Genomic DNA, 52,885 nt, shown 5'->3' with positions numbered 1-52,885 from the left:
TGGAATAACCCTGCTGCTAGTTAGATACGGTCATAAGCAGTATCAGTAATAAACATTCTTTGGAATGACGTAAGTACATCTACCCCAATAGATAACATGTCTGCCCCATGCGAGGCGTCATCAGAGAAACGCCGCTCAAAAAATTCCAATCTAAAAAAACAATAAAACAATTTATTTAGATAAAAATCACTTACGAATCAAAATAAAAATGGGGTCGCATCAAAAAATGTTTAGTTAGACAAAGTGCGCTTTTCCGAATGGACTATTAGTTTATTTTTATAGTCGGTTTCCGATTCAAAATAAACTTTTCATAATGTTTAATGTTAAAGCACTAGTGTTAATTTTATCTGCATTTATAGGTAAGAATGGATATTGACCAATGGATTTAATAAGAAGTGAAAAGTCTTTTAGATTCATTGATAATAATTTACTGTCTATTTTGCTACTGAAACTTACAGCATATTTATTTTGTATTATTTACAGGTCTAACGCAACAGTCCGATTGGTCATACTCAGGTAAGCTGCTTTTTCTTTACATAATAGTATTTTTCGGTAAACGTCTGAAAACTTATACTCAATTACAACGATCCACGATCCACGACCCTCACAACACTACCTCAACCTTCATCATCCAACCACCTCTTCACCCTCTCTACCATCCCCCAGACGAGGCCAGTTGGGGCGGCTCCTGCCACGGCAGCGGCCAGCAGTCCCCCATCAACCTCGTGAGCCAGGCTGCCGTGACGGACTACAGCGGCGCCGTCATCCGCGGCCCGCTGGAGTTCAGCGGGTATGATGCTGTGGATGTGGGCGCTCTGAATAACGGGCATACGCGTGAGTTTTTTAGGCTTTATGGAATGCTTTCTGGCATGATGTTCAAATGTTTGTTCAGATATAAAAAATTATCAAGATTTTTCTATATGGAATAGGTACTTACATACATACATACACGCTCACGCCTGTCTCCCAGAGGGGTAGGCAGAGATTACAGATTTCCACTGGGCACTATTCTGACACACCTCTTTCGCTTCTTCCACATTCATACATCTGCGCATACATGCTCGTCGGTTACGGGTACTCTTAAATTGGCCCTTTTTCAGTATATCGCCAATCTGGTCGACATACGTCCTTCTAGGGCGACCCCTCCCGACTCTGCCACTCACTTTTGCCCTATAAGTATATTTCCTTTGTCACTCTTTCATCATTCATTCTTTCCACATGTCCAAACCACCGAAGCATTCCTTTCTCAACTCTTGTCACTACATCTTCTCTCAGACCACACTTTTCTCTTATAAAACTATTTGAATAGGTACTTCAGAGTACTTCTCCTCATCATAAGATTTATCTGCTGATGAATGGGATGCATGCACGAAAGGAGTGCCTACCTCCAACTCACCCTGGTTATTTAAGACCCTGACATCAGTACGACTGGCTAATCCTTATAACACGGTAATAATCCTCAGACTGCCTCTAATTACTTATGGTGTTTATTCACCGACATACAGAAGAATATCTGAATAACTAAATACTTTTAAAATCACCTATTATTCTATGACTTATTGCTAGAAAACTCAAAATACAGTCAGCAGTTATATCAACTCACCATCATCTATCCTATAACGTCTAAAGTCCGTCGTGCTGCAGGGAGTTCCACGCTGCATTTGACTGTTCGTGATCTTCACTAGAGAAGTCGTCTATTTCCATGCCAATCTAATTGCAACCCCATATCTCCACAGTGAAATGGAAGACGCTCTCCGGCAGACAGGCGCCCACCGTCTCCGGGGGCCCCCTCGAGGGCAACTACACGTTCCAGGAGTTCCACCTGCACTGGCTGTCCGAGCACGCCATCGACGGAGTCAAGTGAGTGGGACTTTTGTGATTGTTAAGCGCCTGCCAAGCAAAGAGATTATGGAAATAATACTTGTCTTGGTGGATATGTCCTGCAGTCGACTATATTCTATTCTCTGTGGGGGTGTGAGTACCTGCACTCGGCTCTCTGGAATGGGACCTTTGTACATAAACCCTAGGTCTAAACTGCCTTCCTAAGCTCGGGCCATTTCCCACCACGCTGGTCCACTGCGAGTTTGTGGATTCACATGTCTGGATGTGCTAAATCTAGATATGGCGCCTTCCACACGATGCTTTCTTACGCCTAGCGAGGTGATTTGGAAATAATGCAAGTTCAAGTCTTGGAGGAAGCTCATGTCCTGCAGTGGACTATATTATACGGGCTGTTTGTGTATGCAATGTAGGAACATGATGAATATCAGATCTCTGACAAACTTAGTATCTACTCGTGTCTATTCTTCCATTGGAGTCACATAGTAGTATCTTATTATTACCTAAGAGTTGCTATAATACTATATCTTTTCAATAATTAATACTTTTTTCCAGGCACCCCCTCGAGATCCACCTGCTGCACGCCAAGTCCGGCTACAGCGTGAGCGAAGCGTCTAAAATCGAAAACGGTCTAGCCGTAATCGCCATCCTTTTCAAGGTAACACTCATTAGCAACCTACTAAAAAAAAGTATTTAATCTTGATAAATAAGTAAGTAGATTTAATGACGATCGCCGATTATCTGAAGACACTTGAAATATGTAGTATAAATAGATTATGTATCCGGTTGTGTTTTTATAGCAATGTATCACAAAATAGATTCTGCCGCACACGGGCAATCGGTAGTGGTTGTATGAGTGCGGCTGAAGACAGGGGGCCTACCGCGGAGTCGAAACGAAATGACATATTTACGAAGTTATGAATCTGAAAATGGTTTTCAAAACAAGTTCGCACACAGTGTTTTGGCGCTCTTTGGAAGACGCCCACGTCCAGCAGGGGACGATTACCGGCTGATGATTATGATCTATCTATCACCATCCACTAATGGCAGCTATACTTATTATTGTAAGTATTCTATTCTCCCTCGCAGGTTGAGAGCAGCGACTCCTGTAACGAGGCTCTCCGCGAGGTGATCCCGATGGTGCCCGGCATCACGGAGCCGACGGGCGATGTGGACGTCACCAACGTGGTTGACTTGAAGTAAGTTTTACTCCGAAATTATGCTATTCAAAGTGACTAAAGTATTCGGTCTGAGAAGCACACATATCTCAAATATTACGCCTTGTGATTTTGATAAATCACATTTTAACTGTCCATGCCATGTCCACCTTTCACGTGCTTTGAACGCAACGGACCGTATGCTCAACTGGCAAAATATCAAAATTCATAGCAGTTCTCGGGAAATTTATCGTAGTGAGGTAAAGTTAACCGTCCACCTTTCGGCATCGGATATCAGGCATTCAGTATACTTTATTTAAAAATTCGACACAAGTGACACCATGGGCGTACCCAGGTAGGGGCAGGGGGGCAGCTGCCCCCCCCTAGCCCTTTCGGACTCGAGTTTTTTTTTCCGTCATATGTTGAAAAAAAAAGCATAATATCGCTTTATATGCCTGAAAAAGCAAGGGAAAAATATTTAAAAAACAGTCATTTTCCGTTTTCCCCAAAAGTCATTTTTTTTTTTTAACTATTATTTTATTTTATAGTTTTTAGTTTATTTGCAATAATTTTCTATCAAAAGTAAGGTGCAAATGATACCAAAAAGTCCTACTAATCAATACGAATCATTCAAGCCTAAACACGAAGTAGTTGCTATATACCGTTGAGGAGTTCCCCTGACTGCCTTCCGTTTCCATCATCAGATCAGCTCTAGGTCACCTACATATTTTTTTGCTATAAGAACTATATTTACGTTCTTAATTTGATTAGAATCAGTTAATATGTGCCCAAAATGGAAATTCATACCCTGTTTTTACCCCTTGGGGGGTGAGATAAAATTCTGAAAAAAAATGGGACCACCTGGGAGCTCCACCCAATACAACAAAAAAGAATTTTCAAAATCGGTTAAAAACAAAAATATAATTCAGAAAACTTAGCTTTTTGACTTATTTTTTTATTCTAATGATATAGTTTTCATCACAAAAATGACAACTTTACGGGGTGAAATATAAAAATAAAACATTATTAGTTCAAATCTTCAGTTTCAGTCTCTATTATTAGGTATTCTATTCTATTCGCTGTGAGGGTGTAAGTACCTGCACCTGGTCCCTCGAGCGGAACCTTTGTGCATATCCCCAAGGTCTAAACTGCTGCTAAACTGCCTTCCCAAGCATGGACCATTTCCCACCACACTGGTCCACTGTGGGTTGGTGGGTTCACCCCCTTTACAACTTTTCTCCATATCTTAGAATAGTCCTGCACTAACTGTTTTTTTTTGGGTTTACTTGTATAGTCTAAGCAGGGAATATGGTTGGTTGGTGTCACATTTAATATAGAATTATTTTGTCAAACGGGCCTCCACATAATAATTCGACCCCTAATATTTCGAACACCTTCCACGTGTCTGGGACCATACTACTGCAATTTTGTGCATTTGTAGGTACATTTTGAAACTGAAATGCACACAGGCGCGGATCCACCCATATGGGCAAGGTGGGCATGCCCATCACCTAAATGACTTGCCATATTAAACTATGTAAATTTAATATTTATAATTTAGTTATTTTATCACCTTAGACGTTTTGCTGTTTTTTATATGTTGGTGGTGATGATTACGGGTTAAGCTAAATAATTTTTTTCACCCCGAAAGTCCTCCATCTGATTTTTCAGTCATGCCAAGATTATGTGTTACGGTGACGGCTTACAGCCAAAGCTACTACTATTTACGTAGGTATATACAGGGTGTCCCAAAAGTCAACGATATGCCTTGGAAGGCTGATAGACCAGCTCATGAGTAGTCAGAATATTATAACATGACCTCAGTAAAAAATCGATAGTTTTCGAGAAATTAACACTTTTATAAATTTGCTGAAAATCGACACCTTGGATCAGTTTTTTGGGTGCTGCTGGTACAAAAATCCATATTGTTACTATTTTTGGTGTTGCATCGCTCTGTATAGCCCTGCTATTGGTCACAGTCAAAAAAATTACAAGTAATGCTGTATGTTTAAAAGAAAACACGGTTTTCCAAGTCATACAAGGTAGTCATATTTTTTTATAAGCAACTTTGACTCTACATATACTGTAAAAAAAAATATACCACGCAATCCTGGCACCTTATTTAAAAAAATAGCTCATTTAATGCAGTTTTCAAAATGTATAAACCGTTGCTATTGTTTCATTAAGAAAAAGGTTATTGCCATTTTAGTGCAAAACAACCTCGATACAAAATTGTTTGAAGGAAATTTATCTGACTGAATTTATTAAGGGTAGGTCATGTTGGAATGAGTTAAAGAAAAATAGGTTGTGGGGCCGGGCGTGGCAAACAGAAAACGTGGTCACAGTTAGGTAATAAAAAACGCATTTTGAGTATCTTTTTCGAAAAAAGTGGACTGTACCAACTCCACATTCCACATAAATGTAGTGCATGGTAACGTACATTCCCGAGTAGTACAAATGTGTGATATTGTACAAGTAAAACGCTTACACATACTTAACCCACAGTATCCAAAAAAGGGTCAGATCAGTTTGTCATTAACATTACCTCTTATTACTTTTTATAGAAACAAAACTCTCAAAAATATGATTATGAATATGCTGATTATGTACTTAATATAATAATGGGCTGTTATAATTTTGAAAAATAAAAAAAAGTCAATAATTTTTTTTTTAAATAAGGTGTAAAAAACGCAAAAATATGATTTTTAAGAGTTTGGTAAGTTTTTCTTAGCTGTTTTAGCGTCATATATTTTGCCACGGCTGACCTCACCACCTATTTTACTTTAACTCATTCCAACATGACCTACCCTTAATAAATTCAGTCAGATAAATTTCCTTCAAACAATTTTGCATCGAAGTTGTTTTGCACTAAAATGGCAATAACTTTTTTCTTAGTGAAACAATAGCAACGGTTTATACCATTTTGAAAACTGCATTAAATGAGCTATTTTTTTAAATAAGGTGCCAGGATTGCGTGGTATATTTTTTTTACAGTATGTAGAGTCAAAGTTGCTTATAACAAAATATGACTACCTTGTATGACTTGGAGAACTGTGTTTTCTTTTAAACATACAGCATTATCTGGTATTTTTTTGACTGTGACCAATAGCAGGGCTATACAGGGTGATGCAACATCAAAAAGTAGTAACAATATGGATTTTTGTACCGGCAGCACGCAAAAAACTGATCCAAGGTGTCGATTTTCAGCAAATTTATAAAAGTGTCAATTTCTCGAAAACTATAGATTTTTTACTGAGGTCATATTATGATATTCTGGCTACTCATGAGCTCGTCTATCAGCCCTCCAAGGCATATCGTTGACTTTTGGGACACCCTGTATAACGTTTGTTAGTTTGATCTCGATAAGAAAAATAAGTGGTTTTTGTAAGAATGTTATTTTAAAGAAAGCCTTTTTTTGGCATAACGGCCAGAAAATCTGTTATTAGGGTTCCGTTCCTCAAAAGGAACCCTTATAGGATAACTTAGTTCTCCGTCCGTCGGTCTGTCTGTCTATCACCACCCTTTTCTCTCTATTTCGCAAACATATAAAAAAATGGGTAATAAAATAAAATACTAATATAGAAAAATAATAATTTTTTGGTTACCTCTGTAACGAGAGGATTAATATTTTTTTCCTCTTGTTTTGATAGTGCGGGATATCGTTGAATAGGTCTTTTAAAAATATTATAGGTAGGGTCACGTAACGTAACGTTTTAGATTTTGGAGGTTGTATCAGGAAGACCTACAAAACTGAATTTGTGTTCAGAATGTGGTAAGTTTTTGTGCATATTGACTTATATTTAAATAAAATATTTTCCATTTTAGTTGGTAATATTCCGATGCGCTTGTCAAATTTGTTCAATATTGCAGACGCCGCGTCATTAAGCTACTCTTTTCCGTTTGTATTTGGGTTAAAATTTATGAAATCTGAAACACTATTTTGTCTCTCGTTCTTTTAAATAGCTGTAGGTTTCATAAAAAAAATTGTGATGCAAAAATTCATTGAGCATAACCATAATAATCATCACTACCATACTTACCTTACCATACTTACCATAACCATAATAATCTTCACTACCATACGCATACAAAAAAAGCTATCAGTACCTCAAGGCGAGGCAAAAGATTTTTTTTAGACTTGCCCATCACCTATTTTGAGGTCTGGATCCGCGCCTGAATGCACATTTGTGCGTAGCTATTTTGTCGACCAAATATTATCATAGAATCATTGTGTATTGAACATTACTATGCATACAACAAATATAAGAATGTAATTATAACAATGTAGCATAAAATATGTAAAGAAAATTAGCTAAAACTGCAAAATATCATTATTTCTTAACTCGAGCTGTGTCATTTTCGTCGCCTGTCACAGGCAAACTGACTTCAAATATCTACCACAATTTTTTTAGGCCAATGCCTATGCACAAACGTTGCGTTTCGGTTCGAAGCGGCAAAATACAGTCCAACTATAAAGTTTTGAAAACGGAAGTGGATTCTAACTAATTGTTTAAGATCGTATTTAATCGATCTGTTATATTTATTAAAGGTTTAAATCCGTTAAAAACCTATAATCAATTGGTATTTTATTTTTAAAATGTTTGTAAAACTAAGTAAATAACTGATGATCATAAAAAGTCTTAGCAAAATCGCACTCTTTGATGTCAGGACTTTATAGTTTGACTGTAAGTTTAACGCTGAAAAAAATGTACAAAATCGAGCGCACATCGTATCACTCAGGTTCGAAAGGGCTAGATGATAAAATAAACGTAAATTTTCCTGCCAAGTGGGAATTAAAAACGTGTTACCTACTTGCGCAAAATGAAACAGGTATGAGCTGCCCCTCCCTAGCTGAAATCCTGGGTACGCCCTTGAGTGACACGACGCCGTTTCGATACGTACGATATCGATAGGTTCACGCTTACCTTTAGGAGCCTATATCAAAAGCCTGCTGCTGACAAGCAACCCTTTTTCTAAACTACGTGATATAATTTTATTATAGTAACCTGTAGCTCTCGACAACTCGGTCATAAACTGCAGGCACCTTCAGTCAGATAACAGTCTCTATGCTCCATGGATCCCTGATGCCTGCTGACAATGATGCTACCCCACAGCCGCATCCTGGGTTCGGACCGCTCATCCTACTTCACGTACGAGGGCTCGCTGACCACGCCGGCCTGCACGGAGGGCGTCACCTGGATCATCCTCGACCGACCGCTCGCCGTCTCTGATGAACAGGTAACTGCTGTGTAATACCCATACTATAGGACCTATAGTATGGGTCGTATAGTATATCGCTAATTTGGTTAAACCTATATTACGTCTCTGTCCGTATACTGTAAAAGCAAGGCAGCAATTTTTCTTTCTGCAACTCAGCGATAGTCGGTGTCTGCGGATTTAGTTATAGCAATGTTTCAGAACGAACACAGATACACACATTACTAACTTCCACAAATGAAAGGTTCACATGCCTATTCACGTGAAACAAAACCTTCAGTATTAGAAGGTCTACCAGGGAAATTAATAAATATTCCATAAATCCAGTAAAATTTCAATCCAAAGGAACTGCATTTCGAAAATACAGTGTCCTGCACAGAATCCTGTCCCCACTTAAAGTGACTTGCTACAGACAGACCAGGTTTCTTTTTAGCCCACTACCTACCTACCTACAACGACACACACAGTTTCACAAGCACATAAAATGACAACCCATATCCTACATCTTACAATCCAACCCCCTTTTCAGTTCAAGCTGATCAGCAAAGCCGACCTCGGCGGGCAGGCCAACTACCGCAGCCTGCAGCCCCAGCGCCTGCCGGTCTACCGCAGTGTCTCTCCAGCATCAGTACTCTCCGACCCTCCCACCCTGAGCACTCTGTTCAAAGCGCTGTATGCGGGCGCGCCGGTCGTGGTGGACTCGGCTAAGAAGGAGGTGTGTCGACTGGTCAATATCAAGGCTAAACTGCTGGGCTTGGGGACTGTGGATTGCGATGGGATGGAGTTTTAAGCGGTGTTGGATTGTGATTAACGGCTGATTTGTAATAAATAAAATTGAATATTTTGATTGGTTTTCTTGTTTCAGTAATTATTAAGGAAAGTTGTTAGGTAGGTAGTGGCTATAATTAAACACAGACGTCGTGAAATCCTTTTCGATAACTATTATTGGCTAATGTGCCTTACACACATTATTATAAGATACCCACCTTAAATTTAAAAGAGCACTATTCTCAGTCTTCATCCCAAAAAAGGAAATGGATAGGTAATCTAATCTGGTACTTACCTACTTATAATTTAGAAAGTTACTACGTCAGAGCTGTAATCTATTTATTGATGATCGAGACTTAACTAAATAAGTCCTTATAATGATAATCATAATAAAAATTTATTTAATAAGTCATAAGTACTATTATTTTGATAACCATAATCTTCTCTCCTTTGATGTTCATTCAATGATGATACTGCAAGAAGAGCAAAGTACACTCAACGAGATAATTAAGGCTCCACTCGGATGTACCTCTATGAAAAGAGCGTCTATCTATAGTAAATTTTAAAAAAACGATATTGACGTTCGGCGCACCGTCCACGCCGCCAATCCCTATTGTAGACCTCCTAAGAAGAAGAAGAAGGTTGTCCTACATCGTACCGTATGTCATGTACCATATACCTACATCGGTAGGTATTACACTTAACCTAACCTGCTGGTCATGGGCCTCGCCCAAAGGAGCGCCACAACATACACATCCGTAGTGGGTACCTATATGGCACAGACATAATATATGACTAGATGCCGTGGTATATGGCATATTTACAGCTGTCGAGGCACAAAGAAGTCGACTGACGCCACTTCTAAAACGAGATCCACGTAGACCTAGGTAGTTAATAGTAATATTTACGAGTCTAGGTAATTGTCTCAGGAGATCGTTAACACCAGCTGAGTCCAGTTGTTGCTAATTAAATCCATACCATGACTGTCGCATATGTTAGCTCATCCGTACAATGAAGTAGGTAGGTAGACTCGTAGCCAAATATAACTCTTACGAACATCGAATTATGATTGATGATAAAACACGGAAAGAATTAGATGCATTCGTTTGGCACAAACCGCATCTAACGAACTGAAAAATTCAGGTAGTGTTAAAACGTAACTAAACTCAGACATAATTTTCCTGTATGTACCTAGATTCTGTAAAATCCGACGCGTTATAAAAATACTTTAAGTAATTCGAGCTGATTGTATAGTATTAGGTACTTTTGTAAATTCTGCAATTTAAGTAACTAGATTTCATCTACCTTTAGCATTAAGAGTTTACCTATTGTTAAAATACTACCTATAGTTATCTGAATAAATATTGTTCATACTATTATACGTATAGTTATAAAAAGTATGAAAAAATATTTGATTCCTTCACCCTGTTACCTAAACTGAAATTACGTATTTATTAATGGCATCCCAAAGCTACAAAAGACCTGAAATTCCAACAAAATACGCAACAACAGAGGTAGGTGTCTGAAGCAAACAGTTGAGGTATTCAAAATAGCTTCAGCAAACACTTTTTAGTGGAGCCTGAAACTGCTGAAAACTAGGTCAGCTGCCTCGCAGTGAAAAGGTACATTTGCTGACTCATTTTGCTACAAGCGGTTCCTGTTATTCAGGCGCTAAAAACTATTATAAAACGTTACAGCTTTCAGAAAGTGCTTTAGTAGACTACGAACCTAAAATTACCTGCGACCCTAAAAAACTGCTACAGCAGACACACATATACACGGGCACGTTAAACTTATAACACCCCTCTTTTTCCGTCAGAATACTCTTTAACAAATCTTTGAAAATGCTAAATGTATTTGAATAGCCCACCTGGATGCTGAAACGGTGACGTCATTCACTCTCCACTGAAAAAGGTCTGAAAAGGGTAGGTGAGCTATTTGCATTTACATTTTTAGGTTTCCCTTTTTCAACCGTGGACGGTTTTAAATGAGTTGAGCGGAAACACTTAAAACATAATCTCCCATCTTAAACCCGTTGCAGAGTTAGCTTTGTCAGACAGTAAGTAAGTACATTTATATGTGTATATTTACTTATACTGAAAACTGTGGTGGATGTAATTTATTTACCTCAAGTTGAAAAGTTTTGTCGTCCAAATTTAATATAATTATGTATGTACCTACATTTACGTGCCTCTGGCATTAACACTGAAAATAGTTCACTATTCACTCTTTATAGCGGGGGTGCAATGGAGGGGTAAAGTTGGGATTGCAATATTATAGGTAGCTAGAGGTACGTACAATCGTACATATGTAAAGAATATAATAAATTGAGTTCAGTGTGAATTTTATTAGAAAATTACTTGACCCGTGCCGCTACAGTGATCTGTGGGGACACACGGGACTGCGTTATGATAAAACATTTAACAGATCGTTTTGTCTGATCAAAACTACGTAAAAAAAGTTTGAGATGGAAGTGCTTTCATTTTATACAGTATCTTAATTTAAATTATGGTAAATCTGTGCCCCACTGCTGGGCCAAGGGAGGCTTGCATGCTTATTCCATACATCTCGAAGTACTTACATATTATCAAATTAATTTAACGAAATATAATGACGAGTTACTTATAATACTTTTAGTTGCATATACTGGTATACATTATAAAATGTAGGTAATACCTGTAAGCATAAGATTGACCTAAATATTAAAATTCTTAGAACAAAAGTTGTTTAGAATGACGAGTATCTCCTCATTTACCTCCTAATATGACAAGTACTTTTTATATTTTATCAAATCTAAAATTGCCCAATCTTTATTTGTAATAGTCATCTTACTTAAGTACTTAATATTTCTTTAATTTATCGACTGATAAAATGAAATGCTTTAATCGTTTATTGCTATTCTCATTACGAATTAATTGATTGTAGTAAATCAGATAATATGAAATTTCATCTCAAATATAGTTTAGGCATGGTATAGATATTTAAGTTTATTTACAATGGTTTGACCTACGTATTCACTAAGAAAATACCGGTTAGCAAGATGCTTTGAAAGCGAAAACGTAATACTTACACTAAGTACTTAATCTAAATGGTTTTTATTAAATCAAAGCTTTACCTTTTTAAACGTTGTCACGAGACAAAAAGATGCTTTTAAAAATATTTGTCTAATCATCACCTACCCGTAAATGGTTTACAGTTTTCTGCGGTAATAAGTGCTCAAAGAGTCGTATAATGATGGAGAATTTGGGACAATGGGTTTTGATACTGGTACGACTCGTAACTATTTCTAAATGTTTTCCTGTAAGCCCTTACACTTTCCTCTTTTTTCAAAAGTTAAGTTTCACAGTCAATCTAAAGGTCCTTACAGATTTTTTCCTTACGTTTGTCCACGACTCGTAACTCTCTCTAACTGTTTTCCGCTAAGCCTTTACATTTTCATCTTTTTTCAAAGTGTCTCCGTCAATCTAAAGGTCCTTGCGGATTAAATTGGCCTCACGTGTGTCCTAGAGGCCGCAGCCCCCGGAGCCCCGAAGCGCCCGCCCGGCCGAGTGCCCGGGCCGGCAATGTGTCCGAGAGCGCCGCGCGGCCGCCCGCCGCTGACGCTGACACCGCGACAACAATAAAAAAAGAAAAAAACAACACCCCGATAACAAAACTTATGAATCAAAATAAAAATAGTGCCGCTACTAAATTTTCTTTAGTCATAAAACGCGCGGTTCACGAACCGGAGTTAGTTTTAGGTTTTTTTGTGTAATTGTTTTCTAGTCGGACTCCGATTTAAATAAATAAGTTCAAAATGTTTGCATTTATAGTGTTACCTGTGATTTTATCTTCATTTATAGGTAAGTGTATGGTTTTCAAAATTCTGAATAAATTCAAGGTACTCGATTTTCTCTATTTACTGTATTTACTTAGATATTGCTAGAAACATAAGTTTATTTTTGAAAAATCTGAAATCGGTTTTAGAATGATCTACTTAATTAACTGCACCAAAATACTCTTATTTATTATTATAAATAATCATAATTCATTTACAAAAGATCTTATTTTTCTAAATTGTTTAGTAAAATAAACTTATAAAATATTTGTTTAAAAAAACTAGATCAGAATTTTATAAAAACTGGTGAATTCACGCAGCACGCACCTGGCTGCGTCATCTCGTGTAATTTATGCAAAGTTCACGCATATCTAGTTCCTTTGTATTAAATTATTTTAATTACCTCTTCACTAACCTTTTAAACATTATGACTATCCTATAAATAAGTATAAAACACGGAAGATATTATAGTTTGAAAAAAACCGTGGTAGTTACGTCTATACAATATAAAAGAAATTAAACATGGAGATTTCTCTTAAGATCTATTCGTTATCCCGGTTTATATGTGGAGCTATTTAATAATTGTATAAGTAAAGTTAAATCACTCTAATTTAGAGAAGACATACCCTTGCCCTGATGCATATAAGTTTTTAATGTTATAATTATTTTGCTAAGCTAATTAGTACCTACGTATATGTTTTATTCCAGATCTGACTCACCAAGCACGCACATCGGCATGGTCGTACGCAGGTTAGTAAAAAAAGATTAAAATACTCGTATAAAGAGCTTCAGCTTCACTAGCCAAATTTATCCTTATTTACATAAGTAAGTAAGTCTAAGTATTACTTATATGTCTAAATCCAAAACTTAAATTTAAACTAAATTCCCTGCCAACAAAATTGATTTCACCACCCTCTGAAAATTATATATATATATTTTTTTAGCATACTTATATCATGAAATATTCAGGAGGTAGGTTTTAAATTGTAGCTTGTTGCATACAAAAACCGAGGTATACAGTTTCGAAGTCACAGACAAAGATACATGACACCTATATTTTTTGTAGCAAGAGCTATAATATCTTTCTATCTCTGTGTAATACTGCGGCAAAACCTTTTCAATGCAGGCTGATGAAATTACCAAGCAGATATGAAAATGAATATAATTTGATCATCAAGATACCAAGTGAGTATGTACGATACTTTGATTATACACAATATAATCAAAGGTACGATAGTATTACAAACTTCTGTTCTTTCTTTCTAGTACCTTCTTGACGTATGCTTCATTAGCCTCAAATCAAAGGGAAATTATCTTTGAAATCAATGTAACGAAACCTTATCAAAAATCTAAATTAATATAAAATGCATTATCGATTTATCAACCATCTTTTTGCCACTAGTTCATGAAATACTTACCTACATAATTATCTGTAGGTAATCTGAATCAGAAAAACTTTTCAAATTGTGTTCTATGTAGGTACTTACCTATAAATTCGCTAAGAAGCTTACTGTCGTGTGATATTTGTTTGATAGTCGTAGTCGTTACTGATTCTCGTAACTGATTTATAAGGTTTATTGGGTCATTTTTCGGTTTGCAACACCATATCTTAAATTAAATAATTACATACGTAACTACAGTATTGATAACAATCAAATTAGCTACATCACAATGACGTCCGTCTATCTGTCTGTAAGAATCGATAAGAATCGGCGATTCAAATACCATATAAAAAATATATTCTTAAAGATGGTTCAATGTTTTCTGCACCCAAAACTTTCTCACCTTTTAGGCAATATCAATAAATTCAGGAACTAAGTAGTTATTGTGAGAATTAATTTAATTACAATGTGGTAGCACTCAAATGTCTCACCCACGTGTAAATAACGAATTTACATAAGTAAATAATTAAATAACAAATTGCATGTGAAATGTAGAGAAAAAATTGTAACTGTTTTAATAGTAGGTTATAATGATTGATAGAAATAAATAAGTGATAATTATGTTCCTAGGTAAGATGTAATACCTGCGTGAAGTTAGCAGCCTAAAGTTAGCAGCCTATGAATATGCGACCAAATTAAGATGGTCACTTCACTCATCCTGTTCTTATTCAATTAAAACGTATGCAAAGGCTTACGTTGTGTATAGTAGTAGTACTATATGCTAATAAAAATTTAATACAAACCAATATTGACAAAATTACCATAATTCTAACTTATTTAAATTAAAGTCAGCAGCCTAAATGGTCCATTTGTATGGAGACACCTGGAAGTTGTCCAGATGCCAGCATCTCACCTAGTTTATTTTGTGTGTTGTTTTATAAGAAAAGGCTGACAGAAGTTTCATCAACATTGAAAGAGGATAGCAGGGGTAGCCGGGCCACTTTATAACAGATTTTGGTGGAAAATCGTCATTTGTATGGAGACACCTGGAAGTTGTCCAGATGCCAGCATCTCACCTAGTTTATTTTGTGTGTGGTTTCATAAGAAAAGGCTGACAGAAGTTTCATCAACATTGAAAGAGGATAACAGGGGTAACGGGACGAAAGAATGAAAAAAAAAGTTAGCAGCCTAAATGGTGAATTTGTATGGGGGCACCTGGAAGTCGTCCAGATGCCAGCATCTCACCTAGTTTATTTTGTGTATATTCCCATAAACAAAGGCTGACAGAAGTTTCATCAACATTGAAAGAGGATAGCAGGGGTAGCCGGGCCATTTTATAACTGATTTTGGTGGAAAATCGTCATTTTGTATGGAGACACCTGGAAGTTGTCCAGATGCCAGCATCTAACCTAGTTTATTTTGTGTGTGGTTTTATAAGAAAAGGCTGACAGAAGTTTCATCAACATTGAAAGAGGATAACAGGAGTAACGGGACGAAAGAATGAAATAAAAAGTTAGCAGCCTAAATGGTGACTTTGTATGGGGGCACCTGGAAGTCGTCCAGATGCCAGCATCTCACCTAGTTTATTTTGTGTATATTCCCATAAACAAAGGCTGACAGAAGTTTCATCAACATTGAAAGAGGATAGCAGGGGTAGCCGGGCCATTTTATAACTGATTTTGGTGGAAAATCGTCATTTTGTATGGAGACACCTGGAAGTTGTCCAGATGCCAGCATCTCACCTAGTTTATTTTGTGTATATTCCCATAAACAAAGGCTGACAGAAGTTTCATCAACATTGAAAAAGGATAGCAGGGGTAGCCGGGCCACTTTATAACTGATTTTGGTGGAAAAACGACATTTTATATAGAGACACCTGGAAGTTGTCCTGATGCCAGCATCTCACCTAGTTTATTTTGTGTGTTGTTTCATAAGAAAAGACTGACAGAAGTTTCATCAACATTGAAAGAGGATAACAGGGGTAACGGGACGAAAGAATGAAATATAAAGTTAGCAGCCTAAATGGTGACTTTGTATGGGGGCATCTAAAAGTCGTCCAGATGCCAGCATCTCACCTAATTTATTTTGTGTGTTGTTTCATAAAAAAAGGCTGACAGAAGTTTCATCAACATTGAAAGAGGATAACAGGGGTAACGGGACGAAAGAATGAAATATAAAGTTAGCAGCCTAAATGGTGACTTTGTATGGGGGCACCTGGAAGTCGTCCAGATGCCAGCATCTCACCTAGTTTATTTTGTGTGTTGTTTCATAAAAAAAGGCTGACAGAAGTTTCATCAACATTGAAAGAGGATAGCAGGGGTAGCCGGGCCATTTTATAACTGATTTTGGTGGAAAATCGTCATTTTGTATGGAGACACCTGGAAGTTGTCCAGATGCCAGCATCTCACCTAGTTTATTTTGTGTGTGGTTTCATAAGAAAAGGCTGACAGAAGTTTCATCAACATTGAAAGAGGATAACAGGAGTAACGGGACGAAAGAATGAAATAAAAAGTTGGCAGCCTAAATGGTGACTTTGTATGGGGGCTCCTGGAAGTCGTCCAGATGCCAGCATCTCACCTAGTTTATTTTGTGTATATTCCCATAAACAAAGGCTGACAGAAGTTTCATCAACATTGAAAGAGGATAGCAGGGGTAGCCGGGCCATTTTATAACTGATTTTGGTGGAAATCGTCATTTTGTATGGAGACACCTGGAAGTTGTCCAGATGCCAGCATCTCACCTAGTTTATTTTGTGTGTTGTTTCATAAAAAAGGCTGACAGAAGTTTCATCAACATTGAAAGAGGATAGCAGGGGTAGCCGGGCCACTTTATAACTGATTTTGGTGAAAAATCGTCATTTTGTATGGAGACACCTGGAAGTTGTCCAGATGCCATCATCTCACCTAGTATGCCCCCATACAAAGTCACCATTTAGGCTGCTAACTTTATATTTCATTCTTTCGTCCCGTTACCCCTGTTATCCTCTTTCAATGTTGATGAAACTTCTGTCAGCCTTTTCTTATGAAACAACACACAAAATAAATTAGGTGAGATGCTGGCATCTGGACAACTTACAGGTGTCTCCATACAAAATGACGTATTTCCACCAAAATCTGTTATAAAGTGGCCCGGCTACCCCTGCTATCCTCTTTCAATGTTGATGAAACTTCTGTCAGCCTTTGTTTATGGGAATATACACAAAATAAACTAGGTGAGATGCTGGCATCTGGACGACTTCCAGGTGCCCCCATACAAATTCACCATTTAGGCTGCTAACTTTTTATTTCATTCTTTCGTCCCGTTACCCCTGTTATCCTCTTTCAATGTTGATGAAACTTCTGTCAGCCTTTTCTTATGAAACAACACACAAAATAAACTAGGTGAGATGCTGGCATCTGGACAACTTCCAGGTGTCTCCATACAAATGGACCATTTAGGCTGCTGACTTTAATTTAAATAAGTTAGAATTATGGTAATTTTGTCAATATTGGTTTGTATTAAATTTTTATTAGCATATAGTACTACTACTATACACAACGTAAGCCTTTGCATACGTTTTAATTGAATAAGAACAGGATGAGTGAAGTGACCATCTTAATTTGGTCGCATATTCATAGGCTGCTAACTTTAGGCTGCTAACTTCACGCAGGTAGATGTAATTTCTGTCATTGTTACGAGGGCACATGTTTTGTTGCACTGCACAGGTTTCCTCGTACTACTGCAGTAGTTACACGGTTGCAACTTGCTACCCTGATTCTGGAAAAAACTATCGTAGGCTTATCGCGGAAAGTATCATCATCAGTATGCCCTTGGGTACTTCTGCTGAAAATTTCCAAAAAGGCTATTCTATTCTATCCTATTCTCTGTGGGGGTGCAAGTACCTGCACCTTTGTGCATATCCCCAAGGTATAAACTGCCTTGGACCATTTCCCACCACGCTGGTCCACTGCGGGTTGGTCGATTCACATATCTAGATGTGCTAAGTCTAGATGTGCAGGTTTCCTCACGATGTTTTCCGTCTCCGTAAGAGCGATGATAAACATTGTACAACTCATTGGTATATGCCAGCGCTGGGATTCGAACCCGCATCTCTGGCGTGAGAAGCGGGCGCTTAACCGAGTGAGCTACCACCGCTCCCGACGTTTACCTTAAGTATACCTACTTAAGTCTCCATTTCTTCCAGACGAGCCCTCCTGGCCGGGCGCGTGCACCAGCGGTGCGCAGCAGTCGCCCATCAACATCGTCACCGCGGCGGCGGTGGCGGACCACGGGAGCGCCGTCATCCGCTCCCCGCTGCAGTTCAGGGGGTACGGGGCTGTCGACGTCAGCGCCGTCAATAATGGACATACGCGTGAGTGATGCACTGTGTGTCTAGTATAGATCTACTGTAGAGCAACGTGGACCTGAGTGTACCACCGATCTACCGATGACTGGCAGTATGACAGGTGATATCATCATTGGTGGGCAGCAGTTGCCCATCAACATCGTCACCGCGGCGGCCGTGGCGGACCACGGGGGCGCCGTCATCCGCGCCCCGCTGCAGTTCAGGGGGTATGGAACCGTGGACGTCAGCGCTGTCAATAATGGACATACTCGTGAGTGATGCACTTCCTTATGTAGATCTACTATAGGACAAGGCAGGAGCCGTCATCCGCTCCCCGCTGCAGTTCAGGGGGTACGGAGCTGTCGACGTCAGCGCTGTCAATAATGGGCATACGCGTGAGTGATGCACTGGCTGTCTAGCGAACGTAGGATAATATGGACCCTGTACCTTCAGCTTCATTACCTAAGTAGCTCTACAATTCTGTACCTAGTCAAACTCACAAATTGTGAGCATGAGTATGGAACATTGACGGTTTGTGAGTTTGACAAAAGTGAAGAGCTACTTAAGTAGGTACTAATTGAGCGAATGGAGCAGACAGTATTGCTTATCTGCTGATCACTGGTAGTAGCTTTCATACTGTAATAACAAAGTAGACTGTCAAAATCATACAAAAATACCATTACCAGTCATAGGTAGATAGAGTTATTGAAAATGAAACTGGCCCATACAGTAAGTCAGTGGCAGTGCGTGCGCGATAATTTCATGAACTGAGAGAAGAATTAGAGCACCTCAGATCACAGCAAAAGTAAATGGGACGGACGTTTGCAACATCCCAGGTTAGATACATAGATCGACCATCAATGAATCGTCAGCAGAAATTTCTGGATCATAGATTGTCCCCTCAATATAATAGACATCAAACAGTCATTGCCCGATCTCAGTCATGGTCACAGGTAGGGTATAAAGCACATGATATCACCTATCAGAGCACTGTAATGGAGACCTTACGTCCTTTACAATAAGGAGGATACGATTACTAACCACCAACAAAAGTACAAAGGTGTGGCCCATTTTATTAAGGTCAGAAAAATTACATCCAATAAAAGGATGATCTGACACTGGATTTGTTGCTCAACTAGTCGGTTTACCAAGTAATTATTCATTTTTCGAGTGAGTTACGGGCATATCTGAAGATCATGGTCGATCGATGATATTTTGAGACTTGATTGTCCACTTCTTGACTGTCTCATCCCATTATCAGAGAAATCCTTTGTGTTGACTTGAGCACTTGCAGAAGAGCGTTGTAAGGGGTTTACGAGGAAGATAATAATTTGGTACTTAAATTGGGGTTGCTACGTTGCTAGGATTTAGGGAATACATAAAAATATCTAAGTTAACCTAATGCTAATGCAATGTAACTTAACAGTGCTCTAAATAAAAACAATTAAGTAGGGTTTAGGGAATAGAATAGAATCTATAAGACCTACAAACGGTAAAAAAAGTCACGTAGACGTTACGCATTTTTATGGATACTGAACAAGTGCTTTTCATCAACCCTCACTGAATTTTTGAAGTAGGTACTTAATTACAAGTAGGTAAGTACTTAACTATATCTTGATATTGTATTCTTCATCTGAGCAATAACCCCTCATTATGCGTACGCACGCTATTAAACTCCTCCCTTTAGGAACAAAAATTACAGTTTTTAAACAAAAACAAAAAAACTGATAAAATCTTGACTAAAAGTTGGTGGTTTTTGCTTTTATGTTTTTTATAGTACTTAAGTATAAAATTAGTACATCCTTACTTACACAAGGTGTTTCGGTTGTAGAGGTTAGTCTTGGGTGATATTATATTTTATGTACTTACTTAGGTACTTACAACTACATACCTAGGTATCAAATACAGCTACCTGTATGCCATGCCTACCTAGCACCTACCCATTGTGTTAATGTTTTTTTACGCAGGTAAGTTAAGGTTCAAAATTAACTTCGACCTATTTAACTATGATCACGACTCGGTAGGTATACCTAATGTTAAATTCAAGATAGCTCTACTATTATAGTAACTACTTACCTATTTACGTAACTCATATACCTAATAACAATAGCTTGATATTACTCGAAATGAGTGAACTAACAATGAAATTTAATAATGACTAGTAATTTCTTTGTGTTTTATGTCCATTTTTATTTTTAATATTTTTTTGGTAATGCTCGAACATAGTGAATGATATAAAAAATAGCTTCAATTTGCATTTAGTACGTTTTCTATCTGTGTAAGTACCTACATGATAGTATGTAATTGTGGTAATACCTTTTGCTACTTAAGTATATATTTCTTGTTTCATTATAGTCATATCATAAAATCATAACCTATATGTCTAACTACCTATACTTACCTGTGTAAGTAAAATAAAAGTACTTCCATCTTTCATACATTCAGATCCGGACATCAAATCCAATTTATTTATGACTGTATTGACACGTCCAATCGCTGCATGCTGCTTGTGTGCATGATGTTATCCTGTCCAGCTTCAAACACTTTTTACTCTAGATGGAAGTGTACACATACTGTATTGTAAAGTCAGTAGGTACTTACTTACGTCAAGTAAATAACGTTCATAAAAAAATGTTTACATTTTGTAGACTAGCAAAGTAGCCATACTTACATAAATGAGCACCGACCAAGGTGTATAAGTTATAGCCTCCTGACACCTGGCGTGCTATGAGTAGGACATTGAAAAAAAATATAATATATAGTTTAAAAATACCTATATTAAAAGTTTTATGGAGTATCCCTGTTATTCCTTTAAAGTTTTATAAAGTACCTATTCCTTAAACAATTTGTTCTTTGACAAAGTGACAAAACAGTTCAGTAGTATTTTTTTTTATTTTTTTTTAAATTTAATAACAGTGTATAGGTACATTTATTCCTCTCGGGGTCAGGAGGATAGAGTGTCTAATGCCTATACTTACATCCGTCTTACCAGTGATGTGCTACTATGAGAACCAATGAATATGATTATTGGTGGATATCAAAGAAACGCAGCATAGCAAATTTCTGGTGGATAGGCAGGCACTGCATCATTATTATTCTGCGACTGCATGCATCCCTTAAAACATGTGGTAAAACATCTGATGTTAAATTTTCCTACTTGCCTCGCATATTCATCTATCTCATATAATTTCTAATTGGTTTGGTCTTCGCACAGTGAAATGGAACGCGGTGCCTGGAGGGCCAGCGCCGACGCTGTCTGGAGGTCCCCTGCAGGGCAACTACACCTTCTTACAGTTCCACCTGCACTGGCTGTCTGAACATGCTGTGGATGGCATCAAGTGAGTATCATTCCTTGTCATACTGGCCTCTTCCACAACAGCCTGACCTCAGCATTCAATATATTAAGTTCCTGGGCCCGTAAAGCCTGTATCTCCAGCTGATAGCACACAGCGTTCGGCCGCGAATCACTTGCCGCTATGCAAGCAATTGAACCTTTAATAAAAAAAATGTATTATTAAATTTATTAATAGTATGCGCGTGTATGCAGGTACCCCCTGGAGATCCACTTCGTCCACGCGAGGACGGGGCTAAGCATTGAAGAAGCGCTACAGAAGCGGGATGGTCTTGCTGTCATAGGAGTTCTGTACAAGGTTAGTAGTAAATCAAAGCTAAAAGATTTCCCCATGGTTTCAGGATAAAAGTAGTGACAGACATAATTATTAATCCACCCTAGTTCAGGGCAATTTTTCCGGGCCCTTAAAGTATGAGCCTTATTTAGTAAAAACCGGCCAAGTGCGAGTCGGGCTCGCGCACAAAGGGTTCCGTAGCAGCAATTACAGTTAAATCAACCTATCTCAAAAACTATAAGAGATACTTTGATCAAACCAAAAATCGTTGAAAGAGTTAATTAGCATGCATCACCTCTATTTTTTTTAGAATTTTATACCACGTAGTTATAAAAATAGAGGGGGGGGGACATACTTTTTACGACTTTGAGAGCTGATATCTCAAAAACCGTTCACTTTAAGAAAAATGTTTTTTAGAAAACTTTATATCATTTTAAAAGACCTTTCCATTGATACCCCACACGGGTATGTACATCGAAAAAAAAAATTTCGTCCCTCAGTTACATGTATGGGGGGCCCCACCCCCAATTCTTTTTTTTACTATTTAGTGTCATATTTTTGTAGCGGTTCATACAACACATATTCCCATCAAATTTCATCACTGTAGTACTTATAGTTTCCGAGTAAATCGGCTGTGACAGACGGACAGACGGACAGACGGACAGACGGACATGACGAAACTATAAGGGTTCCGTTTTTGCCATTTTGGCTACGGAACCCTAAAAACGAGAACACCCATGCTTCATTTTCACATCCCCTAACCATAAGAGTCCCTCAAGGCTATCCATCCTTGTACTCCTGTTATTGATCCTGATAAAAAGTAATGTCACCACAATACCTTACGCATGCTACTTCTCCTCAGGTGGAGAAGAGCCCTGACAGCGGCCCTTTTATTTAGTGCGAGCCTTAACAACGGGGAAATCCATACTTCATTGTCGAATCCAGTTAATATAGAGGTGTTCCTCAAGGCTCCATCCTTGGACCCCTATTATTTGATCATGTTAAAAAGTAAAGTCACCACAATATAAACCATGCTATTCATCATCAGGTGGAGAAGAGCCCCGACAGCGGCGACGCCCTGGAGGAGCTGATGCCGATGATCCCGGGCATCATGAACTTCACGGAGAACGAGCCCACTAGTGCCGACATCATTGACTTGAAGTAAGTATACAGTATGGGTCCTATGTGAACATATGTTGTAGTTGTCTGCCTGTGTAACTTTCTGTGGTACCTTAGTATGAAAATAATCAAGCTTTTTCTTAAAGTTTTCATATACCTAGTTACTTACGAAGTTACGAATAATTGTTGTTAAGGGTCGGCAATAGGCAATCGAGGGTTGGCATTGTCATAGAATTATGTAGTAAATGATGCTCTACAGCCTTGAAAAAAATCACACCGGTAGTCGAAGAGTCTAGCTAGGTGCTGAATCATTCGAATTTAAGTAAAAGCTTATGGATAACTGTAAATTAAATTCAGAATATGACGAAAAACCAGTAAATGACACTCCCGTATTGTAACAACTGTGTCGTAATCATCAAGAGATTTCATATGATTTTTATCATATTATAAAGTTAAAGGCCTGGACTAGGCGCTAAATACCTTGTTTTTTAATAAACACACACTTATTTTGTGTAAATTAATCCCAAACTTGAGCAATTTTTTTCCCTCAAATCTTCATACAAATATCTATGGCGGCTTTCTGTGTTATAAAATCATAAACACAAGTGACGTTTGACTCAGTTGGCCGCTGGCCTCCAAAGAAGGGTCACGTCGGTTTAGGCAGCACTGACAGCTCGCGATCTTATCGTGTACAGATACAAAATCACTGCACATTGGTTGTCATTGCACTTTTTCAACTTTTATGAGACCAACGTAATTTGATTTGAAATTGAGGAAGCATAATTCTTTCAGTATATTCAATACATTAAATTAAATTAGATAGTGTGCAATATTCTCGTGACATTACAGTGTCGTAAAGGTCTGATGAGGAGCAGGAATATAGCGAATGGATCTAAGTGATGACAATACGCACGAACATTAGGTTAGGGATCAAAAATACAGTCTCTTGGTGCTGGTTGAGGTATGGTCTCGTGAGGATCTGATGAGGGCAGTAACACGGTGGTGGCTCAATTTTATTTCAAAGATGTTAATAGCTAAAAGCATCGAGTTTGGGCTATTAAGTATGTTTTTCAGAGAGAGAGAAAGAGATTTTATTTTTCCTCTGGATGTGTTAGGTTTACTGGGTTTACTAAGTTCATTCTGTTAATGGCATCAAGTTGTTATGTGTTCATAAGTAATAATTATTTATTAACAAAATGCTGTTGGTTCTCCACGAAAATGTAAAAATAAAAATAAAATAAATAAAAATAAATTCGTAACGCAAAATTTTCAATGACGGAATTTCTTCTATAGACAGTAGCCACAAAAAAAACAAACGATAGATGGCGTGATTTGAAGATAAAGATACATTTATTCGACACATAGACAGCAACAACAAAAAAAAATACAGATTTAAAGAAAACAAACACATACTTATACAAAACATCAAAGAAAAAAAAAGGATACACATCAAAATAACTGGAAAAAATATAAGCCCCAATTTACTTTTGTGGGACAGGGAGTACCATAATATTTTTTTTGGGTTACTCCCCATCTATGCGAAATATCAGCTTGATATCTTTACCCGTTTCTGAGAAAAAGGGCGGTGACAGACGGACAACAAAAAGATCCTATAACGGTTGCTTTTTTTCTTTTGACGTTCGAAACCCTAAAATTAAGTAAAAATATTATGCTGCTACCAAAAAATGTACATTTACGGTGGCCTGCGCCTAAAAGTATACAGGCGGAGTTTTTAAAATAGCGATCCCTGATGATGAAGGGACCAGCTACATCTGTTATAAATCCAGGGACGTGTTGTGTGTGATGTGTGTAGCAGTGGTGTTTATGTGGATGTGCTTGAGCAGCATGTGAGCTTGAGATCGCTATTTTAAAAACTCCGCCTGTATATTTTTAGGCGCAGGCCACCGTACTTACAGGTATTGAAAAAGCGGTATATAGTACTAAACAAATTATAAACAAACAAAAAACCCGACTGCACGCTAAAAATATGAAAACAAGTCCCAATGTTAATGGAAAGTATCGTAGGCGGGGACCAGCAAAGGGTTCACCATTTAGCTGAATGTTACTTAGAAAACGGCCTTGAGTGGCGGTCAAGTTGGTCCCCGCCTGCGATACTTTCCATTAACATTGGGACTTGTTTTCATGTTTTTAGCGTACAGTCGGGTTTTTCGTTTGTTTATAATTGTATTTTTTTATTTGTAACTTTTTAGTTGTTTTTATTTTATGAAATTTTACGTCAGTAGTTCATGATCATTTTTTATTTCAATAATTTTGGTGTTGTTATTTAAATACCTTCAATATGCATATTTTTATAATGTGAAAATCAAGCCCTTTCATTTGATACCTTACACGGCAAAGTTGAATTATTATTTTTTCGATCATCACGTTATGTCCTCTAGAGGGCGCTATGTTCATTTTAATGGAACGTCACATAGCCTATAACCATCGCGCCATCAATACGCTTCTAACAATACCTCATACATCAAAATCTATCAAGCCGTTTAGGCTACAGGAGGGAACAAAGAAACAGACAAACATACATACATACAATCAAAAAACATTACCCTCCTCTGTCGGCAGTCCGGTAAAAAGGAGTAAGACAGGGGGTCATTCTGAACTTTTGCTCTACGAGTTTTGGAAATTAACTTTGTTGGACATGTGACTTTTTACCATGGAAAACGAATATTTTTTTTCGCGAATTTGCAAATCTCGTAGAACAAAAGTTGTTCAGAATGACCCCTTGAGTCATCCCCTTTTGGCTTAGTATAGCCCTTTTGCGACACTATGTATTTACTTTGCTTTGTCGTCGGGGTTCAGTTTGCTCCAGAATGCCCGAAACTTATTATCTACACTTTAATACTTGTAGTTACCTTTCTACAAGTAAATACCACATTTGTTTGAGAAAGCTAATCGGGTTCCGAGTATAGAGTAAAGTGGCACCCCTATTAATTTCTACTCTTTCCTGGTGCCTACCAGTGTAAGTAAGAATTATACTTACTTACCCTAAAATCACCCAAAATGTACTTGAACATAATTGTCAATAAAGTTGGCGAGTAAAAGTTTATCGACCCACTGTGCAAACTTACATGTGTGCGTGTCACTGCGTGTGCTGTGTGAAGAGCATTGAAAACCCAAAATTGGCGCGGCACGTCACCCTGTAAGGGCCCTTAAATAGTTAACTGAATCAGAAGGGGTGCATATTTTAGCGATGCAATTAAATTTCACATAATTTCACTGAAATATGAAAATGAGACATGAAATGGACATCTCTATAATTAGTTTCGGTTCCGCTTCTGTGTTTTGAACTTAGTATATAATATCCTTACAGTTCATTATTGTAGCTAAGTATATTGTAGGTATAAATTTTTGTTTCATTTAACTAAGTATTTATTATTGTTTTAAGTACATTAAAGTTTTTGCCTTTGTTACCACTGGCAAGCATATCTATGATATGTACGGGGCGACCATAGTAGTACACACATTGAGACTCCATCACCTACCCCATAGACTAGATTACCCATCCGCTCTACATACCCCCTCCTCCTCAGCCGAATCCTGGGCGCGGACCGGTCGTCGTTCTTCACCTAGTGTTGTAGCTAACTCTATAAAATGGCATACCTTTTGATATAACTATTCCTGCACTACCTACCAATATTTGGCTCTACATCTCCACCTCCTCCTCAGCCGTATCATGGGTGCGGACCGCTCGTCGTTCTTCACGTACCAGGGCTCGCTGACCACGCCGGGCTGCTCGGAGGCCGTGCAGTGGATCGTGATGGAGACGCCGCGAGCCATCTCCGATGCTCAGGTATGGATGTACCCTCGATAGGTTCTGACCAATACAGTCAAAAACATTAAAAGCAAACAAAGCCCGTTTGGAAGCTAGGTGGTACCTAATCAGTACAGATGGCTGAAACCTATTTCAGGGAAGCTAGAAATATAATTATGTCACATCACCTTCAGTAGATCATAAAATTTAAATGTTTGCGCTGGGGTGGCGGATTTAGTTTTTTTGCTGACTGTACCCTGGATTGGATAGGTTCTGACAAATGGAGTCGCAAACACTTAGGTACACCAACTTAGCCCGTTGGAATAATCTGGCGAAAGGTGGCTGAAGTAGTGTGTGTAGAAGACTAGAAGCTTGAGAAAGTATGAGATTTTTTAATCCATCTTGGTTTGAAACAAAGCGAGTCGACGGTAAAGACAACATAATTTTTTACTCTAGTTTTCGAGTTCTTACGCAGTTTAAAGTTATAAATCATCATAATGACCGGAAAGTAGGCAAGTTTTAACATATTTTTATTGTATTATAACTGCTGAACACCATTAATTTATGGCTTGTGTCCATTGTTGCATAGATTCCATTCCGTACACAAGTTCATGGACAGTTGTAGTGGTGTAGCTGATGTAACGTGGTAGGTAGGTACTGGGTTCGATTCCAGTCCACTGCCAAGGCTAACACACTGAATCCTTACCTAGGTGTTGATCGCTAATCCTAATACTATTATAGAATTTACTACAAGCATACCTAAGTGGTTCTTAAATAACCTAGGTGGTTCTCAATATAACTGTTTCAATTTTATTTTCTGCCACCATTACATAAAGCTAAACGGAAGCCCTAGAGATGCAACCCACTGTAAGTTAGGCCTCCATCATATTTCGCGAAGGTCCGCGGTCCTTGCATTTCTGATACTTGATGTCAAAAATACAGCTTCTCAATACACAAAAAAAAAACACGCACTCACGCCTTGTACTAATGTACTCCCTTGCGGGGTAGGCAGAGGTGCATTGCTGCACCCACTTTTCGCCAGAGTGTTATGTTAGTCCAAATGTAATAGGGGGCGGGCCTATTGCCATTTTACGGGCATATCCAAGACCCGAGAACAAATGTTTAAACAAATATCTGCCCCAGCCGGGAATCGAACCCGGGACCAATACACTTCATTGAATAGTCACTATAACCACTAACCAGCGCACTTCTCCTGCAGTTCAAACTGATCAGCTCAGCAGACGTGGGCGGTCAAGCGAACTACCGCAGTCTCCAGCCCAACAACCGGCCTGTCTACCGCAGCGTCTCCGCCTCAGCAGCCCTGGCTCCAAGCCTGCTCACCCTTCTCAGTGCTCTCTACGCCACCTCGCCCAGTCTCGTCGCTGCAGCCAAGAAGACCTTATGCGGCCTGGTTAATCTGAAGAAGAAGCTACTCGGTCTTGGAGGGATTAACTGCGAAAAGCTAGTCGGTTAAGTGGATGTTTGGAGTGGTTTGGTTTTTGTTTTGGGTGTGATGGTGTCACATCTATTTGCGAATCAGAATAGCGGTAAAATTCATACAATGGATGTACGCTTGAAAAGTTAGCAGTTGAATCTAAGTAAGTATAATGTGAAACGCTTTAGATTGTGGTAGATTGTAGCTGGTTCATAACTTATTTTCGACGAGAAGTTATAGTAACTAGATAGTGAGGATAAAAGAAACGTTTTACTTACTACCTACTGCATTGATACTGTAAAAGGCGGATGTCGACGCAATTAATTGGAAGCTTGATAGAAAGCCATAAAGGCTCACAATAAAATTAATAATTATTGCTGCATTTATTGTTGTATTAGATAATAAGCCTATAAAGTTTTTACAATCATTGTAATTCATGTTTATAAGAGCAATTCTTTAAGTTTACAACTGAAAGGCAACGACACCACTATTATCAGACAAAAGACTTTGCTGAAAACTAAGGGCTATTATAAGTTGTTCGTACCTATGTGTAGGTATCCAAAAGTCTTCTGAAGGCTTTCAACCAAGGCGTCCTGCCTGCCCATGAGTGGTTGAATGAGGAAGGTTGAGTACAGAATAAGTGTTTAGTTAGGCCCTCCCTTGAGTCCCTTGGCAGCAAGAGACCGGTTAAGATATTAAACCCCTAAAAATAGTGCCAAATAAATCAATAATTACATCATGACATAGTTAGGTATAATTTTATAGGTATCCAGGTGTCTCAAACTCTTAAGGTAAGTATTTTAGCAAATTTTACCTGCATTGTGCTAATCAAATTAATAATTTAAGTAATCTATGACGTTTTTATCATACCTACTGAATCATTTTAAAATTAGTCGTTTTTATAAATAGAATACACGCAGTTCTATTTTTGTCACACAATCAACTATATTAATCAGCTACTTAAATACTGATTATAGATTATTTGATGATCGATATAAAAACTTTACATACTTACAAATAAAATGATTAATCCTGATATTACCATCGCCGCTTTGATGTTCATGCTATGATGATTTAGATAATAATTTTATGATATTTCTACTGCATTTTTTGTTTATCGTTTAAGTGAAAAATTATAGTTAGGTATCCTGCATGTTTACCTAAACCTAGGCTGTGAAATACTAATTTAAGTTTGTGCATGTCGTAGAAGAAAATGAGTTAATTAATGATTATAAACTATTGTTTTACAATTGATTGGGCAGACCTCAGATCAACAAAGTTGGTCGGAGACTGAATCCTATCACACTGTCTAATTTACTGTTTTGAAGTTGATACCATGTTGATACCTACAGTGGGGCTTCAGCCAAGTAAAAGTAAGTAGCGGTTTTTGAAACTATAAATATATACTGTATTCTATTTACCAATGTAACTTGTAATTCAGTAATTATTGATGGTAAATCGGAGGAAGGTAATATCATGTATAGGTAGCCACCAAGTGTAAGTCTAGGTAAGTAGATATATTATGTAAACACTATAAAAGTGTAGAGTAGTCCAGAGATAATTAGTAATATTTACCTATCATTTTAAGTTTAAATTTTCTGACACGATCCTCAGAAGTACTTTGACCCAGTGATATATAATTTTTCATACTTATATTTTTGTATGGTTGTGTTTTTTTGCTGTGGAGATAATAAATACCTTTGTTAATACAACTACAGCATTATTATGTTTCCTTTTATTCTACCTTAAACCTGCCTAAGCGTCGAGAAATAGACCAGACGAAATCGATCGATAGATCGATACGGAACCGGATCGCACTGATAAAATTCTACCCTATACATAGTAGGTACCTATAAGTACATGTATAATTATGTATTGTTGTGGTAGCTGGTATTGTGATGTTTCCTCTTTATAGCCGCTCTCCTTCCTCTATTGACACAAGGTACCTACGTAAGTACTTAGGTGGGTTGATAAGTTGAGTACTTACCTAGGCCTACGTAGTTGCTAATTTTCTATATCACTACTACTTATATCTTTTCATAAACACAGAATCAGAAAATAGCCAAATATAAACATTGATAAAACAAAGTTATTAGTAAGTACTTATTTAATTAGGTACACTTTACTTTATTTTTATGAATTAGTAAGTTTATCTAAATCCATCTAAAAGGAAAATAATTGACTACTAACAACATCTATACCTGGTACCTACTATCTATAAGGAAAATCGATTTACCTATCTCCCACAACACGTAGATATTACAAAAAAGTCAGCTGTTTTTTTTCAGCATTAATCATTTGGTACACGGGTTCGTTTGGTGATGTAAAAGTGGTAAGTAGGCACAGGGGCTAATTCTGAGCAATTCTCATATTCCTTTTACTTAAACAACACTCTGCAGCCTGGAGCAACCTTATAGTTGGCTATTTAATGTAACAGATCTGAAACTTAGTACCTCAACAGCTACTTCTCTGAAATGATAGTACCGAGTACCTAGAACGTGTAGCGCACCTAGGAAAAAGCCTATTTCCTGCAGACGGTATTGGCTGATGATGATGATTCAATAATAAATTGGATAATTATGATGATATAAAGGTACCATTATCTCTTAATAAATTTATCACTTGTAGCGCATCCGTTAAAGGGGGGAAGGATGTGTCTAGTTAGATATAGCAGTGATCTTAGATAATAATATTTGTACCTACCTAGCCTAGGTAACCTAGGCGTTCTGTAAGATGTGACCTATTCTGAGACTTGCGTTAGATAGGAGAAGTTACCAAAATTAATTTCATGAACAAATTACAAATTCTCTACTTTTAAAACTTCGTCTAACGTCTTGTTTTGTCAATAGGAAACTTGTTTTGATTTCTCCGTCAATGTACACTAACGTGCAAAGAAACAGTTCCACTTACAAAATTCCGAAACTAAATGGCCTCAATTTGGGTGTCTCAAAAGTCAACGATACGCCTTGGAGGGCTGATAGGCCATGAGTGGCCAGAATATCATAATATAACCTTAGTAAAAATTCGACAGTCGTGAGCATTATTATTTATCCGTATTGGCTGACTGAAACTGAAAGGCAGTATTCAGAAAATTTACAATATTCTTTACTCTAGCTTCGAGAATACCCGCTAGGTTTAGATCTCGTTGTGATTGCGGCTATTATCTAGTTGTCTAGATCACCTAGGTGCAATCTGTGTTCTAGATCGCGATACATCACGCCTTCCGTCGTGGGACTGAACAGTCATAACTCCGGGTAGCTAGGACACCTAGGTATCTACATCCGTTAATATGTAGGATATTGGAACTTCAAATCAGTATGATACAATCCTTGGGAGAGGCCCAAGTCCAAAACAACGATAATTCATTTATGATGTAAGTACCTACCTACCCAGGTAGAAACATATTTAATTTTACATACACGATTTATTAGGTAATCGTTATGTAGAACGTCATAGATCCTGCATGATATAAAAGAATATACACGAGTGTTCTATTGATAAATAATTAGATATATTGAACTACTGAAGATTTATGATTATGATAGCTGTCTGTGTCTGTAGGTATCAAACTACCAACATCGCTATCATAAGTCTGGTTATTTCGTCCAATCACCCAATAATTATATAATTGGACATTTTCTAATGCCTAATCTATGATTGCCAATAAAAGTAGATGACAAATTTCCTTTATCAAGTGACTAATTTAACCATTACCTATCATTTTATCGATCTATTTCGGTCTATTTCACCTAGTTCCGGAATGAAGGTAGAAGTTTCCGGAATTAAACTTCGTAAGTTTGTATTTACTCAATATTTTATTAATAATATTAACAACTATAACACATTCTCTCTCGCGAACATTCACACTGTCAACAAAATTACAATAATCGTTCCTACATAGAAGTTTCACCAAGATATCATTATTTCAATGGATGGCCCAGTAGGCATGTCGCCACTATAATAATAAGTATCCCTGATTGGCCAGCCAAGTAATGATTCAGCCAGAGTATTGTGTATATTATTAGCCAAGGTTTCATTCCTCTGATTTCCAACACAGATAATTGGTAGAGTCAGACAATGCTAACTTAGCAACAAAAAGAAGTGGCTACACCAAAAAAAGGCTGACATAGACGTGTCAAGTCCTTTTCTTCTTCTTCTTTCATTTAGTTAAAGAAAAAAACCCTTTTCAAAGTTAGCATTGACCTCATCTGTAGGGACACCTGTAGTAGGTTTGGCTTATTTACATGTTTTCCTATATTCACAATCATGAAACCAATTTATACAGCTAACTCATTTCTGAAATTACACTTGCTTTTATCATTTACATATTATTATTATCTAAGTAAAGTATTTAGCAAAAAATACTAAAAGAATGTGTGCAGCAAATAAAAACTGGTTATTTATGGTCAGTTAAAAAGTTCACAGTTAAATATCTAGTTTGAAGGCTGTTGGAAAAACCACAAAACATAAAATATGTTGTCATAAAATAGGTGGCCACAATAGTATTTAAAATTTTCAAGCAATATACAGGGTGGAAATGATATGCTTCATAAACCTGAAACCACGTGATCGACTGGTCAAATTGGGGAAAGTTGTTCAATTTGACCAGTAGATCACATGGTTTTAGTTTTCGAGAGCATGTCATTTACACCCTGTATAAATACTGACAAAATACTAAATACGAATTATGCTGCTAAGTACACCATATTATTAATAGGTTTACTGGAACAAATAGCTAAACACGACATGAAAAATATATAAATTATTATACAAACCTCGGCCAACCAATCTTTTCTAACTTTTGAAAATCTCATAGGCCAAAACATCTTCCATTGAACATGTAAAAAGATATTTCAAGTTTTAATTCCCACACGGATTCCCGAGCTGTTAAATCTTTTATAAAATAAAAAATCTAGGGAAATAGCTGGCCCACAGCTCCTGTACAAAAAATATACACATCACTATGATGTGTTGATTCAAATACAAAACATAAATTACAGACAAACGTAACACCCATTTGTACATGTTATTATACCTTTACACCACGGACCTAAGAAAAGAGACGACTTGTCATACACATTGACGCAAAAGAGGTATATAAACCGAAAGCGGGTGACTCTTCAAGTCATCCTGAACAAGCTTTTGACGATGACAGCAAATAATTAATGTATAAATGTGATTTGTGTGGTTGACTTTATCAGTATTGCTGTCTGTGTCAAACAAAGTTTTTTTTTTCTTTCATAAACTTTTGTTTAGCACAACACAAACTGAACAAATTTAATTTTAAAATGCCTACAGTTTGTTTTTTTTTTTAACTCAGATACTAAATTGACAGATTCTGAACGGTTCATCAACAGTCGATTGTCCCGCGATCAAGTGACGTATCATTCTATCGGCGTGGCGGGACAATCGACTGTTGATGAACCGTTCAGAATCTGTCAATTTGGTATCTGAGATTAAGAAACAGACTTTTGTTTTTATAATCTCATGTTCCCTTATCATCAGTTTACGACATTTCTCGTCATTTTCTTAGGCCCGCGTCTACAATGGCCTACTCCTGCCGGCACTACGAGGCCCTCTTGTCGCTGACGAGGTCCTTGAGTCGCTTCTCGATGTACTGCACTCGCGTCACCAGCTTGTCCTTAGGGTTGTACTCTGTGTACGGGATCTGGAGCACTTTGTAGCCCTGGAACAACATACATATGGGGTCATTACTTTACTTACGTTAGTATATTCTTAAACACACCACTACATCTATGTGGTAGGTCTGTTCATAGGTAGCTTTACACAGCAGGCTAGAGTGTAGGTGTGCGATTCTACGAGTACTACCCCTTCATCTGAGTTATAGATACAGCGATGGTAGCCAAATCGGGTAAGCGCCCGCTTCTTACGCCAGAGATGCGGGTTCGAATACCGAAACAGCCATGTACCAATTGTTCCATTAGTTCTTTGGAATTAAGATTCACTATATATACCATCGCTCTTAAGGTGAAGAAAAACATCGTGACGAAACCTGCATATCCATATTTAGCACATCTAGATATGTGAAGGCATCAACCTACAGTGAATCAGCGTGGTGGGAAATGGCCCAAGCTTAGGAAGGCACTAGGGTATATGCACAAAGGTTCCACTCGAGAGAGCTAGGTGCAGGTACTTATACCCCTACAGAGAATATAATACCTTCATCTGCAGTAACTTTGTGTAGAGTTGGTTGACGCCGAGCGGCACGGCGGTCTTGCGGCACATGTCGTGGTAGTCGAGGCACAACACGGCTATCCGGAACACACTGGAGAATAATGATAATTAATTAATGATAGCTAATTAGCTACCTATAATATCTGCGACACATACACATGTGACAAGTAGTCCACTGCGGGCCTCCTCCAAGTAATAATGAGGTTTTTGGCTGGCGGGTTTGGGATGTTGTTGTTGTTGTTGTCCTAAGCTACCCCAGTGGTACAGAGGGCCTTCACGAGAGTACGCCACGCTGTCCTGTCCTCAGCAAACGCCCTGGCCTCCGTCCAGCTCAGGCCTTGCGCTCGCAGCTCGTTGGGTTTGAGATACAACTCAAAAATTCCACAACCAAGAATATCCATGCAAAGAGAAAGATGCAACATTCATCAAGCTGACCCGCAGTATTCAGATCACTGTATCCTATTCATAATTAAATTTGTGATTACCTTTTATTGTTTGCAGCTTTTTGTAATGAGACTGGATGACACTTGGCGTCTAACGCCAACTCCGCATCTGTAACACAATATTGGAGATTTTTTACAAATTTTATTAGAATTTCCTCGCTTTCGCTGTAAAGTTATTTTAAGTCGTTGAAACCGGAATTTACCGGACTTTACCGGAATTTCTTAGCTTCATTCAGCCTTTGCATTTCAATGATAACTACCTATATTATAGTTTAGCTTGCGTAAATAATGATTCAACAGTATAAAAACCAAAAAAAAAACTAAAATTCAACTCACCAAACAAAAATCCCATATTTGAATTGCAGTCCTTCTTCAAGAATCCCTCAGCCGACACTAAACTTCTAAACGTGTCCATAACGCTCTGCACATAGAGGCTCTTTTCCTTCGTGTACACTATGGGAACGCCGACCGGTATCTCCTCGGGTAGGCGCGGCCCGGTGTAGTTCGGGTAGGCAAGCGATATGTATGCGTCTATTGTGATTAGCTTGCGTCGCGCCGGGATCGGGATTTCTGTTGGGAGAAGAGAAATTGTGAGTTTACATTTTATACAGAAATGTGGATAGTGACAGTACCGTTTCACATATAGCAGTGTCTCACACAATGTGTGCGTTGCGTTAGTGCTGTGTTGTTATTTTACATATAAGATTGTCACACTAGTGAATTGCGAGCGTTTTCATTGCGGCCGGTCGCGCAAAGCTTAAGGGCCCGTACAGGGTGACGTGCCGCGCCAATTTTGGGTTTTCAATGCTCTTCACACAGCACACGCAGTGACACGCACACATGTAAGTTTGCACAGTGGGTCGATAAACTTTTACTCGCCAACTTTATTGACAATTATTTTCAAGTAGTGATTTGAGGGTAAGTTTAATTTTTAATTACACTGGTAAGCACCAGGAAAGAGTAGAAATTAATAGGGGTGCCACTTTTCTCCATACTCGGAAACCGATTAGATTTCTAAACAAATGTGGTATTTACTTGTAGAAACGTAACTACAGGTATTAAAGTGTAGATAATAAGTTATACTTAGGGTATACTAAGCCGAAAGGGGATGACTCAAGGGGTCATTCTGTACAACTTTAGTTCTACGAGTTTTGCAAAAACGCGAAAAAAAATCGTTTTCCATGGTAAAAAGTCACGTGTCAACAAAGTTTCTATGATAAAGGTTTTTTTTGGTTAATTTTTAAAACTCGTAGAACAAAAGTTCAGAATCAGTCTCACTTGTTTTAATCCGACTGCCGAAGGAGGAGAGTAATGTTTTTTGATTGTATGTATGTATGTTTGTAAGTATAATTTTTGGTGGCAGAATAATATTTTTTCATATTTTTAGAGTTTCGTACCTCAAAAGGAAAAAAAGCAACCGTTATAAGATCTCTTTGTTGTCCGTTTGTCTGACTGACTGTCTGTCACTGCCCTTTTTCTCAGAAACGGGTAAAGATATCAAGCTGATATTTCGCATAGATATGAGGAGTACCCAAAAAAAATTGGGGTACTCCCTCTCCCATACAAGTAAATTGGGGCTGATATTTTTTCCGGTTATTTTGATGGTGTAGGTAGGGTATCGTTGAATAGGTCTTTTAATATAATAGGTATAAAAAAGGTTAAAATATAATTATTTGGCTTTTACCCTTAAATTTGGGGACCACACCATAGACAAATCCTAATTTAAAAAATGATTTCAATAGATGGCGTGATTTTATGTTGGGTAACTCAGAATAAGAAGTGATGATATCTCAGAATAATAATGGTTAATGGGGTTCTACCTTTTTTGGCATAAGATTTTTTTGCCTAATCTCGTATTGCATAGTAACGTTTGGTCAAAGTCTCGTTACGCCGAAAATCGTATGGCATAAATCTCGTTTAGTAAAAAGTAATTTCGCATAACATTGTTTAGCCTAATAATGGTATGGCCAAATCTTGAATAGCCTAATAATGCTATGGCATAGGTTTATACAAAGTAATAATATTCGTTTGGCTTTAACTTTGACGGAGCGTCTCCCTACATAGCGCAAACTGGTGCCTTGTATTGTTTCCGCTGTTTGGAAAACGGTCCGCTCCTCTTGGCTGCGCTCCGCTTTGGTTTTGATGAACATGTGCACCTAACACGCTCCTCCTCGCTTTGCTCGTCGTCACACCTATTTTTAGGTTTCGATCTCATGGGGTTTGTAATAATTATATTGGTCGTTAACTTTCGATTTTTTGATCATACAATATCGTGATTTTAGGGATGTAGGAGAAAAAAACCACAATTTGTCCATTTACTACATAATTAATATATTATTTATTAAGATAACATTAGGAGAAACAAGATTATACATAGGTATAGACGAACATAAATTTGAGCAAACGAAACTTAGGTGTTTAAAGATTGTGCCTAAAGAGTTTTAGACGAAACGAGCCTTATGCCACATAAGTCTTGGCAAAGTGATGGTTCGGCCAAAAAAGTTTAGACCATACGAGTTATGAGAAATGAGTTTTGGTCAATAAAGATTATGCCAGATGAGCGGAACCCGGTTAATGGTGCTATTCCGCTGAGCATCGAAACCGGTGGGACGCTAATGAAAAGTGGTCATGGAAATGCACCAGGGTAGACCCTGCTCCTAGAACAAGGCATGAGTTTGTGATTTGTGTGCGTGAAAAGCGAGGATGGAAACTTTGAATATTTTCTTGATTTTTTTATTATTGATGCAATAACATATAATTAGCATTATTCTGAGTTACCCACCGAAGTCACCCCGTGGCAGGTTGACTAGATAGGTACTTTTGCAAATCACGCCGTATATCGTTGTTTTTATTAGTGGCTACTGTCTATAGAAGAAATTCCGTCATTGACAATTTTACGTTACGAATGAATTTAGTAAACCCAGTAAACCTAACTAATCCAGAGGAAACCTAAAATATCTTTCTCTCTCTCTTTGAAAAACATACTTAATAGCCCAAACTCGATTCTATTCTATTCTCTGTGGGGGTGTAAGTACCTGCACCTGGCTCTCTCAAGTGGAACCTTTGTGCATATCCCCAAGGTCTAAACTGCCTTCCTAAGCTTGAACCATTTCCCACCACGCTGGTCCACTGCGGGTTGGTGGGTTCACATATCTAGATGTGCTAAATCTAGATATGCAGGTTTCCTCACGATGTTTTCCTTCACCGTTAGAGCGATGGTATACATTGTACTTAAGTTAAAAGAACTCATTGGTACATGTCAGCGCCGTGATTCGAACCCGCATCTCTTGCGTGAGAAGCGGGCGCTTACCCGACTGAGCTACCACCGCGCCCAAACTCGATGCTTTTAGCTATTAAATCTTTGAAATAAAATTCAGTCACCTCCGTGTTACTGCCCTCATCAGATCCTCACGAGACCATGCCTCAACCAGCACCATGAGACTGTGTTTTTGAATCCTAACCTAATCTTCCTACGTATTGTCATCACTTAGATCCATTCACTATATTCCTGCTCCTCATCCCAGGGCCGTGGGGAGGCACGTCAGCTTTTTAAAGACATCAGCAGCAGACTAATAGAAGTCTCAAGGGACCCTAGGGCTGGCACTTACCTATCACTAAGCATCGCTATATAGCGGGGTAACGCGGCCAGCGTCTTGGGTACCCTACCCGACAGTGGCAGCGATCTGGCCAGCATCTTCTTTTTAGTTTAATTTTAATTTTATATTAGTGAGTTTTAGTTAGGCATTAATAATTATAATATAATCAAGAAGTACCATGGACTTAACTAATAAAAAACATTATCATTTAATTTATTGAATATAGTATAAGAATTATGCTTCCTCAATTTCAAATCAAATTATGTTGGTGTAATAAAAGTTGAAAAAGTGCAATGACAACCAATGTGCAGTGATTTTGTGTCTGTACACAATTAGATCGCGAGCTGTCAGTGCCGCCTAAACCGACGTGACCCTTCTTTGGAGGCCACCGGCCGACTGAGTCAAACGTCGCTTGTGTTTATGATTTTATAACACAGAAAGCCGCCATAGATATTTGTATGAAGATTTTGAGGGAAAAAAATTGCTCAAGTTTGAGATTAATTTACACAAAATAGGTGTGTGTTTATTAAAAAACAAAGTATTTAGCGCCTAGTCCAAGCATTTATCTTTATAATTTGATAAGAATCATATGAAAATTCTTGATAATTACGACACAGTTGTTACAATACGGGAGTGTGATTTACTGGTTTTTCGTAATTAATTTACAGTTATCCATAAGCATTTACTTAAATTCGAATGATTCAGCACCTAGCTAGACTCTTCGGCTACCTGTGTGATTTTTTTCAAGGCTGTAGAGCATCATTTACTACATAATTCTATGACAATGCCAACCCTCGATTGCCTATTGCCGACCCTTAAGAAGGGGCGCAACGAATACGAAGTGAGAGGATGTATGTGTCATCATGGCATCATCCGGACTTTTGGACGGAGAAAACGTTGCCAATGCGCCACTCTCTTCTCTTCGCTGAGCTCGCAGCCGTGTGACTCTTAACTACATATTACCTCCGGCGGCGAGCAGTGTCTCTATGAAGCCAGCAGAGAGAGTGGACCGCAGGCGCCGCTCCGAGGCGCGCCCCAGCACCAGCAGCGAGAACACCAGCTCCAGCCGGGACCGCGGCGCCTGCCCAGTACTTACTCACTTATAGTCCTGTTACTGTCCTGTGGCACCCGACATTAAAGCCGTTTCCAACGCTCCAAACTATAGGTATGCGAAGCATATAAGAAAGAGGGCGTCCCACGCTCTATACTATAGGTATGCTGCACATATAAGTGCTCGGGTGTCCCACGCTCTATACTATGATGTGTGATGTATGATGGTGGTTACCTCCGGCGGCGAGCAGGGTCTCTATGAAGCCAGCAGAGAGAGTGGACCGCAGGCGCCGCTCCGAGGCGCGCCCCAGCACCAGCAGCGAGAACACCAGCTCCAGCCAGGATGACGGCGCGCGGAGGTCTTCTTCTTGGAGCTTGTCTATTGCCTGGGGTAGAGAAATTTAAGGGTTATGTTGTGTGTTCAACGATATGTTTAACCGACTTCAAAAAAAGGAGGAGGTTCTCAATTCGTCGGGATATTTTTTTTTTTAATATTTTTTTTTATGTATGTTCACCGATAACTCCGCCGTTTATGAACCAATTTTGAAAATTCTTTTTTTGTTGTATTGGGTTGAGCTTCCAGGTGGTCCCATTTTTTTTCAGAATTTTATCTCACCCCTAAGGGTGGGTAAAGGGGTAAAAACAGGGTATGAATTTCCATTTTGGACACATATTAACCGATTCTAATGAAATTAAGAACGTAAATATAGTTCTTATAACAATAAGAACGTAAATATAGTTCTTATAACAATAAAATATGATGGCGACCTTGAGCTGATCTGATGATGGAAACGGAAGGCAGTCAAGGGAACGGTATATAGCAACTACCTCGTGTTTAGGCTTGAATGATTCGTATTGATTAGTAGGACTTTTTGGTATCAAATGCATCTTACTTTTGATTAAAAATTATTGCAAATAAACTAAAAACTATAAAATAAAATAATAATTTAAAAAAATAAAAAACCGACTTCAAAAAACCACTAAAATGTAAGTAATAATTTAATGTTGGTGCAGTGACAAAGTAATCTGAAGAAATATGGCATCAACTTCAAAAAAGAACAGTTCCTGCTTAGGTATATTTGTACTGTCACATATAATTTGTGTAAACCTTAAATTATTACTTACATTTTAGTGGTTTTTTTAATACGAACAGAAGGGCTAGCGCGGGGCGCATTTAAGTTACAAAAGTTCTGCATCGCGCTCACTCACATCGCGCAGACTCAAGAGCTAGCGTTAAGCTTAAAGCGCGCCGTGCTAGCCCTGCAAGCTGGAGTGCCAGTGCAAAAAAGGTTCGACAAATGACACCCCTGTTCTACCAGTGAGATGCGTGACAGTTATGGTATTTAAATTACTTTTATTATATTGCACCTCATTACTTGTTTTATCGGGAAAATCTGAAGCATATAATATACATGGTGTTTTTTTTCGCAAATTTTGACATTGTGATTTAATAATCGGTCTTAGATATAACATGCAGTGCAGCACACGTAGATTTCGGCTGAGTATACCCTTTTTGCAACACCCTGTATAAACTATACATACCCGCAACAGCGGCTCGGCCTCTCTCGGCACGTAGTCGAGCGTGGCCATCGTCTGCGCGGCCGCCGCCAGGTCACTGCTTCGAGTCACCTGCGGGGTACAACAACAATTACTTTACTATCACTAAGCAAAAGGCATTTTGTAGATTCAAAAAGATGGATGGATGGTTCTTTTAGCCAAACAGAGACACATATTTTTATGAATAAGGGGGTGAATTGAAACTTTGTACGTCTTTAGTCTTCATTATGAACACAAAGTCATATGTACCGCAGTACGACAATGCTGTTTGGTGATTTTTTATACAAGTACATTGCATTTGATGACGTTTTTAGTACGTTAATATGTCAGTTTTAGTTGTCATGAAAAATAGCCGTAATATTTTGCATCACAAATAATATCTGTCCATTTATTTATATTCATTATTAGTGAACCAAACTACAACACTACATTTGGTGAATCGAAATACAACTCCTTGAGTACATTTTTGGTCATCATCCAACCACATCTGTCAACAGTACCTCACTATGTTCCTGCATCCAGGCGGCGAGCGCGCTGAGGCAGTCCTGGTGGCGGCACCGCATGAGGCCCAGCGACACCATGATGGAGGTCACCACTGCCGGCTTGTCCGTGTTGGTGGGCAACCGGGTTGTCACTACTAAATGGTATGAAATCTCTGGACTAAGCTGGTCCAATAGAGCGGAACGAGGGAGCTAAAAGGTGTGCGAGATAACATTTAACAATTGACGAATATTTCACGCAAACCGTGGAGCTCTGGATAGGCAGCCTAATGCGCGAATTACACAGAAAAAGGCACGTAGTTTTGTCGCCGCTTCGCTTACCTACATTTTGTATCCTTCTTTTTTTTTTTTTTTTTTTTTATTTATCATAACAAATCTTAGTTTTATAATACATTTTACTAGCATATTTTAACCACTAAGGTTAGTATTAATGCTACACAGTCGTTAACAATTTAGAAAAATACTTCGTGTAATCTTATATCGTGTAAATGCACTAAGCTATCTTCCTCCAGTTTATTTTGTATTGAAACGTTTTGAAGCTGGAAGATAATGCCGCGCCTTCGCCGTATGCCTATTCTGTGTAATTCGCGCCTAAAACCTAAAACCAGTGCTATATTTAGTGTACCTCACTATGTTCCTGCATCCAGGCGGCGAGCGCGCTGAGGCAGTCCTGGTGGCGGTACCGCATGAGCCCCAGAGAAACCATGATGGAGGTCACTACTGCGGGCTTGTCCGAGTTGGTGGGGAGCAGGGTTATGACGTCACTGGAAGAAAAAGGTTGCGTTGTTAAATGTTAGGGCAAGTGTCTAGGTGGCGCTGGCGTCAGGATCAGAAATAGATTACTAAGTAGAGTACATGGGCAGACAAATAAAGCACAATAAAAAAGGTCTGTATGAGCAAAGCGTATCATTTTAGTTAGTAATTAATTTATCAAAATGTATTTATTGTTCATTTATAAATTGTCGTGTTGAGATATTTGGAGACATTAAAATTCGAACAAACCTTTTAAATAAACGCCGCGGCAAAGGCTACTTTATAAATAAACAAACAACGCATTATAAAAAATCCCGACTCACTGGCAAATCCTGTCCAACAGCACGGGATCCGGAAAGTTCAGCGACGCCATAGAGAACAGCAGATCAGCTGATTTCTTCAGGTCGATGACCTCGGGCTGCTTCACGATGTTGTGTGCGAGCGCGCGCAGCAGTGGGGTGCTGCGACGGCCCTTCTGGTGGAGGGCTTTCATTACCTGGGGAGGAAAGTTGGGTTTATTTCAGACAGGTAAGAAACAAATGGCGACGACCCGACAACAGAAGTTGTAGCTTTCATTATCTCAGAGGAAAGTTGTGTTATCTAATAAACTATGAAACAAATGGGTAAGTATGTAAGGTGCATTGACAAGCCCTCGGGATGTTGTGGAAGGTAAGTTTGAGATTTCCGTGGAGGTACTTTGTGCGAGAACGAAACTAGGTTGTGGAGTATGAAGTGAATGCCAGTTTTTGCACCATTCGAATAGGGGTTAGTAATGACGTTTTTTATGGCGCGGCAGACCATCACGCTGCACTGGCTCCGCGCCATACAAATATACATTGATTTTCACTTCTCAGTCGATTAAGAAAAATCTAATAAGTACATACCTTAACCATCTGCGGCAGCGTCAGATTAGTAATCAGCCGGGCTGCCTCATCATCCCCTGTGATGCCCAGCACAGTGCTCAGGTCATCAGCTACATTCAGCGAGGACATGGCATGGGCTGTCGGAGTGCGCGCCAGGATGCGACACAGCTTCAGGAAGCGAGGGTCTTTCTCGAAGTCGGATATTTGAACTTTGTTGCTGCTCGACCATTCCGAGAGGATGGACACCATCTGGAATTAGGAGTGAAGAGCATTGATCAGCATACTTAGGTCATGTGAAGTATAATTATTGCATAGGAGGTGAAGTGTTTGGTATGGAGCATTTTAAGGTAGAAGGCTACTTGTAAATTGTAGCTAAGAAGTGTGGTGAAAGAAAAATTAAATTATTAAATCAAATTAGACACACCAGCCAGCACTATTATTACTGGCAAAGCAGTATTATAACCTTTATTTCGTTACCAAATCACATCATACCTTCAATGCATGTCGTCGGGACACAATAGCATTCTCAGCTACTAGCAGCAGACTCGCAATATTGCTGGCGTTGGCTATCTGTGCATCAATCTGCTGGTTCTTGTTGGGCTTCACGGACTTAGGACTCGGGACTTGCGCCCGCTTCTGCCCCTCGGGGGGATCAGGGGACGTGAGGTGTGCAAATGCTGCTGCCACTAGGCCTGTAAGTAAAGAATACATTGTTTTTTTATGGATTATACTTCATTTATGAACTAACTTTCTACAGTAAATGCTGTGCATGTTGGTAACTGTTGTTTAAAACCTTAAGCAGATATTTTCAATGAACATTCATTTCAGTCCATTCAGAACACCATTAAAGGATGGTGGATCATTATGTCTATACACATAATGATCCACCAACATATCGTTTGCTTTATACCTATTGTTCTTAACTATTTTTATTTTTCTCTAATGCATGCCTTCTCTGTGCCTTTAAATAATAAGTTTCGGTATCTTACAATATTGTTAGTAAGTACCTGCCTAATTCATTTGTGTAAAACATCATAGTTACCTAACTTTATCCCAGAAGACAGATTTGATCTAGTCTGGGAACAAGTGCTCACTAGCCTTATAATAATCTGATACTCCCAAATGTAGGGGATACAGGATATTGTGCCCAAAATACAGGTTACCCTAGTTTGGATAACGATGTCCTTCTTCCTCACTAAACCTATTTCAAATAAAATATTTTACAATGTAATATTATAAGGCCAATTGTAACTTTTCTTAAATAAACGTTTTTATTATTATTATTATGTTGTTGTATTTCCATCTCGGGATCATGGGGTCCCGGACATTTGGAAGGCGTGCATGGGGCCGAAGCCAACATGTAGAGGCCCTTTTGACAACATTAATCTATATGAAATGTGGCACTAACTGACGATTTTCCCTGTGAAAACTATAGAAGTAAACCCAAGGAAAACCGCCGGTTAGTGCAGGACTATTGTAGGATATGGAGAAAACTAATACAGGGTTATGGAGTGGGGTGCTAAATGGACTGGGTAACTGGGATTATGGAAGGACTATGGCCCCTGCCTGACCTATATGTTTCACACACGGATAAAAAGGCAGGGGGTGACTCGCACACACATTAAATGGGCCCCCCAAAACAGTCGCTAGCACATATCAGTGACGTAGCAACAAAGGGGCAACATGGCATGAGGTGCTGAGGATGGAGAGGTATACCAAGGCTCTCAGAGCAATCGCGGATGCCGGTCAAGACCCCTACAAGCACTTACTGGATATACTTCCTTCCTCCGAGCATTTCTGCTCTAGCGTACACCACTCAAGCCAGCCAATAAAGGCAAGCAAGAGGTGGGAGATCCTGTTCCTCGTCATTGTTCACTCTGGACAACCAATAAAGGCAAGCCAGAGATGAGGAACAGGGGTTCTCCCCGGCATCGGGTGGGTGGGGTCGCTAATGCCCAACAGCTCGCCATAAGCTGCCCTGCCGCTTATTATTATTATTATTAAAGGACTGTTAAGATGGATGGATGGACGGACGACCGAATGGCGTAGTGGTTAGTGACCCTGACTACTGAGCCGATGGTCCCGGGTTCGATTCCCGGCCGGGGCAGATATTTGTTTAAACACAGATATTTGTTCTCGGGTCTTGGATGTGCCCGTAAAATGGCAATAGGCCCGCCCCCTATTACATTGGGACTAACATACACTCTGGCGAAAAGTGGGTGCAGCAATGCACCTCTGCCTACCCCGCAAGGGAGTACATTAGTACAAGGCGTGAGTGCGTGTGTGTGTGCGTGTGTAAGATGGATTAGAACTTTAATATCGTCATTATTTTATACCTACTGTAGTAGGATATTTTGTTAGTTAAGTATAATAGGTTAGTAAAGGTTTATATTCCTTGCAAGATGTTGATAATGTATGAATTTGACATACTTAGTGTTCTTCCTCAAATATGAAGCTAAATATATTATTATGCACCCAGTTTATGTACTTAATTCTAACTATATTTTTTATTTAATGTTTTTAGACCCAGTGTCAACTCATATAGGGTTGCATTTTTTTATTTTATATGATTGCACAGGACTCAAATGATTAATCGGCATTCAAGGCAATATGTTAGTAATTCGCTGTCTTCAGATACTTCAATAGCATGTGCAGCAGGCAATGTACAAAGTTAAGTGTTAAAGTAATGAGCAAATTCCCACCTCTTTTTTTACCTGAATTTTGAATATCATCATCCTTAGTTTTGGCAGATTTTATTGTAACATCATCGTTAGGGTTCAGCTTATCTGCCTTGATTACTGGGGCACTAGAGCTGGAGTAGTTTCTTGGGATTGCCCTTGTACCTAACCTCCAAATAACTGATCCACTGAATTTCAACATCTGAGAAAAACAAAACATAAACACAGTGAAATATATATTTTTTATCAAAGGTAAACGGTATTTATATGAGTAGGTTTGCATTAAATGGTAAATAAATGGCTAAAATACTAGATAATAGCCCGTCTTACATCACTGCACAAAAAATATTTCGGCTACTTTAATAAATATGTAAAGAAGGCTATACATATAAATTACTCATAAATCTTACGTTTTGTTTATTTTCAGAGATTATTTACTAAAGGATAAATGTTTTTAATGCATTAAAAGGTATAAATTATCTTCAAAAATCGCCTGATTTTTGGATCAATTTGACACTTGATCACATCTCTAGTGTCAACTTGACACTTGGGTATGACATGACACTGACAGTGAGTGACAGTAAACAAATAATATTAATCTGTGAACTAGAGATGTGATCTCGATTTAAAATATTGAATAAATTAAATTGACTAATTGCCAATCATTCATTTAAATTCAAATTCATTGATAAAAAGGAAGAGTTAGTAGGTATTTTTAACCGACTTCAAAAAAAGGAGGAGGTTCTCAATTCGTCGGGATCTTTTTTTTTTTTTTTTTTTTTTTATGTATGTTCACCGATTACTCCGCCGTTTATGAACCGATTTTGAAAATTCTTTTTGTTGTTGTATTGGGTTGAGCTCCCAAGTGGTCCCATCTTTTTTTCAGAATTTTATCTCACCCCCAAGGGTGGGTAAAGGGGTAAAAACAGGGTATGAATTTCCATTTTGGGCACATATTAACCGATTCTAATGAAATTAAGAACGTAAATATAGTTCTTATAACAAAAAAATATGATGGTGACCTTGAGCTGATCTGATGATGGAAACGGAAGGCAGTCAGGGGAACTCCTCAACGGTATATAGCAACTACTTCGTGTTTAGGCTTGAATGATTCGTATTGATTAGTAGGACTTTTTGGTATCATTTGCACCTTACTTTTGATTGAAAATTATTACAATTAAACTAAAAACTATTAAATAAAATAATAATTTAAAAAATAAAAAAACCGACTTCAAAAAACCACTAAAATGTAAGAAATAATTTAAGGTTTACACAAATTCTACTCGTATGAGACAGTACAAATATACCTAAGCAGGAACTGTTCTTTTTTGAAGTTGGTGCCATATTTCTTCAGATTACTTTGTCACCGCACCAACATAATACAAAGTCCTTGTCATTATATTGTTAGTTTTTTTTTAAAGTCAATATTGGCGAAGGTGCTGCCATGGCCCAGATAATATATAGAGCAACGAAGGCATCTAGATAAATAAGAAACTAAAATAACTATTAGTTACGTACCTACTCATTTTAAAATATAAAACAAACCAATAGGTATTTACAATATAGACTATGGAAGAGTTCAATGAATCGAGTTGACATCTTATCTGTGATTGTGAGGCCTTATAATTTTCCCATCCCTATTTGTAGAACTGCAAGCGGTTGTGGGTGGGAGTTTTGTTGTGAATTTTGTTTATTTTCAACAAGAAATCGTAAAACCGGCGTTGGATTTTCTCAAAATGGTAAGCCTTTTGTGTATATGTAACCAACTAAAATGCAGAACTGCATAAGTCTACAGTCAAATTGTATAAAATTTCAAAAGAAACTCGCCACCAATTTAAAATTATTTGCACCTAAAATCCTATTTTCATTGATTTTGCAGAAGTTATCATCGTTATCTTACTATTTATTCTGATACTGATATCATCTTAATCATAAAGTAACTTAAACATGCATCTTTCTGATAACCTTTGGCTTAAAAGATTCAAATCTACCTTCTAGTGTTTTTGGTTATACTTATAATAATTGTTACGGTTTGAATCTTATCGGATTTCAAACAATGCTTATTGAATATTGTTACAAATATGTTCCTACTCCACAAAGATCCTGGTGATAACCTAGGTATATTGGTTTGAAAACAATTAGGTTATAATAAAAATAAGTAAAATGTATGATTAATTTAGTTCTTCTTAAAGTAAATTGGTTACTTACTAATCATATGACTTTAAAAATGAGTAGTTACTTGGTAGTTGTTGATACTGGTAAACACACATATTCATTGACTTCAAAAAAAACTGAACCTGTATAAAATATCATCTAATTTTAAGTTTTTTTTAATTATATCTCTGAGGTAACCAGTCACTTACTCACAAGATGAAATATACAGTGTGCAGCACAGCAAGCCACTTGAAGAGGTTCCGGTATCACCTTAAATAGTAAATTTTACAGATCACAATATAGTTTTTTAAATTGGTTCTCGGAATCCTTCTATCTGTTAGTATGTATGGATGGAGGGATGTTTGATGCTCAGGAAAACTAATTGTTTTTGGTACGTTTGAAAATGTGGCGGGTACTAAGCTGATATCCTAGATTACCCTACACTTTATAAGGCTTGGCTTTAAGGAAAACCCTATTAGGTGTACATATTATGTATCTTGTGTCAGTCAACTTCCTTGCTTTTAATAAATCCTATTTTGCATCAGAGAACCATTTACCCATGAAACAAAGATTTCATCTAGTAGTATAAACTGTAGCATAATACAAACAAGCCTGCACTGTATTATGGATTATATGTATAGAGATAGAGTATGTTTGTACATAGAAATCAGCACATTTAACTCTAATTCAATTACCCTGCCCCAGTCACACTCTCTGCAAGTTATTTGCAAGTGCTGGTTTGTCATGCATTCCTGGTAATTTAATTACAAAACAATACTCTCTCCAGCTGTGTGTTTTATGTTTGTGTCGGATAAAAAACTTACTTAAATAATATTAATAATATCATCATATTATACAGAACAAAAGGGATCTTACGAAGGTTGGTATTTGAATTTTAACAACTTTTTATTAGTTTAGTTTATTTTTTAAATATTATTTTAACTGGGTTGATTATAGAATGAAAATAATAATCCTAGATTGTACATTGATTAATGAGCTTAAATGCAAAGTGTTCATTTTTAGTACGCACCTTGTTAAAGAAGTATGAAACATTTGAAATACAACTGTACTCCACTTGTACAACCAGTTCTTTTTCGTTTGATTATTTCTATAAAAATCCTACCAATATTACAAATGCAAAAGTTTGTACGAATCTTTCTCTTTCACGTCATAGATAGGTAATTCCTGAATTCCAATGGGAAACCTTTCAATCAATCAAAGCTCTCGGGCGACAGCTAGTAAATAATAGATCATTGTACTCACCAATGAAATAACTATAATTTCAATCTAGATTGTCTAGATTCTAGACAGTCAGGCCGACACTTTCACCTAATTCCGATGCCGAGTATTGTTTCACGGCACATTTGCGGAACTAATCAATTTTATAACAATGAAAGCGATCGTTATTTCGCGAAATCATCCAGATTGATTTTTTTGTCAGGCAATTTAGGTAAATTGTATCAAATTAATATCGTTGAACTGCTATAATACCTACAATTCTAGCACGGCTCAATTTACTTTGATATTGTTGTGTATTAATTGAATTTAAGACAATGTGGGTAATTGGGTATTCGCGCATCCCTTCAACACCCAAACCCTAGTCTAGCTACCGTTTTATTAGAATAAATAATGTACATTACAGTCGTAAGTGAGGTTATTTCGTAAAAATCATCTGCCAACCAGCGGTTGTGGGGAGTCCCACGCTCTGTTTGTGAGATCTCCACTCGCGAACTCGACTACTCCAACAGTGGTTTATCCGAGCAGTGGTCGACTTCAGGCTGATGGTGTTATACAATTAGATACATAGATTAGGATAGGATAAGTTCAAAAGTCGTAGAGCTAAAGTTGCCTACCACGGGGCGCAAGATGTGACAAAAGTTTTGTGCTCGAAGCCGCGCGATGTGAGTGAGCGCGACGAATTTTTTTTGTCACCTATTAGCATGCGCTTCTTGCTCCCCGTGCTAGGCTTAAATGACTCCAGAGTCTTTTTCGGCTTACTACACCACTTTTGCAACACCCTGTAGAAACAGTCAGTTAGTCATTATTTAAACCTGCGTGTTGTCCACAGGCGGGGGCAGATGGCGCTGGTGTGGCGCGCTGAGCGCGGTCCCCTCCCCGCCCCCTCCCACTCTGTTGGTAAGTTATTTTTTAATATTATTATGTACTTACATCAGGAATTATCTATTAGGTGGTCAGTTTATAACGAAGCCTTTGCCCAGCAGTGGGACTAAACAGGCTACATAAAAATAAAACTAATATTAACTTATTTCTTCTAATCCATTTTGGGATGAGTATACTTCCCAGTCTGGCCTTTGCGGGTTTATCGGTGGCGGGTGTGGTGTACGCATGTAGGTACTATGCACGCACTGACAGCTCAGCGATTAATCGGGTGTTAAATAGCGCTATCCATCCTTTATCGCCATGCGTGGAGCCCCCGCTGTAGTTGTCTCGAGTTGTCCCCTTGTTTTCAGCTTAGCCTAGGTCCCGGGAAATTTTGCTTAGCAATGCGCAGATTCTAGATAGTTGTAATAATCTATAAAGGGTAACATGGTCCAACAGCTGCAAAAAATATACATATAATCAAAATCGGTTCATTCCTTTGTAAGCTAAATTAATTAATTAAGGTAGTGCACAGACTAAAAACAACATGAAACTTATCCTTTTTAAGTAAACAAAACATTAAGCATAGTAATGTTCTTAAATAAAAAACAATAGCACTTTTAATTACAGAACTAGCTCTGCGGTGTTTGTGAACTGCCTACTATCCTATAAAATTGTAAATTAACTTGCTAAAAGCTTCTTATCATGCAAACATACAATTTATAGGGACTTTAATTAGGTCAAAAGTTGTAGGTATGCTAAGAATTCTCGTAGCGAAAGTTTTAACGATACTGAAGCCGTTGTTACATTTCCTACGTTTCCCGTTCAAATTAGGTACGGGTCAAAATATTGGCTACAACCATTACATTTACAAAAATATTGTTAGCTAAATCAGTACCTGTTGTTCACAGACTACTCTTTGACGGAGGTTTCGTTTGTGCTACACGACCTGTCCTGGACCGCCGATGGCCCCCCCACTGGTCATCATTCTCAGGTTAGTGACATTCAATATTACCTCTTAAATGTATGTAGGTACATTTTGTTACATGAAGTATATGTATGTATATTGCCTGATTCACTCAATTCCATCCCACTAAACCCCAGTGTACGGGATTTGAGAGGATTTCAAGAGGAAGTATAGGGAAGATACTTTACGTTTCGAGTTTAAATATATCTCGATTCCAATATTGAAGTAGCATCGAGCTGCATCATAAACCGTACATTTTACTTCCGCCAACACAACTAAATAAACATTCAAATTCCATCTCCACTAAAAGCCCCAAGTTCAAACTGCAGATCCCCTTGGCATTCGCGTAGCTTCCTGAAAGGTTACTCTAGCTTTACAAAAAACTAACGAACGAGAGTGGTCCTACAATCAGTACCTACGTTTAGTGCCAATTTCTCGATAGTGGGTTAGAGCATAACCAGGGATTATTGCTTGACTTTTGACATATCTGTCAAGAATTTAATATGGAGATGACATATAAATGATCAACCTTTCCCTGGTTACGATTTACCCGACTGTTGTGAAATTGGAACTTAGTGTAACAAGATAGAGTCATGGTTAGTCAGCATCGCTCCTTGATTACTTGTTTCGTAGCCTAGAGTGACCCGCCTGCGCCAACGAATACCCAATGCGGTTGCAACGATCGATAGGCGCCCTAGAGCCGTGGGGTAGACCTGACGTCAACTCGCAATACAAACCAAAAGCATAGCTATTCCTGCAGCCTTAAAGTGGTATTTTATTTGGTGACCTGACCACTCATTTGTACGAGGATTTTTCGGTGTTACCCTATTAGGGTATATTAATTGAATGGCTTCGGGAATTCATATTTGATTTTTGATTGAGACGTGTGGAAGCATTTTAGGGTGCGTGGTATTGGAATTGCTGAAATAATGTATGTTTGAATAATAAATTAAATAAACTAACAACCAAATCACGTTTTTTATATAATTATTTATCATTTTCGCATGCATTTACCCGTCACGCGTCGACGGTAAGGCAGAAGGCATAGTTTTTAGATTCCGTGGTAACCACTGTTTTGGAATTACCAATCTATTTGTGCCATGAGTTTTTGTGCAGAAATCTTCAAAGCTCTACGTAAGCTTACCTATGTACCCACCTATGTACTCTACTCCATAGCTATGTATGACGCACCTTCCAACAAATAATACTTCCAGCTCAACTCCAAAGTACAAGACGTATTACATACTAAGTTGACGAAATCGGCAGCTTTGCCTTACGAAATTCTCGGCTGATCCGCTCACAACTCACGTGAACAGTCCACCCCAGTTAGTAACCCCAGGGATCGCCGAATACCTCGATTTGTCTCATTCAGTCCTTTCCGCAGGGGGCCTTAAAAGCTTTGCACTTGTGTCTGTAGAATCGATAGTATGGATATTGATTCTGGATACCCCTATTGTGTCCTTCGTCTTGATAAGGCAATGATTAGCTCGCTAATGTTTTATTTGTTTTCTCAATGTACGCACTCAATAAGGAGGAGGTTTCAGCGCAGATATATATTTAAATCTTTGATAACTGT

General features: G+C 38.2%; 3 protein-coding genes across 3 annotated transcripts; 2 read left to right on the top strand and 1 right to left on the bottom strand.

Moving 5' to 3' along the window:
• Positions 1-207: 207 nt before the first annotated feature.
• LOC105388491 (carbonic anhydrase 7) lies at positions 208-9,391 on the top strand. The gene is made up of 8 exons (XM_048621865.1): positions 208-359; positions 484-516; positions 667-834; positions 1,737-1,860; positions 2,395-2,497; positions 2,929-3,038; positions 8,081-8,234; positions 8,743-9,391. The coding sequence occupies exons 1-8, from the start codon at positions 314-316 to the stop codon at positions 9,001-9,003; spliced, it is 999 nt and encodes a 332-aa protein (XP_048477822.1). The 5' UTR covers positions 208-313; the 3' UTR covers positions 9,004-9,391.
• A 3,148-nt stretch (positions 9,392-12,539) lies between these two features.
• Positions 12,540-30,170, top strand: LOC105388492 (carbonic anhydrase). Its single transcript, XM_038119920.2, has 8 exons — positions 12,540-12,823; positions 13,507-13,548; positions 18,364-18,531; positions 21,719-21,842; positions 22,052-22,154; positions 23,179-23,291; positions 26,934-27,057; positions 28,238-30,170. Exons 1-8 carry the CDS (start codon positions 12,778-12,780, stop codon positions 28,490-28,492), a joined length of 975 nt encoding a protein of 324 aa, XP_037975848.2. The 5' UTR covers positions 12,540-12,777; the 3' UTR covers positions 28,493-30,170.
• Positions 30,171-32,249: 2,079 nt separating this feature from the next.
• Positions 32,250-46,638, bottom strand: LOC105388494 (FAST kinase domain-containing protein 4). The gene is made up of 12 exons (XM_048621736.1): positions 46,499-46,638; positions 46,125-46,290; positions 43,903-44,102; positions 43,432-43,659; positions 42,871-43,043; positions 42,420-42,558; positions 41,280-41,366; positions 39,973-40,123; positions 35,428-35,661; positions 35,134-35,200; positions 34,634-34,739; positions 32,250-34,139 (listed from the first exon to the last, which is right to left on the bottom strand). Exons 2-12 carry the CDS (start codon positions 46,288-46,290, stop codon positions 34,020-34,022), a joined length of 1,671 nt encoding a protein of 556 aa, XP_048477693.1. The 5' UTR covers positions 46,499-46,638; the 3' UTR covers positions 32,250-34,019.
• Between the last annotated feature and the right edge of the window lie 6,247 nt (positions 46,639-52,885).

Source organism: Plutella xylostella, chromosome 6 (assembly GCF_932276165.1).
Source record: "Plutella xylostella chromosome 6, ilPluXylo3.1, whole genome shotgun sequence".
NCBI classification, from domain to species: Eukaryota; Metazoa; Arthropoda; class Insecta; order Lepidoptera; family Plutellidae; genus Plutella; species Plutella xylostella.
This window is presented reverse-complemented; position numbering and strand designations above follow the sequence as displayed.

Excerpts from the sequence above, each read along its gene's own strand:
- LOC105388491 (XM_048621865.1), top strand. The coding sequence starts at position 314 with ATGTTTAATGTTAAAGCACTAGTGTTAATTTTATCTGCATTTATAG. Across the intron at positions 2,498-2,928 it reads TAATCGCCATCCTTTTCAAG|GTTGAGAGCAGCGACTCCTG; the intron begins GTAACACTCATT and ends TCTCCCTCGCAG. Across the intron at positions 3,039-8,080 it reads ACCAACGTGGTTGACTTGAA|ATGCCTGCTGACAATGATGC; the intron begins GTAAGTTTTACT and ends CATGGATCCCTG.
- LOC105388492 (XM_038119920.2), top strand. The coding sequence starts at position 12,778 with ATGTTTGCATTTATAGTGTTACCTGTGATTTTATCTTCATTTATAG. Across the intron at positions 23,292-26,933 it reads GCCGACATCATTGACTTGAA|CCGTATCATGGGTGCGGACC; the intron begins GTAAGTATACAG and ends CCTCCTCCTCAG. Across the intron at positions 27,058-28,237 it reads GAGCCATCTCCGATGCTCAG|TTCAAACTGATCAGCTCAGC; the intron begins GTATGGATGTAC and ends CTTCTCCTGCAG.
- LOC105388494 (XM_048621736.1), bottom strand. The coding sequence starts at position 46,290 with ATGTTGAAATTCAGTGGATCAGTTATTTGGAGGTTAGGTACAAGGGCA. Across the intron at positions 41,367-42,419 it reads GGATGCAGGAACATAGTGAG|GTGACTCGAAGCAGTGACCT; the intron begins GTACACTAAATA and ends TGTACCCCGCAG. Across the intron at positions 40,124-41,279 it reads AGGCCGAGCCGCTGTTGCGG|GCAATAGACAAGCTCCAAGA; the intron begins GTATGTATAGTT and ends TCTCTACCCCAG.